General features: G+C 43.5%; 1 protein-coding gene and 1 non-coding gene across 2 annotated transcripts; both read right to left on the bottom strand.

The window, feature by feature from the left end:
• Positions 1-12,000: 12,000 nt before the first annotated feature.
• TRNAI-AAU (transfer RNA isoleucine (anticodon AAU)) lies at positions 12,001-12,075 on the bottom strand. Its single transcript has one exon. It is a non-coding gene; the product is annotated as a tRNA-Ile (tRNA).
• A 29,972-nt stretch (positions 12,076-42,047) lies between these two features.
• ACTR5 (actin related protein 5) lies at positions 42,048-69,050 on the bottom strand. The gene is made up of 9 exons (XM_063096642.1): positions 68,676-69,050; positions 67,323-67,552; positions 65,440-65,609; positions 58,712-58,929; positions 57,761-57,943; positions 50,535-50,651; positions 49,548-49,687; positions 48,197-48,329; positions 42,048-46,258 (listed from the first exon to the last, which is right to left on the bottom strand). The coding sequence occupies exons 1-9, from the start codon at positions 69,048-69,050 to the stop codon at positions 46,001-46,003; spliced, it is 1,824 nt and encodes a 607-aa protein (XP_062952712.1). The 3' UTR covers positions 42,048-46,000.
• Positions 69,051-72,089: the final 3,039 nt, after the last annotated feature.

The raw sequence follows: 72,089 nt of genomic DNA, 5'->3' as shown, positions 1-72,089 counted from the left end.
GTTTCCTGTACTGTTGAGCATGAGGGAAAAGGGAAAACAAAACAAACAGCACTGGCTTTCTTCCTCCCTGGATATCACTTGGGACCTACTTTCTCTCCTAAGGGATGCACACCCCCACACTCCCACAACACTCTTCTCTGAATAATAGCATCTTTTTTTCCCCTAGAATAAAGATGCTTTAATCATGAGCAAAGACTCTTCTGGGGCCCTTAGTGCTCCAGATATCTGGAGGTAATTAGAAATTACCCTTGGGCTGGCCGCTTAGCTCAGTTGGTTAGAGTACTGTGTAATAACACCAAGGTCAAGAGTTCAGATCCCTGTACTGCCAGCTGCCAAAAAAAAAAAGGAAAAGAAATTACCCTTGTCCCCCCAGACCCATTCTCATGGGATTTTGTCGACTGACTGTCCTACTTGTGCTGGAGAACCTTCTAGATCCTGGGCACAGTCATCACAGACAGTCCTCCTGGTTTTAAATCAGTTGTGGGCCTCAGGCCCCCATGGGTCTGCTCCGTAACTCCACTTCTCCCAGCTGGGCTCATTCATTCAGATCTCTGAATGGTGGCCCTGGGCTTGGCTCTGAAGCCCACTTACTATAATCCAATTTGGCAGGACTACATGTATGGGGTCGGGGAGAGGAGACTAGATTCTAAAACCACAAGTTCAACAAAACTTACCTGGAGCCAAGGCACAAGCAATCCAGCAACTAATGTATCTCGAGCTTTCTCAGGAAAAGAATCACATCCAGCATTGGGGTGACAATTGCCCAGCCGATCTCTGTCTGAACTGGTTGGGCCGTATTGGGAGCAGAGGACTGGACCTTAACAAAAGCCACGAGGGAAAGGATCAGTTTTGTTCCAATCCCCAAGAGGGCAGAGTTAGGATCCTGCACAGGCAAAATGAACAAGTGGGATCAGCCTGGCATGAGAAGAAACTGCCTAACGCTGACAGTTCAACAAAGCCCGTCATGGCACCATGCTGGGGTCCCCACCACCTGGAACTCCATGGCCACTCATGAGGCTGCTGAGAGAGAAGGTCCATGTCGGGTGGGAGGTGGGACTGGCCCGGTGAGCCCCTATTCCGGCCTGGCTGAGAGATCATTGTATTAGGAGTAAGCACTCAATCATGCCCATCTGCAGCCTGGCATGTGGTAACCAACAGCCTAGGCCATTCCAAGTGGATATTGATTGATGTTTTCAGTTGGTTCTGCCTGTGAAGTTGAGGTGCTTTCTCAGGCTCAGCTCCAAGAAAACTTCAAAGGAGGCCGCAGCTTAAACAGGTGAACACACCAGCACACTGAGCTTCTCCCCGTGAACCTGAACTCAGAGAGGCCCACACACTGTGGGTAAGAACACCAGTGTGGGAAGGCCGCAGGGGACAGGAACAAAGGTGCCAAGGACGGGGGCACATGCAAAACTGACATGATGTCTACAAGCACATTAGTCAGTCACAGTCACGGTGCTGAACCAAACAGCCAGTCTTCTAAAGAGGCTTATGTAATAACTAAGCACGGGAAACGGGAGTCAAATTGCAAACACTGTTTCTCTAGACTCGGGGGAGTGTGGTCCACCCTCTCCCTCTGCAGAAAGATAAAAGCTCCTTTCACAGCTTGAGGGATCATTTTCCCAGAGAGGCCACCTGTGGCCCCAGAACACCCTCCTGGGTTGCACAGTTATTGAACAGGGGATGGCCATTCACACTGGCTAGGCCTGGCGTGGCCTCTCTGTCCTCTGCTTTTCTCTCTCAGCATGACATTCTTGACCACACTTTCCTCTCTTGTGCCACCTCTTTGGTTGGTGGTGGCTACCTGGAGCATGGGGGGAGAGGGATGATGAAGCCATGTGTGATAATAGGCAGAATGAATGTAGTGATCAGTTAGCAACATCTGCCATGGTGAAAGAAGTGGGAAGTGTCTGCCCACATCCTGACCATGTGCCTGTTCTGCGCCATGCTTGCCTGAACTCGGACTTCAGTATTTGCCCTTGCCCATTGATTAAAATCCTCTAGTCTTAGATAGGGACATCCAGAAAGTTCTCAGGTTGAATGGAAGGGCCTCTCAAACCTCAGAATATCATCCAAAGAACAGCACAAAATCACCATGGCCTCAATGGTAGACGGGAATCAAGAACATCTCAGGCTCCAGGAGGAATTTCTCCAGTAGCCCACCCTAGGGGGTAGGGTGGAGAACTGTACTCCATCCTGTTAAGTTGACTGGATCCAGGTTTGAGGAAGCAGTGTGCAAGCCAACTCAAGCAAAGGCTAGCAGCCCCTGCAGCTGACTGCCACCCATCCCAGGTAGGGAGATAGTGTGCTGTCGGTAACTGGGTGGGGTCCATTCTTGAAGGGGAAGGGACAAAGGCACTGCTACCAGCTGGAGACCACTGTCTCTCGTCCATTCCAAGCAATGTCAGCTGCACACAATTAGCAACATAAAGGAGGAAGGGGACTGTAGTCTGCTCCCTAATAAGACCCCCCTCTCTCCCCTTCAGAAACCTCAAAAATATCCATAGCAAGCTATCTCCTCCCCTTTAGCCAATGGCATTCTTAGCCAAGTAGGAAGTAGCTGAGATGGGAATTCTAAAATGCTTTTTGTATAGTTTATTCACTGGGGTTTAGAGAATAATTTCAAGGAAACAAGGACAATAAAAAGCAAAGATTTGAACTTGCAGGAGAAAGTCCTACCCTGGAGGAAGAAAGAATGAGGAGGGGAGGGGACAGGGCAATGCAGAGAGCAGATTCCAATTGCAGTCATTGGTGGAGCTGGGGTTCAAACTCGGGTCTAACTCCAAAGCCCACAAACATACAGCAGAAGGAGAAGAAGGAACTAGGAAAAACTCTAAAAGAACCATAAATGCTTTAAAAGATCTTCCTCTTGAAATGCAAGAAGATTTCAGAAAATCCATGGTATTAGTAATCAGGGAGATAAGAGGATATTCCAATTAAAAAACTAGACAGACCAATTTGTAATAGAATAAATACTTGCTGAAATCAGCACAGAGTAAAACATGCTAATGAAACTAAAGGTAAGCATCACAGAACCTATAAACTATGTATGAAATGAACCCAGAGATAAAGAATGCCAGGTATGAATGGCGGCTTCTGTGCACAGCACCCTTCCACAGGTCCAGCTCTGTGCAGGTGACAGCTCTTGGAATCATTGCAACAACTCTGCAATGCAGGCATTGTCCCCATTCCAAAGAGAAGAAAACTGAGACGCTGAGAGATGAAGGAAATTGTAAGTACTGCTGATGTTCCAGTTGTTCGTGGTTGGCATTTCTTCTTAGTTTGGCATCTGTTTTGCTCAGTCAGTGCTTATGCCATTCGTTAAATATTTTTAATATCTCCCCTGCTTAAAAATAAAAGAAAAAAATGTCAAGACAGGGAAGATGGCCCACAGAAGCATGACTGGTAGCAAGAAGAGAAATCCTTGAAGGAAAATAAGTGAAATTCATGCAGAGTAAGGATAACTGATTAAAGCCATAACTTCCCTTACTATTGGAGCTGTCATCCCTTTTGGAGGCTCGGCAGGGATATATATATTATAAAATATTTCTCATCCTAAATGTCATAAAATCAGCCTTCCAAGCCCCTGCAGGCTCAGCCCCTGATGACTGGTGTTCCCTTTTTCAGTGAGCACTTTCTCATTTTCACTTCTCCCAACAGCTCCCAAACCACATTCATCACAGCAACTGTCCTCTCTCCTCTACTCCCTGGGAGATGAAACTGTTAGTAGAATAAATCAGGAAGTTTCAGATGCTTTGGATTTTGGTAGATGAAGTTTCCATCCAATACACAGGTTCTAAAGTCTCTCTAGATCTATGACCTTCCAGGTCATCATGCAGAGAAACAAGCTGTAGCAGACTGCTGTTGCAACATTACTTCTGTTTCTCCCCTCTTTGATCTCTGGCCAAAGTTCCTTCGCTTTGATTCCCTCCTCTTGGGTGTACAGAACTCCAAGCATACCTCTGCTTCCCTTCTGACCAGTTTTATTTCCTTCAAACAAGGTAAATTCTCTACAAGCCATAAGTTCCATCCCATGAAAGAGGTATTCCTATCATAACTGAATTTATCACCTCCTGTTCATATCTCAGGTTTGTTAACCACTTTAGTCTACACTTAGATTTCAGGGACCCTACTATTATATCAATCCTCTGATCCAGAACATTCCTAAACACCCTTTCTATTTCATACCTGATATCATCAATGAGTAACTAATGTCAGGATTTTCTCCTGCCAATTCACTTCCATTTTTAACTTAAAGCCTCATTTATTTCATCAATAAATAAATATTTGTTGCCATCTACTACATGCTAGGCAGTAAAGCAGTGTGGCTCTGAGGATCCCTTAATGAATAAATTTATTGATCACAAAGATTATACTTCTAGCAATGGCAAAGTAGCTCCAATTGGACCAAGCTTCCTCCACATAACTATTATGAACTCTAGACAAAACAAACATATTTTTAAAACTATGGGAAGGCACTAGATTTGTTCAACCACAAACAGGCAGAAACTGGAGGGGAGTCAACACTTGGAAGAAAGAAATGACACCAGATGACTTTGTGTTTTTATAGTTTTTTACCTGGGGGAGAGCCCCAGTCAATGCTGTACTTGATGGCTCAAACTTAGATAGAAAACTTCTCTCTTACTTTTTGAGGAATTAGAGTACAGAGTTTAGGTAACTACAATCAGAAAGTGAAGAGAAATATCCCAGAAAAGAGAGAGTCTCAGAGCAGTAGTTCCAAATTCTGAGTACAAACTGTGCCCAAATGTCCCTGAATGATGAATGTACAGGGCAGACTTAAAGCAGTCCAATTAAGGCTAAAAGAATGAACAAAGATTTCAGATTCAGCCCACCCAAGGAGATTGACTTAGGAGTTTAAGTTTGGTCAAGTTAACTGGCTGAATAAGAAAAAAAAATCAATACATTAGCAATACATTAGCAATACGTAATGGAATAGAGTCTCTTCAAGTCTCATTCACAACAACCAGGGTGTAAGCCAAAACTACTAGACAAATTAAAAGAACAAACAGGAAAGTATAAACCAACCTCAAGAGAAAAGGCAATCAATGGAGACCAATCTCAAGATGACCCAGATGTTGAAATGAACAGATAAAGATTTTAAAGCACCTCTCGTAATTCTGCTCAAGGATGTAAAGGAAATTATGCTTGCAATAAGTGATCTCAGCTGTAACTACAAACTATAAAGAAAAGAACCAAATCTATTAATCAATTCATCTAAATCCTCACCAACACCTTTCTCTGTATCCATGTGAGTTGTGCTTCTCACTAGGGACAGTCACACAGTTCTAATATTTATTTCAATGACCATTTTTTTTTTAGCACCTTACAAGTGGCAGGTTCTGGGCAAACTCTGGGGAACAAAAATTTGACACAAAATCTTAGACTCTGGTCCCAAAGGCCATATCTTCTCCTCTGACAATATCTATATAAACTACCAGTCTCTCCTCATGTCTTCCCATCTCTTTCAGGTCTTAAATTAGAAAAAGAGATTAAAGACCTACCATGGCTTCTTTCCAGATCTTTATGGTGCTTTAAGTTAACTTCCAGATCACTCCTGATGGAGCCATTTGCCCCACATAAAGCACACAGAAATGAGGGGCAGTGCTGTGGTTTGAATGTGTCCCCCATGTTTCATGTGTTGGAAACTTAATCCCCAAATTCGTATGTTGTCTGGAGGTGGGAGCTTTGAGAGTCAATTAGGATTAGATAAGATCATCAGGGTGGGGTCCCCATGACAGCACTGGGGGCTTTATAAGAGGAAGAAGAGAGACCTGAGCTGACACACACACTTTCTCTTGCCATGAGATGCCTTCCACCATGTTATGATGCCTCAAGAAGGCCCTCACCAGATGTGGCCCCTTAACCTTGAACTTCCCAGCCTCCAGAGCTATAGAAAATAAATTTCTTTTCTTTATAAATTACCCAGTCTGTGGTATTCTATTATAGCAACAGAAAATGGACTAAGACAGGTTTGACACACCTGAACATTCTCCCTCCACAGCAAAACATCCTCCACTGGCCAGTCAGCCATGTCAAATCTATGAAAAACTCTGGGTACAGACATCTCAGGGAGTCAATAGGGAGGCACTCTCTATTATAACATCTCTTTCTTGCGGCTAGCTGGTTAGCTCAATTGATTAGAGCCTGGCCTAACAATGTCAAGGACTCGGATCCCCATACCTGCCAGCCACCAAAAAAAAAAAAAAAAAAAATCTCTTTCTCCAGTTCCACTAACAAGTGTTTTGCTTTCTCAAAACCTGGGGGAAGAGGTTCTCAAACCTGGCTATACATTAGAATCACCTCTCCAGGCAATACTTGACTGCAGGACTTAACAGAGCCTTTGCTATGCTAATGTGAGCTGTGAGTTGCCAAGTATATGCTGGGAATATACTTTAAGACCACCTAGCAAGACCATTACATATCCACCAAAATGGCCAAAAATTTTTTAAAATACAAAAAATACCAACTGCTGGCAAGAATTCTTATATAGTGAGTGGAATATAAATTGGTACAACCACTTTTTTAAACTGCTTAACAATATCTTGTAAAGCTGAATATACGCATCTCCTATAATCCTGCAATTTCATTCCTAGGAACATACCCAATAGGTTCTATATACATTCACTAAAAGGCACTTACAAGAATGTTAATAGCACTATTTGTAATAGACCCAAAGTTTAAACAATCCAAAAGGTCCACCAACAATAGTTTGGGGAAAAAATGATGGTATACTCACACAATGGAACATTGAACAGCAATAAGAATGAACAATATACAATTACACTCAATATTATGGATGACACTCCAAATAATGTTAACCAAAAAAAGCCAAACAGTCAAAAAATGCGTATTACCTGATTCCATTTATGTAAATCTCAAAACAGGCAAAACGAATCTATATTGTTATCAGTCAGAGCAGTGGTTTCAAGGTGGGGGAGTGACTGGAAAAGGACATGAGGGGGCTCTAGAGGGCTGGTCACATTGTTTCTTGAGCAGGCTATAGACTACATGGGCATGTTCACTTTGTGAATAATTCATTCACTTAGTACTTGTGTACTTTTCTGTACTTGTTCTTCCTTTATAAATCATTAAAATTTTTAAAAAATACAGATGTCTTGGTCCCCTCTCAACAGAGTCTGGTTTAATTGGTCTGGGGAATAGCCAGAACTTGAAATTTTTGAAAGCTTCCCAGGTGGGTCTACTGTGCATCCAAGAACCAGTGTGTTAGCACTTGGCAACCCTCCTTACTATTTCTTGGAGCAGAAAGTGCTGCTACTTCTCCAGAAAGTCTAGAGCAGGATATTTTCTGTAGAACACTAGTAGTGCCAGAGGATGTTGATAGGTGTTAATGGAAAAAGCATTCTATGGTCAAATAAGTAATACATTTCTTTATTCTAATCATCAACGTCTTTTTTTTTAGCACTTAACTGCATTCCTAAAGTTGAGCTACATGCTTTATCTCCATTATCTCATTTGATCCTCACAGCAAGCCTACGAGAAAGATACTTTTTTTTTTTTTTTTTTTTTTTTGGCAGCTGGCAGGTATGGGAATCCGAACCTGTGACCTTGGTGTTTTAAGGCTGTGTTCTAACCAACTGAGCTACCCGGCCAGCCCAAAAAAGTTACTATTAATCCCCATTTTACAGAAGAGTAAACTAAGGCTCAGTGGGGTTAAGTAATTGCCCGAGGTCACACAGCCAGTAAGCAGCAGGGCTGGGATGCAAATCCAGATTGGCTTTGACGCTGAAGTCTGTGCTCTCATCCACTGTCCTAAACTGCCTCTCCAGGCAGTACTTGACTGCAGGACTTAACAGAGCCTTTGCTAGGCTAATGTGAGCTGTGAATTGCCAAGACAGGAGTGGAATGCAGCAGTTCCCAACATCCTTCCTCACCTCCATCTCTTACCTTCTCACCCACCATCCACACCACTGGCAGAGTTTTCACTCTTTTTTTTTTTCATTTCTTTTTTTTATTATTTATTTTTCCTTTCTTTCTTCAGAATTTTCATTCTTAAACCACATCTGATCTTGTATTTCCCTTGCAGGGAAGCATTTGGTGGCTCCCACTGCCTAGAGTCAAGTCTCAAGCCCTCAGCCTGACAGTCTAGACCATCCAGTATCTGGCCTTGACATTTTAGCTTTATCTCTGGCCACTCTAACTTCTGTTCCCACCCCAAACCACTAAACACCTGATTTTCCAGCTACACTGAACAAACCTGATGGATTCACAACTCCATAATGATACCAACCATTTGCTAAGACTCTACTATGTGCTGGGTACTATGCATAAATTGACTTTAATCCCCACAATGAGTCTTAAAAACAGGTATCATTTTCTCCACTAAACAGACTAGGTTTATCTTGACACACCCAAAGTCACAACTAGTAAATGGCAGTCTGGGATTTGCACCCAGAGTCATCTGCCACAAAGTCCACACAGTCCACAAAGTTCACTACACCACACTCACCCTGTCACCTTCACACATGCTGTTCCATGTGGCAGCAATATCCTTCTTTCTTTCCACCTGGCAAACTCCTCCCTGTTCTTTGAGAGCTAGCTCCAGTGCTGTAATGATAGTATCTGTCATCTCTTAAGTCCTGTCCAGGCACAGCATTCATCCCTTGCCTTGTCTCATGTGGACAATATTGTCTCAATGCTCTTTAGATTCCCTTTGAATTGTTCTTTATCCGTCCTGTGCCAAATGGGTTTCCTTCTCCTCTCTAGTTCCAAGGCATTTCACCACATCTTTGTAATGGCACCCAACACTCTATGGTAATTGTTGGTTTCAGATCTGCCTCTTCCATTAGACTGGATGCCCTCAGAAGACAAAGGATATGTGTTATTCACCTTTACATCCCATCAGAGAGCCACCTGGCACGTGGTAGGTATTCAATAAATGGGAGAGGATAGAAGACCCTTCCATCATTTCTGACATATGAGAGTGATCCTTGGTTTAGCACAAGAGCTGTAGCATCAAACAAGACAAAACAGGCCTGGCTGATGGAGGAAGGGGGGGGGCCTGGGGCCAAAACGAGGACATACCTCACCTGGCCCCTGCCTTGCCTTCCACCAGAGAATGGATTAGGATTGCCCTGACTTCAGTCTCTTTTCAACCCTGTGTGCTTTGCACCTGGCTCTGTATATCCCTGCTGAGGGGACTTGTTATAATACAAAGGTTAGGTTCACTCCACAACACTGTTTCAGTTGATATTCTCAACTGTCCCTTGCCTTGTGTTACTCTTAAGATGGCCACGTGAATGAAGAGATATCTGAGACAGGTGGGCCCAAGGAAAATGTATAGCTGGTTCCCTCCAGGTAGATCAGATGATCATAGCCCTTTCTAAATGGACCTGTTCTTTTTGAGTAGGAGGCCCCTTTGTACAGGCAGATCTTTGATGCTGGCTCATTCATTGAACACTCATTCTGTGCCTCCAGTCTACAACAGGCTTGTTCAGAGCACACCTCCTTGTAACCCCTGGAGTAAACAGCCTGTTTATGCCACCCACATCCAACCTCTATGAGCTCCAAGGTTGCAGATGCTTAAAGCCAGCCTTCTGCTCCCTTGTTCCCACTCTTTGTGGACTAACATACAGATCTACCCAGGTGTGAGTGATCAGTAATCAGTTTCTGCACAGGCTCCCTCAAAAAAACCCCATTAGTAAATATGGGAACTACCAAAGAAACTATTTTAAAATCACTCACCCCTTCCTAACTTCCCACCTCTTCTTCATCCCCCACTAGGAGTAAGCAGTATAATTTTTCTGCTTCTAATCAAGTTGTTTCCTTTGGAGAATTTCAAGTGTGTCCCCCACCCCACCTCACCCCAGGACATGGTGCACACTGTATATTACGAATCCATTTGTGATATTCATGAAGTTAGAGTTTATCATACAAAAGCTTAGCTTATGCACTGCTCTAGCACAATTTGAGCCACACTATTTTGCTCTCATTTCATTTGCCCATGTATCGGCCAACTCCAGGAGATGGGATCAACCTGAGGGCGGAGGCTGGTTTAATTTAATTTTGTATCTCTAATTCCAAACATAAGGCCAGGTAAAATGTAGTTCCTGAATATTTAACAATCTTTATGTAGGCACGGTCTAAAGGGTCATAAAATCTGAATTACTGCAGAACCTGACTCAAAAGTGCTCTATTTTATATCTATCAGACTGGCAAAAATTAAAGTTACTTAATCGCCAGTGTTGGAGAAGGGGTGGGGAAACAGGCATTCACGCACACTACAGAGAGGATAGAAATTGGTTCAGCCTCTTGGGAGAACAATTTGGCAAAGTCTGTCATAGTTCAAACTGCAAGGCATTTTTCTTATAGATAGAATCACTCCAGTGTACAAAGACATACACTGTACAAACAAAGACGTTACAGCATTATACATTTGTAGTAGGAAAAAACTGGAAACAATCTTAACTATTAGCAAGGGACGAGAAAATAAATTATGATAAATTTTTATCACTGGAATATCAAGTAGCCTTAAAGACCCCGATATATCTGTGTGTTGGCATGTGTTCAGATAAGTTAGCTAAGGAAGTTTCAAAAGAGTGTTACACAGATGTGTTAAAAAGAAAAGAGGATAAACATGTAAATGAATATGGGCTTAGATATGCATAAGAAATTTACAGAAAGATACATAAACTTTGAGGGATTTCTTCTGGGGAAGAGGCTGGAGAAGATGGAGAAATTTTACTTTCCATTTTCCACATTTCTGTACTGTTTGGATTTTTATGATGCATTTGAATTTGTATATGACATGTTTGTATTTAATTATAAAAATAATTTAAAAGCTTAAAATATAGCAATAAGAAAACAAAAGCTTGATTTCATGTCAAAGAAGAAACAACTGATATTTTGGTGAAAATCTTCCCTATTTTTTTATAAGGCAATAGGCAAAGTTTATAAGACATTTCTTCTCTGTCCAGTCCATGGGAGAGCCAACGATGGCAATAGTTCCAGAAAGGATCTGGAGACAAGGAAAGTCACCAAGAAGGACCAAGAGGCCTAAAGAGAGTAAATATCAGAACGTGTAACTTTTACTTGCTCTTGGATGGCAGGAAATAAAGCCAGTTTTGATTGAGACTCTGAACCAAGACATTCTGAGAACTCACTGGCTGGTGCAGACACTAGGACCTTTAACCAGTGCCAAGAAGCAAGGGCTAGGGATGCCCAGGTAAGTAATGGCCATGAGTAAGCTGGTGAATGAAACAAATGACTCAGTTCATGGGAACATAATGACTCAGTGCTCTGCTCCAAAGCCATCAATAACTCCCAGGGGCTGACTTAAAAGATAATTTTGCAATACTAACGATTGATATGTATCAAGTACATCCTACCTTCCAAGCAGGTACTAAATGCTTAATCATATCATCTCATACCATTGCTATTCCTATCTTTACACATGAGGAAACTGAGGCTCAGCAAAGACAAGCAAGTAACTTACTCAAGGTTGCATAAGTGGTGGAGGCAGGAATCAAACCCAGGTCTGACTCCAAAGCCAGCCAAGGTCACATGGCCTCTCACTGGCAACATTAGTCATGGATTTTGTTCACTTACCAGCCACAATGAACAAAACAACATGACATTAAATCAAGCACAAGAGAAAATGATGCAATCAAGAGATGCAGTTAAAAGAAAAAATAAAGAGACAGTAAACACAAGATGTATAAGGCTGCTGCCTCATATACATAGCATACTGTTTTACAGCAAACTCTTTTTTATTAGTAAAAGCAGTACACACTAAAATAATGATAAAAAGTATAGTATAGTAAATGCATAAGTCAGTAACACAGTCGTTATCATCAAGTATTATATACTTACATACAGTAATTGTATGTGCTATACTTTTATATGACTGGCAGTACATCAGGTTTATTCCCACCATCATCACCACAAACACATGAATAATGCGTTGTGCTACAAGGTTAAGCTGGCTGGGAAATCACTAAACTATAGGAATTTTTCAGCTCATAGCCAGTACAGGGATTCAAACCCTTGACCTTGGTGTTATTAGCACCATGCTCTAACCAAGTGAGCTAACTGGCCAGCCCTCATTCAATTAATTCAGTCTGCTATAGATTGGATGCTCCCTCTGCCCACCCCCTTCTCATTGAGCCTTAATCCCCACTGTTAACTGTTGAGGGTCGGAAATCCTGTTATGGTAATTGAAAGGTGGGGCCTTGAAAAGGTGATTAGATTGTAGGACCCTGCCATAGTGGATGGATTAAAAATGGTGGTCATAGGCATTATTCTGAGGGCTTTTACTTATTTATTTGTTTGTTTGTTTGTTTGTTTGTTTTTGATGACCAGTATGGGGATCTTAACCCTTGACTTGGTATGGTCAGCACCACACTCTTTCAAGTGAGCTAACCAGCCATCACTATATAGGGATCCGAACATGTGGCCTTGATGTTCTCAGCACCACACTCTCCCATGTGAACCACGGACCGGCCCTTGAGGGCTTTTAAAAGAGAGTGCACGAGGAACTCTATCTCTCTTTCTGCTCCACCATTTTCTGCCATGTGAGACCCCTGCATTGCTGTAAAGCCACCACCAAGAAGACCCTCACCAGATGTGTTCCCTGGACTTTGGGCTTCCCAGCCTCAGAAACTGTAAGCAATACATTTCGTTTTCTTTATAAATCACCCAGTTCTGTGTGTTTTGTCATAAGCAAGAGAAATGGAGTAATGCACTCCAACAATGACAGAAACATCGTCATACAGTGCATGATTGTATTAAGAAAAAGGTACCCTTCCTTCCAGGCAGATGCAACCCTGCAGGGTGCAGAGCCTGGCAGGTGGCGTGTAGGCTGGGTTTCAGTCCCTCCCTGAGCCAGGAGCCATCAGGCTGTACACAACTCCAGACTTACATGGGTCCTGCTGAGCAATTAACCTGCACATGCTGCCAGTTCTTTCTCCCATCTTCCCCTCTCCCAGCCCAGCTGTGAATCAGAATCACTTGGCACACTTTCTTAAACTACAGATTCCCAGGCCTCACCTTGGCCATATCTGACACAGGTAGGCTGGGCTAGGGCCCAGGGATCTGTATTTTTAACAAGCCTCAGGTGACCAGATGATCCAGGAACAGTGCATTGCTGGTCACATGTTCTTTGGAAGCACTAGAAGCCCATCACAACTTGCTCTGGCTGTTTGAGTTGCTCTTTGAGTCCAGGCATCCTGTCTTTCATAGCTGGTCCCAGGCATGGGCACACAGAGAACGGGCACAGTAAACATCTGAGACTCCGCAAGCCAGCCAGCAGAGCAGATGGCTGTGTAAACAGGCACAACAAGCTGAATTTGCTTTCGTGCTTAAGTGGGTTATGCTTGGGACCCCTCACCTGAAGTTGGGATTCCCCAGGCCCTTGCTTCTCAAGGTGAAGTTCACAGACTAGCAGAATGGCACCCCTTGGGAGCCAATTAGAAATACAGAAGCTCCATTCTCAGCCCCACTGGATACTGCATTTTAACAGGGACCCAAAAGGTGATTCCTGTACATGTTTGAGGCTCTAGATCCCTCAAACTTTAGTTTTATAAAAACTTTAGTTTTATGCTCTAGATCCCTTCCCCCTCTCTCAGTAAGCTCTAACCAATGTACATATCTAATCTGTCCAAACACCCTTTGGGGCCAATCTTTTCCTTCAAACTTCCACAGAGACCCTGAAAAACAGTGTGATCCTTTCAATAGCGCAGATTCACACTTACCAGTCAGCCTAAGGCTCAGGGTGAACCTTCGCCTTAATGAGTTATTTATTTCCAAGTCCACATTAAAATAAACTTTCCCAATAAATTGAAAAAGAGACAACTCTGGCCTCAATAATTCTGGGGTGTAAAATACTCCTGTCTTTTGTACAGAGTTGTGACCCCTGCTTCCCTGCTCAAAGACATCAAACGGCCAAAAAAGAAAACAAGCGATGTCTTCCTGTTGGCCAGGCTTCAAGTTATCAGGCAGATTTCACACTGTAGCTTGACCTCATTAATCCAAGGCCTATCACATTGCTGTAAATGTCAGTGGAAAAACAGCCATTCAGTGGGTTTCCTTCATTCCAACAGAAAGGGAAAAAAACAGGAAGCTGACAGCAGCTGCACCCCAGCTTGGCAAACCCCAAGGGCCCAGCTGAGGGGGCGTTTCTTGTCAGCACCTATGTTCTCCTGCCCCAGCCTACTTGTCCAGATAAAGGTAGGTCCTGTATCTTCTCGAGCAAAATGCAGTGGTGATTGCAACAAGAATTCAGATAATTCAGGCCCCCAAGCACCTGCTTGGAAGGAAAACAGAGAGCTCGGTCTGAATTTCTTTGGCCTGAATTACCAATGGGCTACTCATCATTCAGGTTCATCTAAATCTCTTCTGCCCATTCAAAATGTCCCTCAAGCCAAACCCCTGGGACTCCAGGGGACATAAGGCCTTCCAAGTCCTCATTCATCCCTTTAATGCATATTGATTGTCTCCCGTCTGCCAGGCAGCATGCTGAGCAACTGGGGACACAGAGCTGAATGAATTAGACACAGTCACTGACCTTATGGGGCTTTCAACCTCATAAGGTCCAATGCAGCCTTTCTCACCCTCAGCACTACTGATGTTTGGGATCAGATAATTCTTCGTTGTGGGGCCTGAGCTGTGCACTATGGGATATTTAGCAGCATCCCTGGTCTCTAGACCCACTAGATGTCAGTAGCTCCCTTTGCCCTCTGCCCCCCCACCCCAGTTGTGACAATCAAAACATGTCTTTAGACATTGCCAAATATCCCCTGGGGGTCTATTTGCCCCCTGATTGGGAACCACAGATCTAGTGGATGAGGCAGAAGACTGAAAGAGTAATGATCACAAATCACCATATAATCACAATTATGATAAGTACCATGGAGGAAAATTTGGTAGATATTATTTTAATATTATCTACAATTTGAAAGCCAGGCATTTTACATATGATGATGAATCCTTATGACAACCCTGAATTGAGTGTGTGTGTATTATATATATAGTACATATGATATGTATTTCCAGTTGAATAAACTGAGATTCAAAGAAGTGAAAAAAATTGCCCAAGATCCAAAAGCCAGTAGCCAGTATTTGAACCCTGGCCCTAAATTTTGCCCCCATGGAAAAGGAATTCTGAGCCTTTGTTTGGATGTCTTCTGTAACAGGAAGGGTCTGTGGCCATGTAATGCTCTGACCAGCCATCCTAAAAGATTCATTTCTTCCTGGGGCCACCATAGAGGGCACAGCCACCACCTGCCACATCAATCAAGCTGCAAACTGCCTGCTCAAGGCACATCTATAGGACACTAGTGAGCTGAGGAATGCCATTCTGGATTCTGAGACATCCCAAAACACCTGCCCTCCAAAGTCCCTGCACACAGGAATTTCTCAAAAATCAGGGAAGGTACCCAGAGCACACCCCACTGTGACCCATCTCCAAGGTGCCTACTGTCCAGCACCCAAGGGTACACAGAGTGAGAGAAGCCAGCCATTCTGCTCAGCTTTAGATATTTATAAGGTGTTTGAAGGAGGTGGTACAGGATAGCACCTGGCAACTCTGGAGACCCTTCAGACATGAGTTCCTGCCACTTATGAGCTGCATGCCCTACAGCAAATTGCCTCACCATCTGTGCCTCAGTTTCCCTCTCTGTGCAATGGGGACAAGTGCATCCACTTTCAACGGGTTGGTATGAGGATTCAATGGCAATGCAAGTAAAGGCTTTGGATAGTGACCAGCACCCAGAAAGGCACTTGGTACAATATTATGATCAATGACGGAATCAGGTCATGAACTTCCTCCACCCATACCTTCTTCCTTCAAATGAGAAACTGAATCCCAGGCAGAAAGAAACAGGTGCAGAGTGAGAAAAGCATCTCAGAAAGAGGGAGGGGACCTCTATGCTTCCTGGGTGGAACGAAGAGGGAGAGACAGGGAACGTACTGGCAAATAAGCCCAGGCCAGCCCTTCCTCCCATGCAAAAGTTAATCCTGAACTTTCTTGGGGGCTACAATCAGACAACCCTTCTCAGAGAGCTGCCACCTGACAAGGCTGCAGGGTGCCTGCTTCGGATCAGTGAGCGTTTAATCCTCTGGGGCCCCTGGCAGGATGGCCCCTGTCGACCTCCCTGGCCTTGCCTCCTGCCCCTGCCTCCATCACACTGTGTGGTGACCATGCTCCAGCTGCCAGCTCCTGCTCTCCAAAGACACCGAGCACTTTGAAGCTTCTGTGCCTTTGCGCACGCTGTTCTCTCTGCTAGGGCTGCCCACCCCTTTATAACCTACCACCTGGAAAATCATCACCAAAGGGCTCAAGTGTGTTCCCACAGCAAATTTTTCCTGTTATTGGTAACAATAGACTAATAATAATAGCAACTATCATCTGCGAGCACTTATTAAAATCTAGAAGGCCCTGGGCTAAGTTTTTTGACCCACATTGTGTCACTTTTCTCTTCCCATCACCACCTAAGGAGGGTAGCTTATCTGTTTGAAAGGTAAGGCACCTGTCTGCCATCACCCAGCTATGAGGTGGCAGCTTCAGGATTCAAACCTGGGTGGGCCTGAGCCCACCTGTTCATCCATGCTTGTCACTCTCTCTTCTTGCTGTTGGTGATTTTATATCATGGTATCCTCATCTGTCTCCAGGCCTGACTCCAGGGAGGACCCCGAAGAGTGAGAACCCTGAGCCCTGCCTTCTTCATCTAGAAATCCCTTGCTAAGTGCAAGGTCTGGAATGGAGTAAATATCTGTTGAATTAATCAGTGAATCCTGGAAAATGGAAACCAGCTGAGAACAGCTCAATGGATGCTCACAGACTCCCTGGGGACAGGCTGGTGCTAGACTCAAACTCCCAGGAGTAAGCACAGCCCCTCCCCCAACCAGGAGGCGGCAGAAAGGCTTTTCCCTGTCCTGATAGCTAGAGGCAGAAGAGACAGGGTCTAACACTCCCAAGCCAGAGGAGGTGGGGGACCTTTAGGAGCCCAGCACAAAGGAGGAAATGGTAGTGGTGATGGTGACAATAATAGTTTTCTGCTTTCCTACCCTCCCCAGGTACTAAGCACTGTCTACTTGATACGGTCTCACAGAATCCTCACAATCCCAAGGAACAGGTGTTACTATGACTCCCATTTTACAGATGAGAAAATCAGGCTCAGAGAGAAGAGGTAATTTACATAGTCACAAAGCTTTTAGGTGTAGAGCTATAATTTACTTATTTATTTATTTATTTTGGCAACTGGCCTTGACCACACCTGCCTTTGCCTCCTTCTTCTACCCTATCCTCTTCCCCTTTCTCCTCCCCTCCCCTCTCCCCCAACTGCTCCACATCATCTTAGAATGTAAGAAAGTAATAATAATTTTTTTTAAAGGGAAAATAAATAAATAAATAAATATTTTGGCAGCTGGCCCAGCAGGGGATCCTAACCCCTGACCTTGATGTGATAACACTGTGCTCTAACCAACTCAGCTAACCGGCCAGCCCCCTAAGAGGTATAATTTAAACTAGACCTGTCTGGGTCCCTTGCTGTTCAAACTTGATTTCTGGAAGAGGCAGGCTTGTCCAAGCCCTTCTTGAAGCCTAGTTGTGAAGATGTGCTCAGGACAAAGAAGGTTGTCCTGGTCTCTGCTGGAAGAATGCCAGTTGGGACCACTGCCCAACAAATGCTTCGGGTGTCCTGGGTGCAGGAGCATGGGGGGTTGACTAGGTTGGCAGAGGGGGGCAAGGTTGGGTGGGGATTCCTGAGAATCTGAGCACAGCACCTGAATCCAGGTATGTGTCTTCTATAAGCTGCTAACCCCTACTGGCTGCAGCCTTGGTTGGTCAGAGAAAGTTCACTCTGGGTTTGGAGATGGCTTTTAAAAGAGCCTGGGGCCTACTTTCCAAAGGAGCCAAATGGCTCTGCAGACAGTTTCTAGCCTTAGGAAAAAACCACCTCCCAGCATCAGCATCTTCTCAGCCCTGTGGCTCAGGCTTAGACTTAACGGCTAGATTAGAATTTAACCTTCATTCCAGCGTCAATTACCAGAGAGAACAAAGTCTGAGCAGGCATCGGGCCTTGACTGCTATGTCCTTTCAGGACAGGGAAGCTCCAGGGAGCCACAGGACGCACAGGGCTCTGACACATGAACCACAGAGCCGCAAGTGAGTGTCACAGTGGGAGGAGATGGAAAGGGAGGAGAAGGAAGGATCAAGTGGTCTTCCTGAAGAAAGACATTCCAGAGGCTGGGAAGAGCTGGGACCAGGAAGGTTCCTGGGTGGGGGGACACTGTTGGGTAGACCCTAGTTGAGTTTAAAGGTCCAGAGTGGCCTGGTTGACACTTTGCCCCCAGCATCCTGGAAACTCCAGGGAGAAGACGATTTGGAGAAGGGATGTGGATGACAGGTGGGAGAGAAAGGGCTGGGGAGAAGGGGGTGTGTGTGTGGGAAGAGCCCCGTGAGCAGGCAGCGCTCTGGAAGGATTCACCGGCCCCCACTGGCCTCCAGCAGGCTGGTTCTTTATGACAGAGCTGGCTGAGGGAGGAAGATTTCGAAACTCCCCCAGCCCCTGCAGAACCACCCACCAGGGCTCCACTTCTGCACCTGTCTGAGGGAGACACGCCCCACTCACCAACAACACCGAAGGCGGCCAGCGCTTCCTTAGGAGCGCTCGTCCTCCCAGGCTCTGCTGCACCGAGCACTTTCCATGAGGCCTGTCACTCCGCATCCCCACAGCCTCCTCACCAGCCCCATGTCCTAGAGGCAACTGAGGCTCCGGAGGCCAAGCGCCTTGCCCACGGGCAGACAGCTAGTCACTGGCTGAGCAAGAAGCTGTATTACCCAGCCTACGAGGCGGCCTCCCAGATGGGGGGTTTTTCTCCGGTGCTTCACCAGCCGCAGGAAATGGCAGGGCGCACAGAGAAGCACCCCCGCGGGCCGAGGCGGCCAAAGGCAGGCCCCTTCCCGAGACAGCCTGCGGGAAAGGGCTCCTGGTACCTCGAGGCCCCGGGTCCTCCACAGAGGGCGATTCAGACGCGGCACCTGGTGCTGGGGCCGCAGGGAGCTGGCTGGTGGGCGCTACTGACAGCGAGAACAGGGGCCCATTATGTGGAATGCAATCACATGGGCGCGCCAGCAGCTCGGCTTTCGGTTGTGAGAAGCGCTTATGCAGCCGCGTCTCTCTCCCTCCGCTGCTGAGGTGCCCGGGAGCACCGGGTCCCAGGCCAGGCGCGCGACGGCGGCGGCGCAGCGCCGGGCTCCTGGGAAGGCCGGATTCAAAGCTCGCCTAGGCTCAAAGATCCGCCCGGCGCTGGGAGCTGCATCATCAGCATCTCCAGTGAAGCTGAAGGCCGGGCTGGGGAGGGGAGCGGAGGAAGGGAGTCTGCAGCAGGGAAGGAGGCGGGCAGCGAGCACTCCCCGCCCTGGCTCCCCACCGGGGGCGGTCTGGGCAGCTCAGCCTGGGCGCTCCGGGTGACCTTGGGGAGACCCCTCTGCGTGACCTCCCTGGGGCGGGCTGCACGGTTTCTGCCCAGCCAGGGCGCTGGGACTCCATGCGCGGGACTCGCGAGGAGAGGAGCACTCCTGGAGCCGGGGACCCCGCAGCCGACGCACGGCGGCCCTCGGGAGAGGCCGGGCGCACCTCTCCCGGGGATCTACCACGCGCGGGGTCTCCCCGGGCCGGCGGGCACCGTCAGCCGGATCCCGTGGCGGGGCGGGTCCGCGCGCGGGGGCGCCTGCCCTGGGGACCTTTCCCGCCCAGGCAGGAGCGCTCCCTGCGCCCTGCCGCGCCGCTGCCTGCGGGGACCAACCGCCACCACGCGAGGGGGCGGCGTCCCCATGCCCGGCCGGGAGACTGGACGCGGGGTGTGTTTGCTGCCGGCTGTGGCTCCGGCCGCCCGGCGTCGCGCCCCCCGGCAGACGGCGGCCCACGAGTCCAGAACCAGCCGAGGACCCCCCTCCCCGCCCCAAGATCGGGCCACGACGGCCCCAGCCAACAACCTGCCAATTCGACCCCTACCCCGGCCTCTTCAAGGGAGCGCAAGAGCCGGGAGAACGCCCCCAACCCAGCCCTACTCCCCGGCCCTGCGCTCTCGGTACCCGCCTTTTCAGCGACCCCGCTCCTCAATTATCTTCAGCCACTGGCCCTTGGCCAATCCTCCCACCCACCCCCCGCCCCCAGCCAGGTTGTCAGAGGCTGGAACCACCTCATCCTCCCTGATCTTCGTCCTCCGCCCTGTCCAGCCGCAGAACGCAGGGAGGGAGGCGGCGCCGCTGGGGAACTCACCCGCTCTCCCGAGCCCTGCCCCGGGAGGCTCCCGGCCCTGGCTCTGTCAGTGGGTCCCTGAGCCGCAGCTGCTCTTGCGGCGACAGAGCCAGTTGTGCACGGCCGCGAGCCTCCGCGCCGCCCCTCGGCTCCTCCTCCAAGGCGGGGCCTGAACTCGCTGGAGGAGGGTGGGCACGCTCAAGCCGATCCCGCTAGCAAGCGAGCGCCGGGAAGTGTCCCAGCGCGCTCGGGGTGCGGGCTCCTCCTTTGTGCAGGAAGAAATTGAAAGGGGACGAGGACGCGGCCAGGCTCCGGAATAGTTTTCCTTCCGCCCCCTCGCCCCGCCCCAACCATGGAAACGGGGAAGCCAAGGAAGGTATTCTTGCTCCCAGTTGACAGATGGACATCATGAAGCCCAGAGAGGAGCAGTAACCTGTCCAAGGCCACACAGAATAGTGCCAGTGTCAAGAATTCAAGTCTTCTTCCTGAGGGCCGGCGCAGCCTGAGTCTGAAGGCTTCCCAGGACATCCAGGGGCCCGACCAGGCCTTGCCCTGGAGACAGGTCTGTGGAGGCAGGTCCCCCAGCTGCGGATGGGGAGGGGGGGTGGGGAGCGAGGCAAAGGGGGCGTGGGACTGTGTTATGTGTGTTATGCGAGGTGGACTCGCATGGCTTCCTCTTTCTGGAAAGAAGGGAGGTGAAGAGGCGGAGGAAGGAAGTGGTCTTACCTCCGCTGACGTCTGCCACCTTTTGAGATGTGCGGGATCGAGAAAGGACTGCTTCCTGGACATCTAACGCTAAAAATAAAAAGCAAAACATACCCGGCGGCTTCTGTCATCTTATCCAAGCCTCTTACCCGGGCTGAAGGCCCCCTGCACTCTGTGCGCCAGCCTTTCTTTACACCACAATGGATTTAACTATCTTTAAGTTGCTCTTGAGAGCCACCACTCCTCCCCCTCCCCAGGAAAAGGAGAGAAAGTTAATAAATAAGGGAAAAAAAATCCCCAAACATTCTCTGGAATCCACACTTGCTGAACACGTCCTTAGAACAATAGGGTTCTCTTCTCCACAAAGGGCCTTGTTTCCTGAGAGTTCCAGATTAGAGCCCTAGGCACTCCAGGCCCAGCCAGCTGGGGGTGGGGGAAGGTTGCAGGGGGAGGGGGGAGACAGGCAAGGTTTAAGTTTGGGGAGTTTGGGGTTAGTTTCCAGGTAATTCAGTTCCCAGCAGTCTTGTCTGAAGAACTCCTCTGGGTCCTTACTCACTAGCAATGTTCTTTTGAGGCCGACAGTGTCACCTGAGTTTAGTGATTTCCTGTTTGCTAAAGAAACTCAGCAACTCTTCTTTGGGGAGTGAAAACCTGTGGGTTAGGCTTGTTCCAGGGCCCCAGGACATCCCCAATTTCTCCAAAAGACCCCCCCACCCCACAATTTGCTCCCTGGCTCCTTCTCAGTTCATTAATAATCCAGTTGTGAATGACACTGTTTCAGTAGGAGCAATTAGAGAGCAGAGCAGGTGGGGAAGACTAAGTGATGTTTAAAATAACCCAAGGGGATCATTGTTCTCTGCAGAATGTTTCCATTGATTTATAATAAAGAGCTGTGGGCTGAGAGGGCGGGAATCCATCTCTCCAAGGCATGTGTAGAACTTGGAGCCTGTGTTCCTGAAATAAAGTGGGGCCAGGGGGAGTGGGCTCACAAATCCTCATGTGTGCTGTTTATTCTCACCTCTTGCAGTGTTTGATATCAAAAGTTAAGGTATACCCAGAATAAGTTGGAGGACTCACACTTCCTAATTCAAAACTTGCTGTGAAGCTACAGCAATCAAGACAGTGTGGTAAGGGTATACGGATGGACATACAGATCAGTGGAATAAAACTGAGAGTTCAGACATAACTCCTTACCGTCGACAAGAAAGAGTGCCAAGACAATTTAATGGTGCAAGAATAGTCTATTCAACAAATGGTGCTGGAACAACTAAATATCCAAATGCAAGAGTGAAGCTGGGGCTGGCTGGTTAGCTAATTGGTTAGAGCACAGCCTTATAACACCAAGGTCATGGGTTTGGCTCCCCATACTAGCCAGTCACCAAAAAAAAAAATAAGAAGCTGGACTCCTACCTCACACCATATACAAAAATTAACCCAAAATAGATTAGACTCAAATGTAAGAGCTAAAGCTATAAAACTCTCAGAAGAAAACATGAGCATAAATCCTCATGACCTTGGATCTTAGATATGACACCTAAAGCACAAGCAACAAAGGAAAAACGAGATAAACTGGACTTCATTAAGATTAAAACTTTTGTGCTTCAAGTGACATGATCAAGAAAAAAGTGAAAAGATGACTGTTATGGCCTGCAAGGTGTCCCCTCCAAACTCATATATTGAAGTCCCACCCTTGATACCTCAAAGCGTGACAATATTTGAAAAGGTGATTATGTTAAACCAAGACCCTTAGGGTAGTGCCCTAGTCCAATATGACTAGTGTCCTTATAAGAAGAAGAAAAGATACCAGGGACGTGCCACACAGAAGAAAGACCATGTGAAGACACAGAGAAAAGACCGGCATCTACATGCCAAGGACAGAGGCCTCAGAAGAAACCAAACCCGCCGACACCTTCATTCCAGACTTCCAGCCTGCAGAACTGTGAGATATTAATTTCTATTGTTTAAGCCACCCAGTCTGTGGCATTTTGTTATGACAGCCTTAGCACACTAATATAATAACCCACGACTATGAAAATACTAAAAACCATTGAATTATATACTTTAACTGTGTGAATTATATGGAATGTGATTCATATCTCAAAAAAGGTTTTACAAAAAGATAAACTATACTCTGGTCCTTTAAAGCAACAGTAACTGTGTCCTCCACCCCTTTCTCTCCTGTCCCAGGAAAGTCCTTCCCTTTATTTTGAGGTCATCTATGATACTGTCTGTGGTGTGACATTAAGGTATAGTCCAAGGCCAATGAATGTTCTAAGTGGCTATAGAAAATGTTTGAGGACCTGAAAATAAATGATTGACTCCAACATCTGAAACATTGAAGTTTATAAATATGGAATTAAATATCTACATAACTTTAGGTCAACTAGTCAACTGCAACCTGGTCAACTCGTAGTCACATATAAATTAGACAAGAGGTAGAATTTGGGTAAATTATACAGTTACTATGATGTGAGGCAAGGCCTAGAGGTTCTTGAGTCTGTGAAAAATGAGCTAATTCCAGCCTCGAAAGGAATCTATTCTAGAGGTTATTTGATCCAGTGGTTTTAATGCCAGCAGGTGGGCAGGTGCTGGACTGGCTGCATTTATTCATTCATTCAATGGACATGCAGTCCAATGCCTGGCCCAGGGTAAGCCTTGATAGGTGGCTCTAGTCTCAATGCTGCTGCTGCTGGTAAAGATGTTGGCTCCAGGCCAGGCCCAACCAACAGAAATACAGGAAGTGCAGAGGGTGTAGTGAGGGCTCAAACAAACTAATGAGCTGCTCAGAAGAAAGACATCCCGGGTAAGAGTCCTGGCTTTGGCATGAACTTGCTGGGCGGTCATTTCCTCTTCCAGAGTGTCCGTTTCCTGGTCTGTAAAACTCCAATTGTATAATACTTGCCTATGTTTGTATGTACAGATTTTTTTTCCCACGTCCTCATGCTTTTGAGGGAAGTGACCTTTCTTCTCCCTCTTTTTTAAAAATGCATATTCACTTAAATATAAAATAAACCCATTAATAATATTGTATATTTCAAAATTGCTGAAATAGGATTTTGTTTTATTAAAGCATATTTGAGTATACATATTGTAAACTGCCCAAAGAGCTGTTTGCACACAGTGGGTGCCCCGTAAGTGGTGTGGAGGGAGTGCCAGATATTTGGGGCTAGCAGACAAGCTGGTCCTGTGATGCTGTGAGGACAGGGTAACCTGGAGTGGGGGCAGACTGGTTTTTGTTTTTATATTCAGGTTATGGAGAATCCTGCACAGTGGCTCCCAGTCTTGGCAGAACATTGGAATCACTAAGGAGCTTTAAAATTGTTTGATGACCAGGCTGTACCCCAGACCATTTGAATCACAGTCTCTGGAGGTTTCTTTTTAAACACACACATACAGATTTAAAAAAAAAAAAAAAAAAAAAAAAAAAATCCCCAGGTATGTGGAAAATGCAGCTTAACTTAACTTAGTTAGGGTTAAAGATCACTGCCTAAGTCCCTGTGTCTCAACCTTGGGTGAGCACAGAATCATCTAAGAGGAGGAGACAAGGGTGTTAAAAATGCTGCTTTCTAGGCCTGTCCTTTGCACCCCTTTCTCATTCTTTGGCGTAGGATGGGGCTTAGGAATATGCATTTTAGCCGATTCTAATAAAAAGTTATGTCTTAGCTAATACTTTCAGTTGCCTTGGTAACAACACTTCATTCTCCTGTATCCCTTACTTTGGCTTAAATAGGGTTTCACTTGGGGCACTTATTAAAAATGCAGACTCCATTTTGCAATCACCAATGTAATAATTGATTGAGGGAACAAGGGTCAGCAACGCATGCTAAAGCCACTGAGTGAAAATTATCAGGTAACAGAAAGTCACAGGGTTCAAAACATCGTGCCACCAATTATTTACTAATTAAAAGGGGGGAAATGTACCTTTACAACAGAGAGATCCTGCAGTCTCCACCCCAACAGAGGGATGAAACTCAACATCACCAAGAGTGGGACAACCTGACATTGCTCACCCCTGATGTGATGCAATAAGATGCACATTACCTCTTCTATGTTATATTCCTGCCAAAAATACTTAACCTGATTTTAATCATGAGGCAAATTTAGACCAATCTAGAATGTGGGGCATTGTACAAGCCTGGACTTTCTTTTAGAAAGTTAATATTTTTTTTAAAGGAAGGGAGTTATTCTAAATGAAAAGAGCCTAAAGGGACGTAACAAAAAAATATATAATGTGTATACCTTGATTGGATCCTGGATTGAAAAAGTAAATAGCTATAAGAGATTGTGTGGACCATCAGGAATTTAAGTAATATCTGTTCAATAGATGACATTAACGAATTGATATTAATATTCTTAAATATGATAATGGTGTTGTGGGTATGGAAGAAAAGGTCCTTATTCTTAGATGCATGTTGAGGAGCGGGTAAGGGAGGGAGAGAGAGAGAAAGTGAAAGTGAACTAAAATGTTAACAGTTGGTGAATTTAGACAAAGGAGGTTCAAATGTTCCTTGTACTTTTCTTTCAATTTCTCTGGAGGTCTGACATTTTTCAAAATAGAAAAACTGGGAAGAAATGAAGATTCCTGGGCCCTTCCCTTTGGAGATTCTGATCTGGAGAGAGGCCTGGGATGTGTATTTTTAAAGGAGGGCTCAGATGATTTGTATCTGGTGCAGAGTGCCACCATCTCCAAAGTCATCCCTAGAAGTCCTCCACAGTAGTCGTCAGATGCCCAGTGGGTGTCACCCATCTCTGGGCACATCCTGTTCCCTCTGCCTGGCCTGCTGTTCCTTCTCTCTCTGCGTAGCCACCACCCTTCTCTCAAGACTCAGCTCAAGTGTCACTTCCTAGGAGGAGGTTTCCCAGACCCCACTCGGTCAGACCCCCTGGTATTGGCTCTCATAGCCCCGGGGACCACAGTTGTAACATATAGTTGTGGCTGTTGAATTAATGTCTGCTTCTCTCATTAGACAGTGTTATGAGCTAAATTGTATGCCCCCCCCCAATTCATATGTTGAGGTTCTAACCCCCAGTACCTCAGATTGTGGCTGTATTTGGAGAAAGGGTCTTTAAAAAGGTAATTAAGGTAAAATGAGTTCATGTGGAGTGGGCTGTAATCCAATGGGACTGGGATCTTAGAAAAAGAGACTAGGAAACAGAAAAAGGCCCTGTGAGACACCGCAGGAAGACGGCCATCTACAAGCCAAGGAGGGAGGCCTCCGAGAAACCAACCCTGCCAGCACCTTGATCTCCCCCCTCTTAACCTCCAGAATGGCGAGAAAATAAATGTCTGTGGTTTAAGCCCCGCAATGTGTGGGATTTTGTTAGGGCAGCCCTGGGACACGAATACAGGGAGTGCCACTGATCAGGGACCAGGTCTGTCTTGCTGACCACCGAATTTCTAGTGCCAAACAAAGCTTGGCACATAGGAGCCAGCAAGAGTTTGTTGAATGAGTGAAATGACCCTGCTGTAAGAGGCTGTCAGAACGAGGTTTTAGAGGAACATATTACCGGTCCTGGCATAGGGCTTCAATAAACAGCACTTGAAAATGTAGCAAGACAGTATTTTGGAAATTATAAACTGAGGTTTAGGATTTCCTCCCTTCAGTTTCTGTTTCATTTCTGTGGTGCCCTCAGCCCCCTGCCCATCTAGCTTGTCACTCTCGCCTCTGGGGAAAGACAGATAGCACCTAGACCAAACAAATTTGTTCCGCAGTCCCGAGTGACAAAATTGAGTCTGGAACATCCGTAGCCAAAGTGGAAAGCCAAAGTACCTTTCCTGCATTACTGACTGGAACGAGAGAGGGAAGGTCTTTTGGAGTTCTAGAAATCTAGGCTTGGAAGACATATAGGCAAAGCCTGATGTAAGGTGGCAAAATGTTTATCCCCAAAAAACAGATTGGTTGAAGAGATGCTCAACTTCTGAATTATCAGGGAAATGTAAATAAAACAGCCAGGAGATAAAAGTTCACAGCCATCAGAAAGGCAAAATAAAAAAGGTCTGTCAATGCTGGGGCAGGCTAGGACTGTGTCACCAAAGCCCATTGGGGTGGGTGGAGCCAAACACTGGTACCACCACTTTGGAGAGAAATTTGGCATTATTTAGGAAAGATGGATACAGATGTCCTGTGATCCAGCATCTCTACCTTTAGGAATACCTGCTTAGAGAAAATCTCCCTTCTGTGAATGTCTAAGGACATTCGTTATGGTTTTATTTGTAATAGCAAAAAACTGGCAACATCTTAAATGTCTAGCAATAGGGTCATGGATAAAAGAGCTAAGGAGTATTTTCATATGATGGAACTCTAAACCACAGAGAAGATGAACTGAAATAAAGCTACCTGTATCAACTCAGACAAATTTGGAAAACAAGATGCAAGCTGGGGGGAAAAACCCAGCAAGATGCTAATAGATATTTATATTGTGATACTTTTATTCTTTAAAAACACACTAGCATCCATGTGTGATACACACATATGCAGTAGAAGTATGAAACATGGTGGGCTGGATGTCCTCACCGTCCCCTGCAGATCCATTCTCCAGACTTCACCTTGCTGTACACCACTGTGGATTAACCCATAGGGACTCCCTTGTCCTCTGGCTTCCTGGAGGATTTAGCTAAAGGGAAGTGTCAGCAGGACATCAGAGGGCAGAAGAAATGAAGCCATATTAGTTGGCTGTGTCCCTCTACTGAAGCCACAGCTCCTGTTGGTGGCCCTCTCCAGGCTTTGATAATAGCTCACCCCTTGCCTCAGTTTCCCCATCCATGAAATGGTTATGGTAAAAATACTTAGGTATCACTGTGCCTATCTCTTAGATTCACTGTACAGATTAGGTAAATGTAGGCACTTGGCACAGTGCCTGGTAGGTTATAAACACTCAGCAAAAGTTAGCTTTTATTATTATTAATCATATCCTTTCTCCATTCCTATAAGGAACATTTGCCACCTTTTTAAACATAAAAATCCCATGGCTTCCTTTAACGTTATTTGAAATTTCAAAATACAGGTCTGAAAGCAATCCTTATCTTAAACCACGGGTGCAAAATGTGTTTTGGAATTTGAGAATTTTTTGGATTTTATGAATGTAATGTGGTGCATATACTCTATATCAGTGGTTCTCATACTTGAGCAGGAATCAGAGTCCCCAGGAGGGCTTGTTAAAGCACAGATGACTTTAAAGCACAGGAGGGCCCCACTGATTCCATAAGTCTGGGGTGGAGCCTGAGGATTTCCATCTCTCACAAGTTCCCAGGTGATGCCAGCGCTGCTGGTGCAGGGACCTCACTTGGAGAATAGCTGCTGTCTGTTATATAACATCCCTAGAGGAGTCTACAGCAGCACCCTGTAATCAAACATAATATTTCCACTGTGAAATGTTGAGGAAAGACTATAAATAGCCTTGTCAGTTCCTATTAGGTTTAGCTACTGAGTGAGCTTGTTTAAATTGATGAGAACACTTTCCGTTTTCAGATAAAATTTTGGATTTTGGAAGAGAGTGTAAGGGATTATGGACTTGTAAATAGAATCTCATGACCAAGGATAAAAGAACACAAATAACGGTAATGTTAGAATATGCTTTTTAAAACTACACCTGACTCTGCCACCATCAGGAATGGTGAATGTTTGTGGAATGAATGAACGAATGTGAAAAAATAGGTCTCAAGAAAGGAAGCACAGTGGGTCTTGCGTTGTTTCTATTGGCCACCAGGTGGCAGCATCGGCTCTCTGTGAAAGTGCTTTTGTGTGAATTGCAGAGCCAGGCTGGTGGTCGCTGCTCTGGAGGAGCCCTTGAGAGTTACCATTGCTGTGTATCAGACTACCTCAAAACTTATTAGGGTAAAACAGCATTTGATTATGTTCATGAATTCTTTGGGTCCGAAATTTGGAAAAAGGTGCAGCAGTAACAACTTGTCCCAGTTCCACATTTCCGGGACATCAGGTGGAAAGACTTGGTGGCTGGCGGTGACTCAATAGCTGGGCGGGGGAGTGACTCAACAGCCAAGTGCTGGAATCATCGGGAGGTGTCTTCACTCACATGTCTGGGGGTTGATGCTGGCTGTCAGCTGGAACACCTATGCAGGGTCTCTCCATGTAGTCTCTCCACATGGGCTAGCTTGGGCTTCCTCACAGCATGGCAGCTGAGCTCAAGTGTGGGTCTCAAGGAGAAAGGACATAGACCACTGGATGGGAGGAACGTCAAGGTCACTATGTTAGTTTGTTAAGGCTGCTATAGCAAAGTACCATAGACAGGGTGATTTAAACAACAGAAATTTATTTCTCACACTTCTAAGAGGCTAGAAGTCCAAGATCAAGGTGTCATCAGGGTTGGTTTCTCCTGAGGCTTCTCTCTGTGGCTTGCAGATGGCTGCCTTCTCACTGTGCCCTCACATGATCTTTCCTCTGTGTGATGCAACCCTGGTATCTTTTCCTCTTATAAGGATGCCAGTCATATTGGATTAGGGCCCCACACCAATGCCTTAATTTTAACTTAATCACCCCTTTAAAATTACCCTTTATATCACCCCTTTAAAAATCTCCAAATATAGCTGCATCTTGAGGTACAGGGCTTCAACATATGAATTTGGGGGAACACAGTTCAGCCCATTATAGTCACACTGTCAGATGATCCTGTGGGATGGGACATCTCCATCTTGAGAAAACCAATCTGCCATGGCTCCCCTCCTCCAGGTGCACCACACACTCCAATGGCACTCCAGTTTGTTAAGCACATCATTCTCATTCCTACCTCCGTGCCTCTGAATGTGCCGTTCCCTCTGCCTGGGATGCCCTCAGCTGCCCTCCCATCACAGGCCACTTCTATTTACCAAAAGAGCATCCCAGACCCTTGTCTCCAGTCATCTTTGACCATCATCATCATTTTCACCACCACTGACCACCACCACCGCTACTTATGAACTGCTTCTCTGTGCCAGGCTAAGCTCTCCTGAGCCCATTTAATTCTCATCACAGCCCTATGAGGTCGATTTTACAGATGAAGAAACTGATAGAGCAGTTACTACCCAGGGACACATAAAAAGTGAGGGGCAGAGAGAAAACTCGAACCCAGGTCTGCCTGGCTCCAGAGCCTGTGTTTGCCACCTGTAGCCACTGGGCCCCCAGAAGCCCTGGCATTCGTTGGTCCCCCTCCTCACTGCTGCCCTAGCCCTTGGTTCAATCCTCCTATCAGTGCACCAGTCTCCTGCAATAATTCAGGTTGCACGGGCTCTGGTTCCACCTGCTGGTCTCACCTGCATAATTTGGCTGCCCCAGGGAAGGTCTCACCAGCTCTTATGAATAAATAGGCTGAGGGCCAAGCATGCCTTGTACATTACATTGTGATGCTATGGCATTAATGGTGTCCAACCTTAATGGACTGCACCTTCCAATATCCACTCCTTTGTGTAGCCCCTCCCACACTGACTTGGGGCTTGGCCACGTGGCTTGCTTTGGCCAGTGGAACATCAGCAAATGGGATGCAAGCAGGAGCTCGAAAAGCACTCACACTGAGCCTGGTTCTCTTGGAACACTGCCACCTTGTGAATAAAACTGGGTAGACTCATTAGAATGAGAGACCAGGCACAGAGAATGACCCAGCCACCCCACCTATTCCAGGAATCCCAGCTGAGGCCCCAGACGGGTGAGAGAGGCCACCTTGGACCACTCACCCCCATCAAGCTGCCACATGACTGTAGACACAAGTGACTCTGGCATGACCGGCAGAAGAACTGCCCAGTTGAGCCCAGCAAAGTGTTGACCCAGAGAATCCTGAGCAAATGCAATGTTGTTCCTTTAAACTACTAAGTTTTGGGGTGGTTTGTTCTGCAGCAACAGATAACTGATCCTGTGTTGTTTATTCCCTCCCACTCTAGTGCCTTCTTTAAGCTTCTAGAGGCCTCACTGTTGCCACTGGTGTCCACCACAAGAGCACTCCCGAAATTCCCAAGGTGGTCAGTATTTGAGGTGCCAAGCCCCTCTCCCCTGTTCTGGTGTCCCCTGGGCCTGATACAGCTATGCTCACTTGTGGCCCAGGTCTCAGGGAACTCTGCTCAGAAACATCTTCAGGTGAGGCTGGGTCCGGGATCTCAAATGATGTTCTCAGGAGCTTGAGTCTTTTAGCTCTTGGCTCTGCTTGATTCTGCTGGGGTTCATTTTGCAGACAGGCTTTCCCCATATAGTCACCATGGCCCGCACCCCACATGTTAACTCAGTGAAGTGGAGGAGCCCTCAGGTGGCTCCCATTCCCTTGCCTGGCTATGTGCCTGTGATAGAGGCTTTCCAAGTGTCTGCTGTAAGAGCGAAAAGCCCCCGGGCAGAGCCATAACAGAATAATGGTGGCAGCCTTGCCATTTCTGGAATCTGCCTGGGGACAGACAGGAAATGATTTTGCAGTCCAAACCAGTATAATAATAATGATGATGATGATGATGATGATGATGATGATGATGATGATGATGATGATAGTGTAATAATCATTTTAGTTTCTTGCTAAGATCCTCTACTTAATATCAAGGACATTGTATAGTTTAACTTTATTTTGCTGTATTTTATGATTTTATCCTCATTTCTTTTTTATTTTTTTCATAACAGCATGCTATTCTTCAATTTCTTGATTTTTTCTCTTCGTATTAGCATGGCCCTTATTATCTTATTTTATATTTTAAAAATCTTTTGATCTAGCAATTTCATTTATAGTAACATATTCCCAAATACATGCCCAAATACATGTTTGTGCAGGGATATTTTTTGCAGCACTATTTATAATAGAATAGATTGGGGAAAAGATTTATTTAAATGCCATTCAAAAGTGGAGTGATTAAATATCCATGAAATGCAACATAACGGAATGGTATTCAAATGTTTAAATGAATGAGTTGCTTCACAAGAAATGTGCAGGAACTATATGAATATAACTTTCAAAGTCTATTATGTGACAGGAAGACCTGAATAAAAGAAAAAGGCACATCCTGTTTTTGCCTAGAAGATTCAATAAAGAAAAGATACCATCTATCTTTTAATCTATAATTTTAATGAGATGCAAATAAATATGCCAACAGGATTATTTTGGAACTTGACAAACTAATTCCAAAGATCATGCAGGAAAATCAAGAAAAGTCCTGAGGGGGGGGAAAAAAAAAGAGAGAGAAATCTGAGGAGACAAACGCTGCCAGATCTTAAAGTGCATTGTAAAGTGACAGTAACAAACAGTTCATTAGGAACTCAGGCATAGACACAGAGATGAATGGAGCAGACAAGTGGGTCTGGAAATAGACCAAAATATAAAAGGTCATTTAATAAATAATAAAAGTGGCATTTAAATCAGTGGGGAAAAGTTGGATTACTCAATTAATATTGTTGGTACAACTGGCTAGTCATCGGAAAAGAAATTCAGCTGGAACTCTACCACAAACCTATGCCAAGATAAATTCCAAGTGGATCAATAAATTATGGGGTACATGCCTACAATAAAATACTATACAGCAATGAAAATAAGTGAACCACAGGTATTTGCAACATAGATGAATCTTTTTTCTTTTTCTTTTCTTTTTGACAGCTGGCTCGTACAGGGATCAAACCCTGGCCCCTGGTGTTATCGGCACCACACTCTAACCAACTGAGCTAACCTGACAGCCCTAAATATTTAAAACAATGTTTAGGGATGCATAACAAGAAGGTAACACTATGAAGAGCACGAAAAGGAATACTGCAGAAGTCGGTGCAGTGGTGCCATCTAAGGGGAAAGGAGCAGATTTTGATCAGTAAAGACTGGTCATACTAGGGACTTCTGGAGTGGGACGCCAGTTGTTTGGGTGTACATTTATGTTTTGTGTCATTGTGTGTGTGGGGGGGGTTATTTTTACAATAAAAGGATTTAAGATAACCAAATATATGAGGGATTTTTTTCTTTATCCCAGACTGAGTAAGGCCTTTCTAAATATGACATAAAACCCAAAAGCAATTTTTAAAGGTTGCTTCATTTGAGTCCATTAAAAGATTCAGCATGGAACAACACCTCAACAAAGTCAAAAGACAGATGCCCATCACACGAAAATGTTTGCAGCTCTTCTCACATCTCTTAATATAAAAGAGCAAAGGGTTGGAGAGTTGTATTTTAGAATCTTGTGGATGCATTATCCATGAGAAATAATATTAAAATGAAGAAAAGAAAAACTGTGGAACACCTCTTTGTAGTGATATGGAGTGATCTCCAACATATATTGCTATACTGTAGTATGTCACCATCTGGGTAAAAATTACATGTATATGTCATGGGTGTGCTGATTGGATAGCTTTGTTTATCATGTTTGTGACATATCATTTACATACACATACATTAAAAGAGACAAGAAAGAAGCAACTCCATGTACACTGACACTGAGTGATATCCAAGACATGTTGCTATGTGATAAAACAAAGTTAGACAAGAGTGTTGTTACTTTTTATTAATTTTTTTAATGGAAAATTTCAAACACACACAAAAGCAGAGTGAAGTATAAGGAGCCCCTATGCACCTATTCCCCCATAATTGGTGATAATCAACACAGGGTCACTCTCGTTTCCTCTACAGCCCCCTGCCCCACTCGCCCTCACTGGTGACCACTCGATTATTTTGGAGCAAATCCCAAACATCATTTCATCCGCCAGTATTTCAGTATGCATCTTTACAAGATGAGCTCACTTGCTCTTCTCTCCCTCTCTCTCCTTCCACTACCACAAAAATCACAACCACATCTTTTAAAAACTGTCAATAATTCTTCCATATCATCAAATATCCAGACAGCATTCATATTTCCCAGATTGCTTCAAGTTTTATTTTTTAAACAGTTGATTTATTAGAATCAGGATCCAGACAAGGTCCACACTTTGTGTTATGCTTCTTAAATTTCTTTTAATTTATGTGTTCTCCCCTCTCCTGTTCCCCCTTGCAATTTATTTGATGGATGGGTGGGGAGGTTATTTGTCCTGGAGAGTTTTCTGCATTCTGGATCTCGCTGGCTGCCTCTGCATGGTATTGTTTAACATGTTTGTGACAGATTTTACCCGTTTGCCCCATTTAGGTTCTCTTTCCATCCTTCTCTACCTTCGCCTTTGGCCTAGAAGGTGGACCAGTGGGAACTATGTCAGCTGTGCTTTCTTGCCCTGCGGTTCCAGTCGGGTCTGGCCAATAGGGAGCCCTGGCAGGAATGGGAGGGAGGGAGGAGAATGAGTCAGAGTGTTTATTTTCCTGGCTTCCTCTCGACAAGGTCACCTCAGTTTGGCTATGCTCCTTAACCGACGGTGACTGTTCCTCACAAGATGGCTGCTCTAAGCAATTCTGTCCTTCCAGGTTTGGGCAACCTCCTTCTACTGGTAAAAGGCTTCTCTGACGATCATCACAGGATCCTGCACTCTCTTTACACCCTGCCTTCACCTTTGGAAATAAGCTCTCATCTAATTATCCTCATCTGATTGCACTATCTGCTTCTTGTTAGGACCCTAATATACATAATGTTTCTCTTGCCCCAGTATTTTCAATAAACTGGCAGTTAAATCTAAAGGCTTGATCAGATTTAGGTTCAACATTTTTTTGTAAGAACACTTCATGGATGGTGTTCAATATTGTATATTTTATCAGATCTGGAGGCACATAATACCCATTCAGGATAACGTTCCCCATCAACTTACCACCAAATGGTTTTTAGCATCACCGAATATCATCATCTCCTGCCATTATTTCATTAGGAGTTAGAAAGTGGTGGTATTCCATCATTCCTTCCTCATTCACTAGCTGGAAATCCTCTACCAAGAAAAACTTGCCCTCATCTATTTGATTACCATGGGCACTGTTTGTACAGGAGAGGCAGGATTGATGCCTGCTTTTTTCCATTTATTAGTTTCAGAATTATGAGCTGGTTCCCTAACATCCTCCAAGAGTAACCAATGACGAATTCATGGATTTTAATATATGTGTCAACCCTTCATTATTCTTTCTGATGCTCAGATTGTCTCATTCCTGGGCCAGTAGAAGCTCCTGCAAGTTTGTTCCCGAGTTCCTTTGACACGATCCCAGGAGTCTTCAATAGTTTCCTTGCTTTTTGATGCAACAAGATATGCCAAGCTCATCTTATGTACAAGGGGGGCTGGCCTGTTAGCTCAGTTGGTTAGAGCACAGCCTTGTAACACCAAGGTCATGGGTTCAGATCCCTGCACCAGCCAGCAGCAAAAAAAAATTAGGTATGAGTGTACTTCGAAAAGTTCTTGGAAAAATAGAATTAAATGATAATACGAATTTTTCCATGAGCTTTTTGAAGCACCCTCATATTTCCTGCCCCAGATGTGGAAAAAGGCATTCCTCCAAGGAGCACTGGTTCCTTTCAGTGGGAGAGGGTATTGAGAAGCCATAATGTGGGCACCAAGGGTGTTCTCTGTTATGGCCTGTTCATTATCTCTAGGCTGTATTTCGGCTAAGAAATTAATACTTTTAAAGAGAAAATTCATCATGTGTTCATACTGATATTTGCAATTCAAATTTAGGATTACAGGATTTTTATTTAATTTTTTTATTTTATATTTTTATTTTATATTTTCTTGTTATGCTGAAAATCTTGGTTCCTAACAAATTAGTGTAATTATTTGAATATATATACACATATATTTATATCTTTAGAATAACCATACCAATGTTATTACTAACAACATAATTACTGAAATTCTTTGCAGTTCCTCTTTGTTCTTAAAAATATATCCCACTAAAGATGTACATTCAACTACTGTGGTTTTTTTTTTTCTCAACTACTGTGAAAAAGTCCCTTAAAAAGTCACCTAATTAAGGTCACTTAATTTAAGTCCTCTCTGGGTGAGTAAGCCACCAACTTGATATATAATTAGGTCCTCCTGCTTCACTTTGCTTTTGATTTTAAGGATTGTGCTCTTATTTGATTGAAATTCGTTTGTTTTATAATTGTGTATAACATTTACATAATTCCAAAGTCAAATGTACAAAGCATGTATTGTTCATTTAAAATGAACAATACTCTGTTTTAAGGAAATCATAGTCATAGGAGAAAGAAGAACCAATGAACTTGCAAAGCTCTTCTAGTCAATACAGACAACATGTACCTTCATTTTTAAAAACAGATGTCAATTGAACAGTTATTACAGGGCAACTTATAATTAAGCAAGGCTACCAATTAAAAGTAGATAAAAAAACAGCACACAGTTGCATTTCTCTGAAACATTTCAGGTGACTTAAAAGATTTTATTTTTTCATATAACATTTGCAACAGAAATCAGAGCCAGATGAAAGTCACACATTTTTCATACAAGTGCCTTTACTGAGAGTAGAGGGCAAGACAAATTATCTCATAAGTGCGCTTCACTTAATGCTTTATCAAGACGGCCTCTTTCAACTGAGATAGCAGGTGCTCAGTCCTCCTGGAATTGGATTTCAGGCCACTCCTCTGAGTTTTAGGCCACTCCCCTGGGTTTCAAACCCCTCCCCTAGGACTCAATCCCATTCTCTGAGTCCTGAGCTACTGTCACTTGTAGCACCTATTTTCAGTACCAGAACATGGAGATCGAGGCCACAGGAGGCAGGCTTGTATAATCTCAGTGGACAAGCATGCTCAATAAAAAGGAGTTCATCCCTCAAATGACCCCCTACTGGAGGCACTAGAGAGCACCCAGAATATTCTAAGTGTATTCAGTGCATGTGATGGAATTTGACCAATGAGCATGCTCCAAAGAGACCAACTGAGCATGTGCAAGGCTATGTTACACAACTGGAAACCACCCTCCATAGTTAAATATTCATTAGATGACATGAATACACACAGATAGCCAAGCTATTAAAGTAGAACCCAGGAAGAAAGGGGAGCTGTTACTCATTCTCTCTGGAACCAGCCTGCACTCCGCCTCTGAGGTGTGTATATCTTACTTTTTGTGTTAAACTTGCCTTTAGCAGGCTGCTGTTCACTCTGGAACCAGTCTGCACTTTGTAAAGTGTGTATTCCTTACTTTTGTATTAAACTTGTTGCAGCCACTGCTCAGTCTCTGGAGCCAGCCCTCACTTGCCCTGTGAGGCCTGTATTTCTTATTCCTTACATTAAACCCGTTTTCATTTCCTACCATCATTCTGCTCTTGAATTCTTTGCTGTGGCAGAGTCAAGAACCTGGCAGGGGACGGGCTGTGTTAAGATCTGCTGTTGGACTTCTCTAGTCCTTCTCCTCCAGTATCACAACCAGCTTTATGACGCTTTCAGGAATGTCTACTTTTCCAAACTTGCAGGGGAAAAGGACATCTCCTTCTCTTTCTGAAATTCTCTTTACTACAAATTGCCAGTCCAGAGCATCTGCATTCTCAAGACCGAGTACTAGAATTCCAGGAGATAGCTGGGAGCAAAAAGAGCAAACCGAGAACTCAGACTCAGAATATGGAAAAGAAAAGGGCAAGGAGGTGATGTAAGATTCTGCTTCTCCAACTCACAAACAGCCAAAGCCGAGGTACTTCACATTCCCAAGTTACACCTCTGCTCTTACCTTCATCACTGATCCACTCTCCTCGGGCAGCTCTTTTGAATTTGTCCCTTCTTTAAAATCAGCCCCAAATTCAGAAAAGAGCTTCAAAGAGTTTGCATCCCTGTGCTCGCCAGAAAGCCACCAGGTGGCACAAAAGGATCTATTCGCTCACCGTTTCCATAAGCCAGGGCTCAGCACACACTGAGGGGCGCTAGGATTAACTGGGGGTGACCAGTATGACCCCAAACTTCTCAGTGTGCCTCAGCAGTATTGTAAGAGCTTCCCTATTGTCAGGGCCCAGGATGTGGGAAAAGCTGTCAAGAAAAAGAAGGCATGTTATCCTCCCCATGGGAGCCTTTGTAAATATTCTAGTCAATTTTATTTATGTTTTTCCAAGTATACTTTAGCATTTGAATATACCTTCTCAGAATGGCCAAATGAATGCCTGTGACAAAAACCGACAATCACTGTCAACAGAAGGATGTAGTTTATACTCTTGGAATGTCCTTTTCTATTAATGATGATAGGGGCATGGACATTACTGGTCCAATTATAAAGCCTTACAGATTTAGCAACAACATGATGAAACCAGTCCAAATTATTGCTGAAGTGTCCCAAGTTGGGGATTGATCAGCAGGTAAGTGCTTGTCATCCCGTTCCCCCCCCCAACCCCCCGCCATGACTAAAGCTACAGTTTCCAGAAGTTTGTCCAGGCTGGGGAATGCCCATTGGCCACAGCACAGGCCATCCCCAGGTGGTGGCCCAGGCTGGGAAATGGCTGGCAGGATAAGAATGTCCCTGACCAGGTGTTCTAAACGTTATGCAAACCAGAATGTGCCAGGCAGCTGAATTCATCCCCCAATTCTTATAGAACGAGAAGGTTGTCCAGGCTGAGGAACGGCTGCCAGGAGAATCCCACTCCATTTTCTCTGAAACATTCCCAAAAGGCTGCTGACACTGGGCCCAGGCCAGAAGGTGAAACCCCCTCCCTCACCCTGGTAAGCATTTTTGAGAAGAGCTTGGACACTGAGAGACTGGTGGCCGAGGAAATATCCTTCTCCCCCACTCTCCTGTACAGGTAAGGGTCAGTGTGCAGGTAAACATGAAAGACCATCTTTTCAGATTTCTCTGGAAGACTACTAAGTAAAAAATATTAACAATGGATGACGGGGTTTATAACATAATGGTAAAATGCATGACAATACAGCACAAAGGATCAAGGGGAAAATGGAGTTAGACTATAGTAACATTCTTATACTGGATGTGAGGTGTTATAAAATTATTTCAAGGCAGATTGTAATAAATTACAGACATATATTGTAACCTCTAGAGCAACCACCAAAAAGTAACATCTAGAGGCATAAGTAGAGAAGGTAAAAAGGAATATGAAGAAATTAAACATGGCTAAGTGATCTGCTTTGGTCAATGAAATTTGAGGAGTCGTGATATGTGTCACTTCTGGGTGGAACATTTCAGAGCCAAGATTTGACCCTTGACATTCTCCTTCCTTGCTTTGTGTTGAGAGGGCAGGACCATAAACTGCACGGAGGGATTATGTGGAGTGAGCATTCCCTGCCCCCACCATGCTGACATTAATTGAACACACAGCGTAAAAAACCTTGGTTAAGCCTCTGAGATTTGTGGGATTTTTGGTGTATGACGGATACACTTGCATTCCTGGAATAAAATATATTTGATCACAATGCATTGGTTTTTAATGTGTTTTGGATTCTGTTTGCAAATAATTTGCTTTTGTGTTTTCTTGATTAACAGTGTTAAGTGAGATTGGTCTGTAGTTTCCTTTTGTGTGTGTATGTGTGCAAGCTATAGGATTTTGATAGCAATATTGTATTCACAACATAAAAATAGAGATGATTTATTTCCTATGCTCTGGAAAAGCTTAAGGAACATTGGAAGTATCTATCTAGTCTTTAAAGGCTAATAGAATTCTGTGCACTCAACTGGATCTGGACCTGGTGCTTCTCTTGGGGAGAAAGGGAGGCAGCTCCATGACAATTTTCTTGAGTTCATTTATGAACCTTTGTATATCTCTATTAAGCCAGTTTTGGTAAACTACATTTTCCTAGAAAATTGACTATTTCGTCTAGACTTTTTTTTTTTTTTTTTTGGTGGCTGGCAAGTATGGGGATCCAAACCCATGACCTTGGTGTTATAAGGCTGCACTCTAACCCAGTGAACTAACCGGCCAGCTCCTCATCTAGATTTTCTAATGTATTTGCGAAGAGTTGTGCTATAGTTATGATTTATGATTTCTTCTGTTTTGATTATTTCCTTCTCAATGTTTTGTGTATTTGTGCTTTCTCCATTCTTAATTAGGTTTCCAGTAGTTTGTAAGTTTGGGTTTTTTTTCCAAAGCTTCTTTATGTATTTATCACTTTTGTTTCCTAATTATTCCATTTATTAACTTTCTAGTATTAGATATTGTTGTTTAAAAAGTCTGATGCTGGGCCGGCCCATGGCTCACTCGGGAGAGTGTGGTGCTAACACCAAGGTCGCGGGTTCGGATCCCATATAGGGATGGCCAGTTGGCTCACTGGGTGAACATGGTGCTAACAACACCAAGTCAAAGGTTAAGATCCCCTTACCCATCATCTTTAAAAAAATAAAATAAAATAAAAAAAAGTCTGATGCTGATATGGATTGAATTATATCCCCCAAGTTTCATCTATTAGAAGCTTGATCCCCACTGTGACTCTTAAGAGGATGGTAAATCCTATTGTGGTAACTGAAAGGTGGGGCCTTGAAGAGGTGGTTAGATTCTGAGGACCATGCCCTAATGAATGGATTAGTAATGGTGGTCATGGGCATGGTCCTGAGGGCTTTAAAAGAGCCTGTGAGAGTCTCTTTCTCTCTGCTCTGCCATTTTTGCAACATGATACCCTGCATAGCTGAAATCACCACCAAAAAAAGCCTTCACCAGATGTGTTCCCTGGACTTTGGATTTCCCAGCCTCTGAAACTGTAATCAATGAATTTTGTTTTCTTACAAACTACCCAATTCCAGGGATTTTGTTATAAGCCACAGAAATGGACTAATACAGATGCCATTTAATTTTCCTTTCTCGTGTAAGCCATTTTGTCTAGAGGCCCAGAGGATTTCTTTCCTTTATATTTAATGTCTGGCAGTTTTACTTGAATTTCTCTTAGAGTTGACACTTCTGAGTCAATATTCCCACGCACACAGTGTGTCCTTACAGTGTTTGTATTCAGAGTGTTTTCTTTTGAAGGAAGAAAAGTTTTAATGAATTACCATTTTTAATCTTGTTCCATTGTTTTTCCTTCTTTAATTCAAAATTCAAGACAGTTGATAAAGACCTAAATGTTAAGACCTGAAACTATATAACTTCTAGAAGAAAACATAGGGGAAAGTCTTCATGACATTGGATCTGGCAATTTCTTGGCTATGACACCAAAAGCACAGGCAACAAAAACAAAAATAGACAATAACAAAAAGACAAAACTTAAGAGGTTTTAAGTTTGATGGAACTACATCTAACTTAAGTTCTGCACAGCAAAGAAAATAACAATGAAAAGGCAAACTATGGAATGGGAGAAAATATTTGCAAACCATATATCTAAAAAGGGGTTAATATCCAGAATATATAAGGAACTCATACAACTCAACAACAAAAAAAGCACAAATAACCTGATTAAAAAATGGGCAGAGGACTTGAATAGTCATTTCTCCAAAGAAGATACACAAATGGCCAACAAGCACATGAAAAGATGTTGAACATCAGATCATTAATCATAAGGGAAATGCAAATCAACACCAGCATAAAATATCACCTCATATCCATTAGGATTGCTATCAAAAACAAAACAGAAAATAGCATGTGTTGACAAAGATGTGGAGAAAAGGAGAACCTGGTACTCTGTTGGTGGAAATGTAAATTTGTACAGTCATTATGGAAAACAATATGGAAGTTCCTCAAAATATCAAAAACAGAACTATCGTATGATCCAGTAATCCCACTTCTGGGTAAAAGAATTGAAGTCAGGATCTCAAAGAGATGTCTGCACTCCCAAGTTCATTGCAGCATTATTCGTAATAGCCAAGATCCACATCTCGTATGTTATGCCTTCACAACAACATAAATGTCCACCAACGGATGAATGGATAAGAAAATGTGATATACACATACAATGAATTATTATCCAGCCTTTAAAAAGGAAATCCTGTCATATGTGACAAGACGGATGAATCTGGAGGACATTATGCTAAGAAAAATAAACTGGTCACAAAAGGACAAATACCATATGATTTCACTTATATGAGGTATCTAAACTAGTCAAACTCAGAGGCAGAGGGTAGAATGTTGGCTGCCAGGAGCTGGGGGAAGGGTGAAAAAGGGAATGGATATAAATATGGATATTTAAATATCCATGGATATAAAAGGTTCATTTTTTTCTTTTCCTTAGTTTAAAAGTTTCAGTTATGCAAGATGAATTAAGTTCTACAGATCTGATGTACAACGAGCCTATAATTAACAATACCATATTTCACGCTTAAAAACCTAAGAGGGTAGATCTCATGTTAAATGTTCCTACCACAAAAAAACAAAAACCACAAAGGGGCATAAGGAAACTTTTGGGGGTGATGGATATGTTTATTACCTTGATCGTGGTGATAGTTTCACAGGTATATGCACATGTCCAAACTCATCAAATTGTGTATGTTAAATATGTACAGTTTTTTGTATATCAATTACACCTCAATAAAAGTGGTTAAAAAATTAAAATAAAAAAAGAAAATGGAAAGTTTTTTTTTTTTTTTTTTTGACCAGTAAGGGGATTGCACCCCTCAGCACGGTGTGGTCTGCACCACGCTCAGCCAGTGAGTGCACCGGCCATCCCCATACAGGATCCGAACCCGTGGCCTCGGCACTACCGCGCTCTCCCAAGTGAGCCACGGGGCCGGCCCAAGTCATTGTTTTTAAAAGGAAGGAAATTTTGACATATGTTATAACATGAATGAACCTTGAGGACATTACGCTAAATGAAATAAGCCAGTCACAGGACAAATGCTGCATGATTCCACTTGCATGGGGTATATCTAGAGTAATCAAACTCTTAGAAAGTAGACTGGTGGTTGCCAGGGGCTGGGGGAAAGAAGGAAAAGGGGAGTAGTTTTTCAATGGGTAGTTTCAGTTTTGCAAGATGAAAAACTTTTGGAGAGCAGTTGATCAACAATGTGCATGTAGTTAACACTACTGTTCCGGAAACTTAAAACTGGTTAAGATGGTAAGTCTTATGTCATGTGGTTTTTACAATAAAATTCAATATAGCTGAATTTTCTTCTATATTCAATTTTATTTCCTTTGCCTCTTTTCTCTATTACTTTTTCTTTTATTTTTAATTTCTTTTCAATTAAATTCCTTCTCCTTTGTACATCTTGACTTCAGGGTTTTTCTCTTTTCCCTTTATTTAATTGACAAATAAAAGTTACATATATTTATCACGTATAACATGTTGTTTTGAAATATGTATACATTGTGACATGGCTAAGTCAAACTAATTAACACACACATTACTTCACATATTCATATTGGTAAGAACACTTAAAATCTACTCTCAGCAATTTTCAAGAATACAATACACTGTTATTAACTGACCACCAAGGTTGTACTTGAATTCAGGTTGCTGAGATCACTGTTCCTTTTCTTCATTCCTTCCTGAGTCTCAGTCCACACTGCACATCTGTTGTCTAGTCATTTTTCATGTTTTGTGGTGTCATCACATCTGCATTTGCTCATCTATTTGTAATTCATGTTGGAATGTTACATTACAGTTTTCTTCTGCTTTGCAGTAGCCTTTGGGGAGGGGGGGCAGGTATGTTCTATATGCCAAAAAGTTTTAATTTGTATTTTCTGGTTTTGGTGTTTTTTCCCACAAAACCCATAAGGATGCTGCAGTTTTATTAATGTTTATATCTGAGCATGTTAGATTTATACAAACAACTGTTAGCAGGAGGTATTATGGGTAAGGAGCAGCAGGCAGTGGGCTTGGGTGACTTTCCACATTTCTCCAGGGCTCCCCTTATGTGGCTACAGTGAAAGCCAGATGCTTTAATATCTGGCATTTCTGTGGTCAGGCCTCCTCTGATCCTCTCTTGCTTTAGTAAGTCTTTGACCAGCCCCGTCCTAGCTTCCCTTTTATACCACCTCTGCCACCCACGATGCCTCTGTCACCCCAGAAGTGGGGGTCTTTCCAAGACCACCAGCTGTGGTCCTGAGCACTTCCCAACCCCTTCCCTTCTGCTTCTTCATTGCTGGTGCCACCTCACCTGGGGTAAACCTCTGCTGATGTTATCCAAGTTCTGCTATTGCAGGGTCTCCCCCATCTTATGGACAAGTTACTGCCTCCTCTATGGCTTAACAACTTCCCACCTGGACTCCCACCTGTATTCACTTTCAGACTCGACCTGGCCATCTATATTCATTTCCTAGGTCTGCTGAAACAAATTACCACAAACATGGTGCTTAAAACAACAGAAATTTACTCTCTCATCGTTCTGGAGGTCAGGGTCTGAAATCAAGGCCTCACCAGGGCCCCTCTCTCGGTGGGCCCTCAGCACCCTCCAGGTGTCACCCTGGGCTCTGGATGCTTCAGGCTGAATGAAACACACCCTCTGCTCCTGGGGAACATATCACAGTGTAGAAGAGGCCATCTAGGGCCTGAATAAAGCCCAAAGTACTGTGTTGAGTGCTCTGCTGGTGGTTTGTGTGAGGGGGTCGGGGAACCACAGGTAGCAAGCTTTGCCTAGTGTGCTGGGAAGGATCAGGATTCCCTAAGGAGAACAGCACATGCAAAGGTGGTCATGAAGTCATGGCATGCTTCATGCAATGTCTGTAACAGCTTGGAGATGCAACCCAAGAGCTAGTTCAAGGCTCAGTCCCTGGCCCTGCCTGTCCCTCACCACAGCCCTTGAGGCTCCTCCTGTGTCCCAGGTTACAACCCACAACCTGAGCAGGCCTAGCTTATTGCCTGCATGGCTCTGATGTGCCATTGCTCACCTGCTCAACCCAAGGCCCCTCCTCATCAGGACTTTGACTTCACCACTGCCATTCTGGCTGTTTAAACTGTGGACTGTGGGAGAAAGACTCCAGGCCTGACAGCAGTTAGCACAGTCCCTCTTCCTGGAAACATGCTATGAAAACATCTCATATGGAGACTGGTCCTGCCTTTTTTCCTCACATCTGTCCTTTCTGAATAGTCCATGCTTCTCACCATCTCATCAGTCTTGGGCCCAGCCACGGAGAGCCAATGGCTCACTGGGCAATGTCTTAGGAGATTCTGGGTTAGCTTGGGTCTTCTACCTTCTATACCAGCACTGCCCTCTGGGTCTGCAACTTCTAAGCCCTTGAGAACTGCAGATACAGGCAATACCTTTCATAAATTCTATGAGCAAGCAGGTTCTGAAGTTGCCTCATCAGGGAGGCAGGCTAGAGGCTCCAGAGTATTTAAATGCACAGATTCTGTGACAATATTAACAGCACAGGGGGGCCTTCTGGGCTCAATTCTTGGGTGTGTTTGAGAGTTAAAATTCCCACCAAGCCATCTCTGTAAAAGAGAAAGGTTTGTTGTCCATTTGAGATGATGCTGTAAAGGTGCAGGGAGAGAGAGGTTACAGCAAAACTGAAAAGGCTGCAGGACTAACCTTCTCCAGTCTCCTTCTTCAGAAAAGCCTGAAAAAGTTAAAGAGCCAACAAACTCACAGGGATAGAAAAAAATTTGTAGGAAGGCCTCATATGGTGGAAAAGTTCCAACAAAGAAAGTATGACCAAAAGTTGGGCCACTAGCCCATTTCTGCCTATTCGGAAAAGGGCACCACACAGGTCCTTAACTAGCCGAGTGACTGTGCAAGTCGGTGACCCTCTTAGGGCCTTTCTTATTTGTAAGGGGATATAACAGGAAGAGGGAAATATTCCTAGCTCCTGAGATTTTGTGGATGACTGCTTTTATAACATAAAAACTACTTTTTTATACACATGAAAGACCTCCCTCTGCTGGGCATTCACACAATTTCTGAATAAATTTAAAATAAAATGTCGACATTGACAAGATAAATTTTAAAGGATTTTTTTAAACAAAAAGACTTTAAACTGCAGTAAGAAATACGTCTTACAGGGCCAGCCCATGGCTCACTTGGGAGAGTGTGGTACTGATAACAACAAGGCCACAGGTTCGGATCCCTATATATGTTTAAAAAAAAAAAAAGAAATATGTCTTACATATCTTGTACATGTCTGCCACCCTGTCTCTGCTGGCTGCTGTACGAAGCTGACGCCACAGTTCATCAACAAAGATGCCAGGAGCCACACTATGTTCCTTCACTGCAGAAGCCCCCGTATAGACATAACACTGAAGGCTAACTCCCAGTGTTGTTTAATAACTCTGTTCCCCCCAGGAGAAATCCATTTTGCAGCCAAACATGACCAGTGGACTCAGGCTGGATACACCTAGCACATCGCTGTCCCCTGTCACACTGCTGATGTGGCCCTCGGACACTGCAGGGCAGTCTCTCGGGCATGCCCCTCTGCTAGGCCTGCTCACCGGCACTGCTTCCACTGGCCCCTGAGCCTTTGCCAGAAACCTGGGCTTCTGAGGCACGTGAGGCCTGCTTTGGCAGGCGGATGGGAACGTAGATGTTGGAAGCACAGTGCTCCTTGAGGTACTCTCCTCCCTTTTCTTCATATTCCTTCCTAGTGACCCAGGCTTTGTTGTCATCTAGGTGGTCCAAGGCCCAGTCACGAGCACCGTACCAGGCATCCAGCACAGGGTTTGAGGCGAGTTGGACCTGAAACACGAAGAGAGTGTTCACTATCAGGATATCTCCCACCAAAACTCCAGGCTCAGCTGTAGCCCCCTTACACTGTATCCTCAGAAATATATACTGAGGGCCCCAATTAATTCCCAGACAGTGCAGGGCTATCCCTGCACCCTCCAAACAAAGCTGAGCCGAAATGCCCACTCTCCCAGAGAGCACACAAGAACACGAAGCAGACCTGACCTCACAGCACAGACGGTTATAAGTTGTTTTACGAACACAAGACCTGCCGCACAGGGTCAGAGAGGGAGCAGGTGCCCAGCCTCTGCTTCACAATGCTGTCAAGGGCAGAGGGAGGCAAAGACTGGCACTCAACCTGCAGGAAAGGGCTTCCTGGCCCTGGTCCCCCTCTGTGAGCACAGGGAGGCAGAGGCTGAAGCAAGATCGCCCTGACCATGGTGGCAGAAGAGCCTCAGGGGGAATGAGTGCAGAGAGGGGTGACTGGGGCGTTCTTTGTGATGCTGCCAGTGCTTAGTTTCCATTGCCTACTGTCGGAGCCAGGCTGGGGGGTCAGCAGCTCTGGGAAGACCCCTCAACTGGGCTGACTTGACCATTTGGGGCAATACTCTGTAACTCAAATTGGGCCTCCTGTTTTCTGGAGTCACCTGCTTCACTTCCCACCCTTGTCACTGTCCCCTCTCCACCAACCACACAAGTTCCAGGCTGGAAAGTTGATTATGGTAAGTATGATTATGCTGACTCCGTGAGTCCTCCTGGTGAATCACTGCACCTGGCGTGGTCTCAGGGACTCCCCCAACACAACAGCTAATGTCTGAGAGTTTATTATGGGCAGGTCTCAAGCTGAGCATTTGACGTGCACTCCTATGCTGAATCCTGGTAATAGGTGCTGTGATTACCCCTTCTTACTCCTGAGAAAACAGAGGCTTAGCAAAATTCAGTAATGGTAGCGACAGTGTCAGGACCAAAAGCCAGAGACCACGCCCTGAACATATAATACATCGTGCAGCATAGCAGATCAAGGCCAAGCTTCTTAAGCTCTGCATCATGAGGGCCCTGCTGACCTCTCCACTCCACCCACCTCCACTCTTTAGCAGTCACTCTCCAGCCACTCTCAGACGCTTCTCCCTTCCTCAACAAGCGTTTGGCTCCTGAGCCTTTGCTCATGCTAGTCCTCTGTATGGAAGGCTCTCTCCAACCTACCCCACTCCACACTATCTGCATGGCAAACGCCTACCCATCCTCAGAAGATTCAGTTCCATGGAGCCTCCCCTCAACGCCAGTGGAAACTGCCAGCACCCATGCCAGTACATCCTTCATGCTCTGGGCTATCGTGGCACATTTACTTGGCTGCTGACCCCTCAGAAAGTGAGTTCCTTGCAGCTAGGGAATATGTCCAGGACATCTCAGCATCCCCACTGTGCCTGGACCACAATGGGAGCTCGGACCACATTTCTTGGTAATCAGGGATTTGGTAGATAAAATGTGAGGCATCCATACCACACAGCCCTAAAAAATGGTATTTTGGAAGAATAATGGCATGGGAAAATGTTCATGACAGGTTAAGAAAATTCAGGTTACAAAGCAGTACACATTCACATGAGTAGAAAATTTACAAAAGGCAAGCTTTGCCTGTAGGATGGGGAACTGAGCAGGGAGAATGACTTATTATTGATGTACACTCCTATATACTCTTTCCGTTTTATTATATGTGTGTCTTCCTTTTTCAATTAAAGAAAAAACAAAGTAGTATATAAAACATGATCCACACTCTGCTTTAAAAATTAAACAGACCAATGACCAGAAGGAAAGCCACAAAAATGTTAACAGTGGGTATCTATGAATGATGCAATTATGAACTTATTTTTCTCATTTGCATTTTATTACTTTTGCAATCAGAACACAAATAATGCTATTTTCAAAATAGTTGGTCACGTGAACAATCGGTACCTGAAAAGAAGACTGAAAGGGTCTCATCTCCAACAGTTCCTTCTCAATTCTGGCTTTCATCCCAGGATACATCATGTTTCCCCCAGTGAGGAAAACGTTCTGAACTAGCAGCTCCTGAATGTCTTTTGGGTACCTAGGGGAGAAATGATATCCAACTTGAATATCACAGAGAATGTAAATGTGGAAATGTAAGCTCCCAGTACAAAAAAGAAAATATCTACAGAAAAAGTTAAAAAAAAATTTTTTTTTCATTTGTATCTCTACAGAATGTCAGTCCAATGTTTCCTAGTATCCAGTCAAAACCTAAATTCGAATGGTCAACTCATTTCCTTAATGTGATTAGAATTTCTATACTTTTCTAATACATGTTTTTAAAAAATCTTTATTGAAAATTAATTTACATACATTTTGATAAAGGCTGACAAATCTATATACCCATATTAAGACATAGAACATATCTGCCATCCCTAAAAGTCCTGCCTCCCTTTTGAGCACCCATCTCCCCACCTGTGTTTTTTTGTTTTGTTTTGTTTTAAATAATAGCTTAATCTTTTACATGTTTGATCACTTTCCCACCTACTGTTAAGGCAAAGCTCAAAGCCACTCAAACAAAGTAGCTGCAAAAGCTTTTTTCCTTGCCAGGTGCAAGTTTCCATTTTGTTATAATCAACAACAGCCAGAGTACTACAAATTATGTTCCCTATTTGTCCAACTTGAATTATGAAAACTCACACTGCAGGAAAATGCCAGTAGAAATGGGAGGAGGGAGATGCAGTCTTACAGAAATGTAAACTCTTCAATAAATAAAATGCCAGCAAGAAGGGAACTTTTATAAGCTCTGCAGTATTTTTAGGGTGATTTCAAATCACTAACTGTTAATACTGTGAAGGCTTTACATGGAAGTCAGTGCATATGTTATTGTGTTGCTCAAAATTAGAAGGAAACTCTTCCAGCTCCTCAAATCAACTGAGCATTTACATGTTCAGAAAACAATTATAGAGTCTCAACTAGGCGCCAGGTTGGGTGACAGAGATAAAATAATACTATCTGAGCACAGCATGTCAATGAAAACAAGAGAGTGAGACAGATTTCCAAAGTGCCCAACCATCAAATCTATCATTCAGGGCCGAGCCCGTGGCGCACTCGGTAGCATGCTGCGCTGGGAGCGCGGCGACCCTCCCACCGCGGGTTCGGATCCTATATAGGACTGGCCGGTGCACTCACTGGCTGAGTGCCGGTCACGAAAAAACGACAAAAAAAAAAAAAAAAAAAAAAAAAAATCTATCATTCAATGCAAAATCCAAGGAAATGTTTCAGGAAAATATAAGGAAGAGAAATTTCTCCATTTTACCTGTCCAGAATGTACTGAAGAGTCTCCGCTACCCCAGCCTGCTCTTCTCCTATGAGAGACGGCTGGAAAATGATTTCTGGAGCTCGAATTCTCTCTGTTCCAACAAACAGCTGATGATATGCTGCCAAGTTAAACACGGGCTTTAAAAACCCAAGGTTTAAAAGACATTTTTAGGTGATAATGACAAACATTCCAGTTGCCAGTTTCCTCAAACCACATTTCTTATTCCAGTATAGTTTTTGTCCTTTTTTTATGCCAGCAAAGCTTCTCCCCAACTCTCCTGACTTAATAATTCAATTTTCTACTTCTCTCAACCTCTGAATTATAAATACCTACACATTTGCATCATGAAATGGTCCCTGAATTGCAGAGAGAGACTTTGTGGACAGTAGCAGTGAAAAGGCCCAGCATGGAAGACCAAGTCCCCTGCGCAGTACTGTGTGTAGCACCCCTGGTCCCTGCACAGCAAGACAGCCCTCTCCCAGTGGGTCTGACTCAGGTCAGTTTATCTGGTTGCCATTGTAATGACAGAAACGTAGACCCCAATGAGGATTAAATATAATGACATTAGCTTAAATTTAAATGAGATCATTAAAAGCCAGTCTTCAGGTCCAAAGTCCCTGACTATTTGCCCAAATGTTTTTACCAGGTAGACTATTTCTTTTCTTTCTTTCTTTCTTTTTTTTTTTATAAAAGATGACCGGTGAGGGGATCTTAACCCTTGACTTGGTGTTATTAGCACCTCACTCTCCCAAGTGAGCCATGGGCTAGCCCTCAGGTAGACTATTTCTTATAGATTCACAGATCTTGGTACTGGAACCAATCACTGGAGGAAAAAAAACCCCTGATTTTGTATATTTTAAGTATTGCTACCTCCTTTTCTAGAAAATACAACTGAGATTTTAAAAAATATATTCCTATAGAAACACTGTCATTTATGCCAGCAGTTTCAAAGCATAAGCATAGTCTATGCTGCAGGCGTCAAACCTGGACAGTGGTGACAGGCTTCTCCACCTCAGGTGTCTCCTCTGAAAACAAGGGTTCAAAATCATTCATGGTTTCCACTTCTTCCAATGATGGTTCTAGCTGCTCCAGGTCAGGGGTCTAAGAATAGAATAGAATAAAATAAACAAAACAGAACAGAACTCATACCTTCAGCAAGCCTTAGTTCTATTAGTTCAGTGTCACAAAAAAGAATTGGGATCTTGCCCAATGTTCTAAAAGCTTACATAAAAATATGAAAAATTTTCTAAGCTATTTTTAAAAAAGAACACATATGAACACAAAGATTAAAAGACCAAAAAGCCAGAAATGGGCTTTGCTTTGATCCCCTTCCTTTCCTACTAATACAGCCTCAACTCCCATCTTCTCTGGAGCCTTGTGCTGGTGCCAGCCCCCCAATTCAAGACCTGCTGCCTGCAATTAGTCACACCACCACACACAGCTCTGGGGGAGAAGGGCGTGACAGCTGGTGTCCTACAAAGTGGCTAGGCTACCAGTAACATTAAATAAATCTCTTAATAACTAATAAATATATGTGCCAACATGAATTAGACCCTTAACAGCGGGTCTTGGTGCGCTGGGGATGTGACTAAAAGCCCCAAGGTGGCAGAGTGCTTCCTATCTGTGGAATCCTGCAAGAACAGGCTCTCTTCTTCCAGGGCAATGAGCCTGGGTGGGGTCTGGACACACTGGCACCATTCCTGATAGATACTTTAGGGCACTTTTATTTTAATTTTAACCAGAACAAAAGATTGTAGGGGAGGAAGTGGTTCTGGAAGACCTCTTTAGCCAGCTGTCATTCTGCCACGTAAAAGGCAGATGAGTCTCACTCTTCTCCCCTCGAAAGGGAGAAGTTACAGGAAGAAACATTTTGCTGCATCCCATGGAAAAATGCTCTAATGATGACAGCTGTTGTAGAATGCACTGTCATACGAGGTGGCATCTTGGGAAGGTTCAAGCAGACTCAGTAACCAACAGCCAAGTGTGCCTCTGAGGACATTCTTAGGATGAGTATGTAGCCTCTGAGTCCTCCTTACTCTCAGAATCTATCAAGTATATAAATTACTGACATTATTCAGAGAACTTAAATATACTTCTCTAAAACTTACTCATATATACGGCAGCTGTAAACTAGCATTCAAACTTACTCTTAAATAAGGTAATGTCCCCTCAATATCCTACACATATTCACAAAAAAGTCATGTGGCATATATGGCACACAGAATGGGTGACAACATATTCTGAATTCTGTTCTACCATATTTAAGACAATTTTATTATATGTAAGGGGAATTTTCCAGGCCTGAGGGGAAACCCTATAAAGTCTGAGTCTAGAGGACAGAATGAGAGGGCTGGTTTATAAAGAGGTAATTTAGGTATGCAAGAAGGTGAGCTGGGGGACAAGAATCTAAAGGACCTTGCTCTCAGTGAAGGAGGCAAGAGTATCTCTGCGAACACTGAATCAGATGCAGGGGCAGGGACACCTGCTACTGCACAATCCTCACTGTAGATGTTATTACCACATTTTACAGGTGAGGAAGCTGTGGCACAGGGAGGTGAGGTAACTCGCCCAAGGTCACATCACACTAAGTGGTGGAAACCTCGATGGAGACAGAACTGCTCAGCTCCAAAGTCTCTGCTGAAATTCTATAAATCATGAGTCTGAGTTTGAGAAGACAATCAAGGATTTAGGAGTAAGGAAAAGATCTTGCCCAAGATCAGAGTGGGTAATATGGGAGATGAACATGTGATTTTACATGTGGCAGCGAGGCCAGCTGAAATGAATGACGGGCTCCTCTATCCAAGCAGGGGCGGCAGAGGGTGCATGAAGGAACCTTCCCCTTGACACCTGCAGATTGTGACCTGGTAGGCTCTCAGCTCCCCTCAAAAGAAAGGAGCCCCTACCATAAGAGTGCCTGTGCCTCTTCTGGTGTGGCATTAAACCCAGCTCTTCAGAAATGACCTGAAAAGCAGTTCCAAGAGAGGATCAGAAATTGATCACCAGAGTTCCCTTTCATTTTGGTGGCTTGTCATCTAGGACAATCAGCAACTAGGAGGCAGTATGGTGTCAGAAAGTGGTCAGGCTTTGGAGTCACACTGATCAAGTCACATTGATCTGAATGCCAACCAAAGACATATTAAAGGTCACAGTGGTAGAGCTGGGAAAAGTACACTCTGAGCCGCTTCTCCATCTCTAAGTGGCACGTGAACCTAGGGCAGTGCTGGGTGAGAAATGAACACTCCTTCTTCCCTTTTAAACATGCACTCAATTTGGCCCCTTAAATAATTCACTTGTATTAGTGGGTTGGAGACACAAACGTCATCTGTGTATTTAAAATAGCTACAGATTTCCACTGAGTGTTTGTAAGAAAAAAACACTAAATAAAACTACAGATGAAACTTGTGACTCTCAAATAATAATGGGTGAAGGCAAGCACTGGGCTCCACTGGGGTCGCTCCTGTCTACCTCTCTACACCCCACACCTGTACCCTACTCTTTATCGTCATCCTAGCCTCCCTCCTCTGACCTTCCTCACCTCCAAGTGATGACCCCTCTTGTGGACTCACACCCTTCTCTACTTAGCTTGTAATTCACTCATAGCTGCCACTGTCCCTCCACCCCAGCTCTACCCACTGCTGCATCCAACAGCCATTTCTCAATCCTAAAGGATGCCCCAATACTCCTTCCACTTCTGCTCTGGGATGGATTGTATTTTTCAAAGATGATCACAACAGTATCTTCCATTCCACACACTCTTCTGCAGTGTGACCTTGACTTCCCCATAAAGAGGTGGAGGTCTGTTTCCTCCCCTTGAATCTCAGCAGGGGCTTGTGAGGACTCCAACCAATACAGTAAGGTGCAAATGATGTCATGTGACTTCCGAGGCAAGGTCAGAAAAGGCCACACAGCTTCTTTCCACCTTCATCTCTTGAAACGTGTGGGTGCCCAGGTCATCAGTCCCTGCTGAACCCAGCCTTTGAGTCATCCCAGTCCAGTTGCCAGACAGTTCAGTAAAAAGCCTTCCAGATGACTCCAGTCCCCGACTGTTCAAGTCTTCCCAGCTGAGGTCTCAGGCATCTTGGAGCAGAGATCCCTGCTGTATGTACCCTGTCTAAATTCCTGACCCATCAAACCATGAGCACAATAAAATGATTGCTTTATGCTACTAAGTTTGGAGATTTTTTTTTACATACATAGCAACAGATAAGTGAAAGCTGCTTTCAGTGTGGCAGGAGTAGAGAAAGCCCCAGACCACTACTAGGCAATCCTTCTGTTATTCTTCAGTTTCTCTGTGCACCACCTGCAGCAGATGTCTGAACCCTTCCCCAACACTCTTCTCCTCAGTTCCCTTACTAATCTCAATCCTGTGACTCTTGGCAGATCACCTTAGCTACTTCAAAACTTCAAAACATGAACTTCCCTATTTATTCTCCATTCTATTTCCTTACTTATCTTTTTTTTTTTTTTCTTATCTTTTTTCCTTTCATTCTTCTTGCCCCAAAGGACAAATGTACCATCTTCCACCCGAGGTAATTAATGCTCACCACCCATGCTCTTAAAACTCTCCCATTGACCTTCCTGGCTTCTCTCCTCTGACCACTCTTTCTCAATCTCTCTCCCTGGCTTTCCTCCTGCCATCTAACTTCCAAGTAGTGGCGCTTCTTAGGCATTCTTCTGTTCTCTCTCCCTATTTGATTCTATGTCCTCCCATAGCTGAGTCCTGGAGAGGTCCACCTGATGTCCCAAGAAGACTTTAAAGATAAGGTGCTGAAAACTGAGCTGATTATCTTCCCAAACTTGGTCAAAGGCACTACCCCCCCCTGCCCGCCGCCTTTCAATACAGCCTAAGTGTTATCACAGTGGAACCTGGAATTGGATGGCTGTGTTTGAATCTCAGCTGCACTACTTCTAGCTCTGTGACCATGGGCAAATTTCTTTACTCTGCAGTCTCAATTTCCTCGTCTGTCTAAAGGGACTTACTGAGCTCTGAAAATGATCCAGGACAACTCCTGCAGAAGTGCTCAGCACAGGGTCTGGCACAGGTCATGTGCTCTATCGTCATCAGCCACCTGCCACTCCTGTCACCACGGCTTTGTAAATGGCACCAAGATCTTTGGATCCTACCTCTGAAGTGTCTCCTCATCCAACCTCCATCCCCATGGCAAATGACAAACTTCAGGTCCACATCGGCTCTCTTCTGGATACTACAACACGTTTTTACTCTGTTTTCCTGCCTTTGGCCTCACCTCTCCCTTCAACCCATCATCCTAACCACCACCAGTCATTTTCCTAAAATCAAACCTCATCCTATCATTTCCCGCTCAACATTCCTAGAAAGCTCTGTCTGTCTTAAAGGTAATATGCAGGCTCTTTAGCCTAACTGGTAAAGACCTTCATAGCTGTCATATCCCCATTCATATGAGTCACAGAAAGGAACAGAGCTAATAATCTCAAGGCAGAGAACAGGCATCTAACAGAGAACAGATTTCTCCATCACGGTTGGCTTCTCTCCCCCTAGGGTTTGCCAAGGTCTCCACATGTATGGTGTGGTGTCTGGGAACACTAATATGACTGTTCTTTTGGAACTGAACAGAAGACAATTTGCCAAAGCACATCAGAGAAGATACAGCACGGCTCCCTGGAAGAGTCTCAAGAGGAAGAAGATCAAGCAGGGGCCAGCTCTGATCTTGGCTAGTAAAGCAAGAGAACTTTCTGCATTTAGCCCATTGTGCTTTCCAACAAATGACGATGCTCTAAAACTGTGCTCTCTCCCACCTACTCTCTTATGCTGTGTATGTAGATATGAAAAACAAGCATCTTCTAGGTTAAATACATCATTAAGAATGCTAAAAAAGCCTACTCCTTTACAAATCCTCAAAGAAACAACTGTAGAATAGCAATGGCCAGAATGGACAGGTCTGTAGGAGAAAATGAATTTTAGGAAACACTGTAAGTTATGGCTGCTGGTTAGCTCAGTTGGTTAGAGCATGGTGTTGATAACACCAAGGTCAAAGGTTTGTAATCCCCGTACCCACCAGCTGCAAAAAAAAAAAAAAATTCCATCTCTATTAATTCAATTCAGCCATTATTGCTTAAGTGGACCCATGAATGTGACTGTAATTGATTTTAATCACTAAAAATCATCCTTAATAAATGCTGACTGACCATTAAAGTTTTGGTGACAGGGACCATTAAAGTTTTGGTGACAGTGACCAATAAAGTTTTGGTGACAGGTCAATTCATCAAATTTGTTGTATATAGTGAAATCTTTTGAAGTCCAACATTTCAAAATCTCCCCAAGCTCAGGGAGATTTAAATATATGTCCCCAGAACACAGAACAAAGTTAGTGCTTACTAATTATTTGCTGAATGAATGAAAGGGTGGTTAAATCACAGCATGTAACAACTGTAGAAAAATGAACAAAGAAAAGGAAAAACTAATTCCACAACTGCTCAGGAGTCACATCTTCAGTTGTTTTTTTTTTTTTTCCCCTTTTTAAATCTGAAATTCTTTACCTGCGTGTGTCTTAGTAGCACCTCTCTGGTAAAAAAAAGCTTATAACCTGTTGACATGTTAAGCATGATAAAAACTAAATATGGGGCCGGCCCCGTGGTGCACTTGGGAGAGTGTGGCGCTTAGGAGCGCAGTGGCGCTCCCGCCGTGGGTTCGGATCCTATATAGGAATGGCCAGTGCGCTCACTGGCTGAGTGCGGTGTGGGCAACACCAAGCCAAGGGTTGCAATCCCCTTACTGGTAACAAAAAGACAAAAAAAAGAAAAAACTAAATATGGATGAATAGGTAACAAAGACAACATGGTTCTGGATTTCAGGGAGCAACAGCTCAAATATGAAATACAGACCTAAAAACTGGGAAAAGCAAACTGGAAAAGGCACATTGATTCAACAGAAGCTGATCTGGAATGATGTGGGGGAGTAAGATGGTAGTAAAGGTCCCTTTGGCCCAAGATCTTAGTGAAGTGATCCAGTAAGGTATATCTAGTAAACCTACCTGAGGATCTGCTCTATAAAGCATGAATGCTCACGGACAGTTACTGTCCTCACATAACCTACAGCCTGTCAAGAAGAGGTAGAAAATGCAAGGCTGAGGGCAGGAAATAAGTGAGCCTCCAGCTGAGAGCCCCTCACTACAAAAGAAAGCTTCATGCTGAGCCAAAGATAGCTCTGACGTCACTGGTAAGCACCATGCTACACCCAGCACCAAAAGGCACTGAGTTGGACTTTTCCACAGTACTGTTTCTTTCTAAAAGCAGAGGTAATCAAGAGTTTAAAGAAAGTTGATTTAAAAACAAAAAACCAACAAGCTAATCTACTTAATTCTGCCTCAAACATGTCACAAGGCAAATATGTGCCTTTGTTTTAGAAGTCAGGGATGACAAATTAAGGAACAATGCGTACACTTATTGACACTCTGTTCCAGTCTTAAAGACAGGAGACCCAACCAGTGTCTTCTGGGCTGAGGAGCGACCTGCGAGCCGCCTCTTCACCACACAGGCCCCAAGATGCCAGGGTCTGTATTACCCACAGTCTGAGATCAGCTCTGCCACTGGCCCTTTTGGCCACACCAACACTTATTATAGTCTACAGGCAGGAAAATGGAAAGGAGAAACATAGAAAATCAAAGAGCTTATTTAAAGAGTTAGTCTTTAGTAACTAACAAACGTCTGATCTTAAGTTAACCTACGAATATTTTATTGAGTATATCTATTAGTTGCTGTAAAAAAAATTCATAAAACATGTATGAAGTACGATCCCTATCCTTAGGGAATATCAAGATGGAAAGGAGGTAAGTGAACCCTCAACCACAATATATTTACTAAAATGCCAGAAGAAAGTTAAAGGGAGTGTATGACTAGCTATCAAATGACCATCAGAGGAACAAGTGCAGGTTAGAGACAGCACCACATGACTGGTGTGTGACTGTTCTTCCTACTACAAGCACATCTTCCCTCCCAGGGGGCCAGAGGTCTACAGGGTGAAATCCCTCCAGTGAGAACTTCGGTTGGTACAAGAGCCATCACTGCCCTCACCACATCCCCGTGGACACCACTCATCATACTACTCTTTTCTTCCCGAGTCTGGCCACAACCCTTTTGACGTCAGCATCCTCAAGACACTCCTCAACCTCAAGAAGGGCAGCCCTCTCTAAATGACCCTACAGGACCTCCTCCCTCCTTAGGCCCTCATTTACCTCCGGCTTGCTGTCTACCACATCCACTTCGAGGTTGACTTCTGCTTGAAGGATCTTCTGCTTAGCTTGCTCCACTGCCAAACTGAGCTTTTGTATGTAGGACTGCAGCTCTTCTGGGGAGTCCATGTTCAGCTCTATGAGAGCTTTGTGAAACTGATCCATCTGGCCATCCTCTAAAAGTTCCTGAAACCACAGCGGTCATAATTCATCCTCAAAGACACACAGTGCCATTGTAAACAGGAAGGAAAGAGAAGAGCTGCAGCAGGAGAGGGCTCCCAGAGCCCCGGGGGCCTGCCCTCCACAGAATCACACCTCCAGCTCCCACCCAAGTCTCACACAGTGGCCCTCCTCTCCAGCTGTCCCAGGCTGGCATCACATCATGGTTTCGGCATCACCTGATCAGGCAACACTAATGTATGGTGACAGATGTCGGAAATGTTACCTTTTGGAAGGGAGGAGGGAAAGTTATTGACTGAGAAGAGACGTGAGGGAGGCTTCTGGGATGCTGGTAAGGCTCTGTTTCTTGATCTAATGAAAGATACATGGGTCTGTTTCACTTCATGAAAATTCATCATGATGCAGATTTAAGGTTTGTGCACTTTTGCATCATTTGTACTATATTTACGTTAAAAAGTTAAAAAAAATTCAAGGATATCGTAAGCTTACAGAGAAAAAAAGAAAAAAAAGTTAAAAAGTAAAAGGAAATTATAGGGCACAAATGAACAAATCAATAAAGCCAGAGTCTACAGCTCTTTCAGAAACACCTGCTGCTTTACTGTACTCTATACTGATGATCTCTGTATTAATGACCCTCCTGGACTCCTTCTTGACCCCAAAGGTGACTTTGACAGTCAACGCGTTTTATGGTTGAGGAACAATACATAGGAAGAAAATGTTCTGGGACTACCTTGTTGAGCAAGGCTGGGGACTCATCCTGGTCTCTGCTCTTACCTGCACATATAGCAATCTGTCCAGCCGCTCCTGATCCAGCTGCAGCTTCTCCTCCCGCCGCCGGGCGTTGAGCTCCTGCAGCCGCCGCAATTGCTGCTGCCGCCTTTCCTGTTTCTCCTCAGAGGTCAGAGTGCTGCCAAGGAGCTTGCTGGAAAATGGAAGCTGCATCTTGTGGACGTTGTTCTCATAATAATCAGGGCACTGCCACTTCTGCAATTCTTCAAAGAAATAATTTTAGAAGTCATGAAATGGAACACTATTAACACAAAAATTAAAGTCAACACCAGGGTTTCAGATGCAGGTAAGATGAAGAAAACACACTCCATTCAATCTCTGAATCCAGTCAATCAACTAAATGCAGCTATAAAACCTGGATATCATGCCAGCAGACCTGTTCTAAAGGCATTGCTACATAAAGTTCCTCAGACGTAAATAATAACAGAAGGAAGCTTGGAACACCAGGAATAAAGGAAGAGGAATAGAAATGATAAAAATCTGGTTAAACATAACAGACTAATCTCATGAGTTCTTTAAAATATGTTTCACAACTGAAAGTAAAAACCATAACACTGTCTGATGGGTTTCCAATGTATGTAATACACAAGACAACTATACAACATAAATGGGGAAGGATAAAGGAGTCTATATAGTGCAAATATTTCTACATTCCACTTGACGTGGTAAATATTGATTCTAAGTAGACTATGAAAAGTTATGCTTACTTTAATCTCCACAACAACCACTAAAAAAAACCTACACACAGTAAAAAACACAACAGAAAATTAAATGGAATACAGGGGGGAAAAATGTTCAAACAACCTAAAAGAAGGCAGGAGAAGGAAACGGAGGAAAAGTAAACGCAGGAATAATAGGAGGAACAACAAAAAACAAATAATAAAACAGTGGGCCTAAATCCAAACATATAACTAAATTAATTGTAAAAGGTCTTAATATGCCAATTAAAAGATGGAGATTGACAGAATGGATTTTTAAAAAATGAACCAACTATTAAGAAACTCACTTTGAATACATTTGATAAAGGTAGATTAAAAGCAAAAGGATGAAAAGATGTACCATGCAAACACTAATGAAACAAAAGTTGGAGAGGGTGTATTAATATTCGAGTAGACTTCAAAGCAAAGAAAATTGCCAGGGATAAAGAGGGACATTACATAATGATGAAAGGTCAATCAGCCCAGAGGACCTAAGAATCCTAAATATGTACCTAACAAAAGAGATTCAGATACCTGAAAGCGAAAACTGACAGAACAGAAAAAAGAACTAAGAAAATCCACTATTATATCTACAGATTTCAACACTCCTTTCTCAATAATCAATAGAGCTAGTAGACAGAAATGAACAGGGATACACAAGAACTGAACACCACCATCAACCAACAGAATCTAAGCCACATCATAGAAGACTCCACCTAAAATGAGCAGAATACATATCCTTTTCAAGTGTATGTGGAACTTTTGCCAAAGTGGACCATATCCTGGGTTATAAAACAAACAAGTTTAACTGGTATCAGACAAAGAAAGTTCTTTGAGCATAATGGATTTAAACTAGAAATAAATCACAGAAAAATAACAGGGAAATTTCCAAACACTTGGACATAACACATTTTTAAATAATGAATTGCTCAAAGAAGTCATGAGGAAAATTAGAAAATACTTGAATTCAATAAAAATTAAAATGTAACACATCAAAGCTTACCAGATGCACCCCTTACTGGCCAGCTGCCCAAGAAAAAAAAATTGTGGGATGCAGATAAAGCAGTGATGAGAGGGAAATTTACAGCATTAAATGCTTATCTTAAAAAGAATGCCCTACCAAAAAAATAAATTAATTAAATAAGAGTGATGTCATGATAATCTAAACTTCTACCTTAAGAAACTAGGGGGGGGGAGAAAAAAGAGCAAAATAAACCTAAAACAAGTAGAAGGAGGGAAATAATAAAGAGAGGAAATCAATAAGGCTACCTAATAGTCCTATGTCTATTAAAGAAATTGTATTCATAGTTAAAAGCCTTCAGAAAAAGAAGGCTTGAATGGTTTCACTGGAGAATTCTACCAGAAAGAAAGAAAAATAACACCAATTATTTATACAATCTTTTCCAGAAAAGAGAAGAGGGAACATTTTTCAACTCATTAACAATGCCAGGGGCCAGCCCATGGCTCACTTGGGAGAGTGTGGTGCTGACAACACCAAGTCAAGGGTTAAGATCCCCTTACCGGTCATTTTAAAAAAAACAAAAAAAACAATGCCAGTATCACCTTGACACCAAAACCACACAAAGACAGTATAAGAAAACTACACACCAATATTCCTCATGAATATAAACAAAAAACCTACAAAATATTACCAAATCGAACCCAGCAATATATAAAAAGAGTAATATATATGAATAAGTTGGGTTTATACCCCCAAATCAAGGCTGGTTCCATATTAGAAAAGCAATTATAATCCACCATCTAAACAGCCTAAAGTAGAAACACCATAGGATCATCTCAACTGCTGCAGAAAAAAACATTTCACAAAATTCAAAATCCGCTCATGATAAAAATTATCAGCAAAATGAGGAATAGAAAGGAACTTCCTCAACTTGATAAAGGGCATCTGCAAGATCCTAAAGCTAACACCTCATACTTAATACTTAAAGACTAAAGGCTTCCCCACACCACCACCCCAACATCAGGAATTAGAAACAAGGCTAGGATGCTTATTCTCACCACTCCTATTCAACACTGTACTGGAAGTCCTATCCAATGAAAGAAGGCAAGAAAAAGAAATTAAAGGCATACAGACTGGAAGGAAAAAAATAAAACTATCTTTATTTCCAGATGACACATCTACTCAGAAATCCCTAAGGAATCTACAAAAACCTAGAACTAATAAGTTTAGCAAGGTTACAGGAAACAAAATCAACACATAAAACTGAATTACATATCTATACACTGACAGTGAGCAACTGGAAACTGAAATAAAAAAACAAAAGAAACACTTAGGCATAGAACTAATCAAACATGCATAGAAGCTGTGCTGAAAAACTACAAAATACTGACAAAAGAAATCAATAAAGACCTAGATAAATGGAAAGACATACTATGTTCATGAACTAGAAGACTCAACATAGTAAAAATGTCAATTCTCCCCACACTGATCTACAGATTTAGTGTAATTTCAATCAAAATCCCAAGAAAGTTTTTTTTGTATATATGGAAAAGCTGATCCTAATACTTACATGGAAAGGCAAAGGAAATAAAATAGCCAAAACAATTTTCAAAAAAGAATAAAGTTGTAGAAATCATGCTACCTGGTTTTAAGAGTTAATTATAAAGTGACAGTAATCAAGACAGTGTTTTACTGGATAAGGAACAGACACACAGATCAATGGAACAGAACAGAATCCAGAGACAGATGTGCACAAACATGGCCAACTGATTTTTTTTTTTTTTTTTTTTTAAGATGACCAGTAAGGGGATCTTAACCCTCCACTTGGTGTTGTCAGCACCATGCTCTCCCAAGTGAGCAAATAGGCCATCCCTATATAGGGATCCGAACCCGTGGCCTTGGTGTTATCAGCACCACACTGTCCCAAGTGAGCCACGGGCTGGCCCTGGCCAATTGATTTTTGTCAAAGATGTAAAGTCAATTAAATGGAGAAAAGATAGTTATACAGAAAAATGGCCTGGGACTGCTATACTTGGAAAGGCCTGCTCGAAAAGTTGGTCCTTGGCTGGCATCTGGGAACCTGGCAGGAAAATAGTCCTCTACACTCGTATAACACTTTTCCTAATGATAAGGTGGTTCATTTTGCCTAGACTGTGCAAACAATATGGTCTATGCTAAACACCTGTTTTCTTCCTAGAAGCCTGGAATTTTGGTACACACTGGGTGGAGTGTGCCTGTGTGACTCATCTCCAACTTTGGGCACTGGGTCTCTATGAGCTTCTTTAGTAGAAAACACTTCATGCATGCCCTCACAACTTGTTAAGTGTGTGCGGCTACACTGGAAGGCTTGGGCTGGCTGCCCCCAAACTTCGTGCTGTATCCTTTGGCATATTTACTTTGTATCCTTGCAATGTAATGAAAACCATAACCATGAGTATAATGACTTCTGAGTCCTGCATGTCTTTCTAAGAAAATCACCAAACCTGTAAGTGGTCATGGGGACCCCCAAAACAAGTCTTACCAACAAATGATTTAAAATAATTGGACACCCATATATCAAAAAAAAAAAAAAACTGTGACCTAACCCTTTCACCTTATAAAAAGTGAACTCAAAATGAACCAGAGAACTCAACTTAAACACAGAAATATAAAACCTATAGAAGAAAACACAGAAGAAAATCTTCATACTTGAGGTTCTGAGACATGATGTCAAAACCATGATCTATACAAGAAAAATAATAAATTGGACTTCATCAAAAATAAAATCTTTTTAAATGCAAGACACTGTTAAGAAAATAAAAAATAGTCTACAGATGGAAGAAAATACCTGAAAATCATATAGCCAACAAATGACTTGCATCTAGAATATATACCAATTAAAAAAAAAAACTATCAAAACAAAACATTAAGAAAACCAACAATTCACTTACAAAATAGGCAAAAGACTTGAACAGACACGTCAAGAAAGGGGACAGACAGAAGGTAAATATGCACTTGAAAAGATGTTCAACATCTTTAGCCACTCGCAAAATATAAATTAAAACCTCGATGAGCCTCCACTACCCAACTATTAGAAAAGCTAAAATAACAAACAGTGAAAATACCAAGTGCTAGCAAGAATGTGAAGCAACTGGAACTCTCATACATTGCTGGTGGGAATGCAAAATAGTACAGCTACTCTGGAAAATAATTAGGCAGCTTCTTATAAACTTAAACATACATTTACCATGTAACCAAGCAATCCAGTTGTCCTGGAGAAATAACTCATGTTCACACAAAAACCTGTACGTGAGTATTTATAGTAGCTCTATTCACTGGAGGAAAATGAAGGAGGACACATATTAAAGATGGAGTCACTGCTGCTACACAGGACTGAGACTGTGTCAGCAAGAGTGCAAAAGACTGTCAGCAAGAATTCTCAAGGCTTTACCGCAAACCACAGACTTCCTATGGGGTTGCCTAGGAAACGGGGAGGTATGGGAGGGGTTTACAGCTGGCTCAAACATATGTAATGCATGCTTGCAAAGAATAAAGTTGCTTAGTACATGTACTAAGTCCCAGAACTTTGTGTCTGGTTTCTGGTTGCCCACCTCCCTAGGTGGCAGCCCCAATCTCAGGTGCATCCTGAGCAACTCACCTTGCTGCACTCCCTTGGCAGGGCTACATTTAGCCCTGCTTCCTGAGGGACTCTGTGGTTTGCACTAGTCCCCCAGGGCCAAGAGAAACGCGAAATTCACAATCACCAAAAACCGGAAACAACCCAACTGACCGTTACTGGGTGAACAGATAAACAAGCTGTGGTACACTCATACAATGGAACATGATTCCAAAATAAAAAGGAATGAACTGTTGATATAAACTCAACAACTTAGATGAACCTCAAAGGCATAACACTAGTGAAAAAAGATAACAGTACAGTTTCAAAAGGTTACATACTACTTGATTCCATTTATGTGACAGTTTTGAAAACACAAAACCATAGTGACAGAGAACAGGTGCATGGTTGCCTAGGCTTGGGGTGGGGACAGGATATGGCTATAAAGAGATAGCATGAGGGAGTTTTTCGGGATAATGGAATTGTTCTGTGTCCTGATTATGGTGGTGGTTACATGGAGCTATACGTGTTAAAATTCATAGAAATGTAGCAAAAAAAAAAAAAGTCAATATGAATATCAGAGCACCTTGAGAATAGAGAAGTAGGAGCTAGGAGAGCTGTGTGCTTCAGCTATGTCTTCTGGCCTGAGTGATCTCATCAGTTATTTATTTCCATATCTGCCTCCCCAATTTCTTTGTCTCCCAGGAATAACGGATACTTAATAAACTCTTTTTGAAGTTAATTAAGACACGGCTCTTCACACTACTGAACTGTACATTTAAAAACGGTTACGATGATATGATAAATTTTATGTTATGTGGTTTTTACCACAATAAAAACATGGCTCTTGCCCTACAAGAACTCACTAGCAGTCAGTTGAAGTCAGCACCTTCAATGCCAATAAAAAAATCCATTCACGTACTGTGGAACAGGGTGGTATTCACAGCGGCACAGTTCACGGTCCTTTGGTTTTATCCGAACTATTTATATTTGTGAGGAAAACATTATTTCCATTACATCTGGGTGATAACAGTAATGAAAAGTATTACCAGTGTAAAATATAATCGAAAGTTCAAGATAAGCTTGAAAAGAGAAAAACTTGCTTCTGGAGCACAGATTCTAGATTAATGATGTTATGAAACAATTTTAACTGTTTTCAAACGTTAACTATTTTTAATCTAGTATGTTCTGTTCCCCCTTTAAAATGTTTAACTGTTGGAAAAAGTTGAAAGTTGTACAATTCCAACACGAGTATTAGAGGCGAGTTTAAAAAGCTACCATTTATGAAGGGAACCTACATATGTAAGTTATCAGTTCATTGAACAGTTTAAGAAAGTGAATACCAAAAGGTGATGGGGGTGCTAAAAAATAGTAAGAGTAAAAGAGTGAGCAAGCAAAAGAGTCACCTGGTAATAATTTAAGAAACACCCCAAAGGTAGATAAGAGTCCTCTTCATTACCTTCCATGTAATCCTCAGCGACGTAGCTGTGCTCATGCAGGATCTCCTCCATGCGGCTGAGGGTGATGGCTGCCAGGTGCCCAGGATACTTCAGCTGGAGGAGACGCTGGAGGTAGCCAGCTGCTTGGCTTCCTCCAAGATTGATACGCTTGCAGTTTTTAGCATCTAACCTACAACCAAGCAGTAGAAAGCAGTGCTGAAATTTTAGGCAACGTGGAGAAGAAAATGTGGAGCATCTTGGGGGAAATAGGATAAAGAATAAATAGACAAGAAGGGCAAACATAAAACCTTACACTTGGAAGGAACTTTAAAGTTCCCCTGGTCCAACCTCTTACCCAAGACAAGAATTCCTAGTCCACACCCAGACAGACACACGGCCATCTAACTTCTGGCCAGAGTCTCAGAAAGAAACAAGGATCAACGGAAAGAACTTGCATTCCAAAGTCAGACCTCTATGGGATTCATGTATTTCTCAAACTGTGGCCCTGGGACCAAGTATCCCAGAATTAGCTGGGGAAAATGTTAAACATGCCAATTCCCAGGACTCATTTGCTCTGGGGTGGGTCTGGGAATCTGCATTTTAACAAGCTCCTCAAGTGACTGGTGCAAACCAGAGTTTGAGAACTCTTCCCCTAGATGCTCCACTTCTACTTATACAAACAGATTAATTAACCACATACATACTGGCTTACGGTAATCTTCTAAAAATCTGATCCCTTTCACATGAACCAAAGGGGAAGAGAACCAAAGTTACGTTATTTTCTTTACGTGAGGAAATAAGAGTTGCAGAGCACTAGGAACTTCTTGTATGGTAAATGAAACATCACTGCTGTATGACATCTCACCAGTAGATGCCAGCATAGAACAGGATATGCTCCCATCTGATGTCTTGGTCTTAGGGTAATAATTTTCTTTCAATATAAAATAAAAACATGTTTTTAATTTCTCCTATTCTGTTTAGATAAAATAGAGAACTCAGTACCTTAGGAGTGTTTGGTAATGTCTAAGAAATACTTTTATCTTCAAAGATTATCATGGAAACTTCAAGAGAAATTCCCATTATAGGTCTCAATAAATTCAATGGCATTTATTTTGACTTAAATATTCAGACTGCTTTACAGTTTCAATGTGCCATCTCATTTCATCCTCAGGGTAACCCTGGGAAGTCAGTTTTTCCCAATTTTATGATAGGAAACTAAGTGAATGAAGCCTTAGCAGGGCTTCAAATCCAGGCATTCAACTCCAAAGCCATAGTTCTTTGCCTTCAGTGCACACCTCTTTATGCAATGTGAGATTTCTCAAGAGATCATGATACTAGCCTAGTCTCTTATCAGACAACGAAAGCCAAACTATAAAGTGTGAACAGATTTTAAATATGATACAAACTACCCTTGCCTTTTATTCAACTCAGAAATATTTAATAAGTGCCTATTATGTGCCCAGCACTGTACCTGAACAGAAAGCTCTAAACAATAGCGATTAAAGAGCTTTAAATTAAAAAACAAAAAATGAAAAAAACTTCTTAGTAAAAAAGTGACTCCAGAACACAAAAATGGTCTAAATTAAATTGACTCAAGTAATTTATTCAAAATATTTTTATTTAGTGCCTACTACTTCCAGGTACTGTGTAGCTATCTCTCCATAAATGAGAATTATAAAACTGTAGAATTACGGATGTGGACCTAAGATACCATCCACCCCAACTCCCTTTGGGACACCTGACTTACCCATAGTCACACAGTGAGGTAGGTCAAAGCTAAGCCTAGAGGCTCAGTTCACAGTCTAGCACTTGCTCTTTCTACTCTGCCTCTAAAGTAGGCACTAAATAAATGTATCCTGAATGTCTCTCAAAATAGCACTCAAATGCCACAAGTGCAACTCACCTCCCTTCTAAGATGGGTAAAATATGTGTACACTGGTATCCAGATGAAATGATAAGCCCACTGGAAGTCGAGTTCTTTGGCTTATTGTGGTAGAAGCTGAAGAGGCTGTCTATTCCATAGGCAACCTTTGGAATCCCGTAGCACTCAAAAAGAAGCTCAGACATCATTTGTCGTGAATACAATGGGTTACACACAGCTTCTGTCAAAACTATGGGATGATCAACACAGCCCTACTTTGAAAGAAAAGGGCAAATAGATGACTGGTAACAGATACTCTTTTTAAAGAATGAAATAACCCAAATCCTTACTGCAGGGCTGAATTTGCTTTTGGTCTTTCGTCAAAAACCTGCTCAGAAGCAACTGTAAAACACTAATTTCATCGCTACTGGAAAATATGAAAGTAGAGTCAATTTAAGGTTAGTAAGTTAAGTCCTGTCCAAACTGTCAGCAAACCATCTTCAAAATATCTCCAGAACCCAGTTGCTTCTTACCACATCTCCTGCTGCCTCTCTCATCTAACGCACCAACATCCCTCAGCTGGTTATTGCAACAGCCTCCTAATTGGTCTCTGTGCTTCCTCTCTATGACCCTTGACAGTCCATTTTCCATACAGAAGCCATAGTGATCTTCCTGAAACATAAGTCGCATCCCTCCTCTGTTCAACGCCCTGCAATGGCTCCCCATTTCAGAGTAAAAGCCTATGAGGTGTATGATTTGCCCTCTCACTACCTCTCTGACATCCTCTTCCAGATAGTACCTCATACTACTCTCCACCTCGCTCTGGCTGCTCTAGAACTAGGATTAGGGCCTTTTCACTGGCTATTTTCCCTCTGACTAGAACACTTTTCCTCAGATATTTATATAGCTTGTTCTCTCAATCACCTCCTTTGAGTCCTTGCTCAAGCATCATCTTCTCCATGAGTCTTGCCTTGACCATATTATTGAAAAAATGTAACTTCCCTCCTGTCCTATCATCTCATTGTCTGTCTGTTCATGCCAAAATATCTTTCCATAATAGCTCCATAAACACAGGAAGTTTTGTGTTACGTTCACAGATATTCCAAATGCCTAAAAAAGTCCCTGACACAGAGTAGATGCGCAATACATATATGTTAAATGAATTTAACAAACGAGCATATATGCCTGAATGTATGCTCCAAGAGAAAAGAAGCATTGTTTTGTTCACTTGCTATACCCCAGCGCCTAGCACAGGACATACACATACCAGGGCTTAATACTTGATCGACTGACTAAATAACCACCAGAGCGACTCAAGTGACAATTATCTTTCGGAGAGCAGAGTGAGCAGAGACCTCATCCCTCCCCTTAACCCCAGCCCACCCCGCCCTTCACCTGTGAGGAGACGCCCAGGTGCTGGAAGCTGTAGTCAAACAGCAGCTCCTGCAGCTCCAGGTTGACCGGCACGTTGCGGTCGAAGGGCGAGCGCAGCATCCAGCGCAGCGGTTCCAGGCTGCCCAGCGCGTTGCCTACCTGCGGGCCCGCCCCGCCCCGCGCCCCTCCACGCCCGCGGGCGCACACCGCGCGGAACTGCAGACGCGGCTCGGGGCCTGGGTCCGGCCCTGGACACGCCCAGCCGGCGCGGGCCTGGAACGACCCGTTGTCCAGTACTAGCGGCACAGGCAGTGGCCCGTGGGCCACCGGACCGGCCTCCAGCACCGGATCTGGCGCGGCACGCGCGTCGCGAAACGGGAACACGTTGGCTGCCATCTTGGAGCGAGCGCCCGGCCCCGCCCCTCGCCGCAGCGCCCGCTCGGACGTCACGAAGCCCCGCCCTCAGCGTCAGTCGCACCGCTCAGTCCCTGTAGCGTCTGGAAGTCTTCTCTCGCGAAGCCTGTCCAACCGAGAGACTCTCCCTGGTGGTCCGGCAGCTGTCTGGACCGCTAGGCCCCGCCCATTCTGACTGCAAAATCCTGCCCTTACTTAACCTTGCCTCCAGCAGCCTATAAGTGACCACGCCTCTTCACTCTAGCCGGGACTGCCGGCCAGGAAGCCCCGCCCTCAAAGCCAATCGCTGCAGGCCCCGCCCCTTCCTGGCCTCTGGACTGGGCCCAAAGCTCGGCGGGGGCCCCTACTCTTCGCCCAACCACGCCCCCTACCTGCCGGGTGACGCACCTTTGACTGCTTGTGGCCCCGCCTCCACGTGCTTACCTCGGCCTTAGCCCGGCCAGCGAGCTGAGCGAACCGCCTTCTTTTCACTCCTCTCCCAGGCTGTCATGGACTGACAGTGTTCAGTCTCTTGACCCGGGAACTTTCTACGCAGGTGTGTTCACTTTTCTGTATGTATGCTATATTTTATAATACGACATGAAGTTAAAAATACGTTTATTAACTCCCACAGACTGCCCTCTCAGTAAGACCTAAAACACAGAGACGACTGTTAATTGTTCCCAATATGTATAATCTCCCTTTCTTCCTTTTAATGTGTTCATCTAGCCAGATGTGATCATGTGACTAAGTTCTGGCCGATGGGGGAAGAAATGCAGGTGATGTGCCCCACCCCAGTTTTAGCTCTAACAGCCCTGGGCCCCGCGTTTCTCCCCTGTCCCATTTCCCTCTTTCCACGGGTTAAGGGGATAATAAGAATTAGAGCAGCTACCTTGAAACTAAACTTACCGGCTCAGGAACACTTAAGTTTGAGAGATAAAATCAATTATAAAAGGTGGTTTTGAATAGACATATTTTATAAGAGATGAGACCCCAAACCTTTCTTAAGAACCTCTATTAACACTTCTAGGCCAGATTGGGAGCCAGCGTGATGGCAAAAATCAGACTGAGTAAATGTGACTAATGCCTTCCAGCACAAGCCCATGGTTTCATCTGAAGGTACCTATCATTAAGTTGAGAAGGAGGGAACCAGCAGAACACAGAGACCAGTAAATATAAGTGAATGTAAGTTTAAGAATCACGCCTATATATACTAATATGAAAAAATCTCCAAGATATATTTTTAAAAGAAATAAAGACATTGCAGTGTATAATGAACTCCCTTTTAGAAAGAAACATACCATACTCTCCAGCTGCCAAAAAAAAGGGGGGGGGGGAGACAAACCTATGTTTGTTTTTGCTTGTTTTTGTTTGTCATGCAGATAAACAGTCTAATAAAAGGGTTTACTTGCAAGGGAGGGGACAAGGTGGGTGGGTCAAGTGTAGGAGACATTTTTACTGCAGATTTTTTGATATACTTTTGGTTTTTGAATGATGTGAATATATTACCTTTTCAGGAAAAAAAAAAAAAGCACTGGGTATGGCTGAGGTAGATTGGATTATTATTCCCAGTTCTTTACTCCTCTATAATGGGATTATACATCCATACCATTTGCCAAGTAACTTTTTAGGGCCTCTCATAGTAGACATTGATATTGGGCTTGGCCATGAGACATACTTTGGCCAATGGACTGTTACCTGAATGTGATTTGAGCAGAGTCTCTAAATGTGCTTGTGTGGTTTAGACTGCCTTCTTGCACTCCTCCTATTAATCATGAGAAGAACATACCATAATCTAAAGAAGATAAGAGACACATGGAGCAGATCTGAACCCAGACTGCGTCTAGAGCCAAGTCCATTCCACCTGCAACCTAAGGCTGAACTACCCCATGAACCCCTAGACAAGAAAAATGTTTGTTCTTATAAACCACTGAAATTCTGGGATTGTTATGCTGCAAAATTGCAGGAGGAAACTGACTAATATGCTAGACCAATGCTGTCCAATAGAACTTTGCACATTGAAAATGTACAAATTGATGGAAATGGTTTATAAGCTGTGATGTCTAACACGGTAGCCACTAACCACATGTGGCCATTGAGCACTTGGAATGTAATGCAACCAGGAACTGAATTTTTTATTTTATTTAATTTTATTTTTATTTATTTATTTATTTATTTTTTAATTTTATTTTCTCGATATACAATTTATTTTATTTAGTTTTAACTAGTTTACACTTAAATCTAGATAGTCATGTGACTAGTGCCTACTCTATAGGGTAGCACTGAGTAAGATCTATAGCTGTGATTATTTGCCCATGGAATTGACTAGAAAAAAAATACATCAGAAAGCTACTGTATTAGTTTTCCAGCTGCTATAACAACATACCACAAACTGAGATGACTTAAAACAACCAAGATTTCTTTTCTCACAGTTCAGGAGGTTAGAAGGCCAACATCAGGGTGTCAGCAGAGCCATGCTTTCTCTGCAGTCTCTAGGGAAGAATCTGTTCCATGCCTTTTTCTTAGCTTTTGGTGTTGCCACCTATGATGGTTAATCTTATGTGTCAACTCGACTGGGCCACAGGTGCCCATATATTTGGTCAAACATTATTCTGGGTGTTTTCTCTGAGGGTGTTTTTAGATAAGGTGAACATTTAAGTCAGTAGATTGAGTAAAGCAGACTGTCCTCCATAGTGTGGGTGGGCCTCATTGAATCAATTGAAGTCCTGACTACAACAAAAAGGCTGACCCTCCCCCGAATAAGGGAGAATTCTTCCTGTGTGACTACTTTTGGACTGGGACATCAGCTTTTTTCCTTCTTTGGATTTAAACTGAAACATTGGCTCTTCCTTGGTCACAAGCCCACTGGCCTTCAGATGGGAACTATATCATCAGCTGTTCTGGTTCTCAGTCCTCCAGACTCAGACTAGAACTGAACCCTTGGCTCTCTGGGGCCCCCCACTTGCCAGCTCACCCTGCAGATCTTGGGACTTGTCTGCCTCCATAGTCACATGAGCCGGTTCCTTATAATAAATGTGTGTG

Source organism: Cynocephalus volans, chromosome 1, assembly GCF_027409185.1.
Source record: "Cynocephalus volans isolate mCynVol1 chromosome 1, mCynVol1.pri, whole genome shotgun sequence".
NCBI lineage: Eukaryota > Metazoa > Chordata > Mammalia > Dermoptera > Cynocephalidae > Cynocephalus > Cynocephalus volans.
Note: the sequence above shows the minus strand (reverse complement) of the source record. Positions and strands in the feature narration are given on the sequence as shown.

What these genes read in the sequence shown, in the direction of transcription:
- ACTR5 (XM_063096642.1), bottom strand. Translation starts at nt 69,050, where the DNA reads ATGGCAGCCAACGTGTTCCCGTTTCGCGACGCGCGTGCCGCGCCAGAT. An exon ending in TGGTAGACAGCAAGCCGGAG is followed by an intron (nt 50,652 to 57,760) that starts GTAAATGAGGGC and finishes TTCTATTCTTAG; the next exon opens with ACCCCTGACCTGGAGCAGCT. An exon ending in CTTCAGTACATTCTGGACAG is followed by an intron (nt 48,330 to 49,547) that starts GTAAAATGGAGA and finishes TTTCTCCCCTAG; the next exon opens with GTACCCAAAAGACATTCAGG.